This window comes from Microcebus murinus, chromosome 3 (assembly GCF_040939455.1).
Source record: "Microcebus murinus isolate Inina chromosome 3, M.murinus_Inina_mat1.0, whole genome shotgun sequence".
NCBI classification, from domain to species: Eukaryota; Metazoa; Chordata; class Mammalia; order Primates; family Cheirogaleidae; genus Microcebus; species Microcebus murinus.
The window spans coordinates 79,332,512-79,404,600 of record NC_134106.1 but is presented as its reverse complement, the minus strand read 5'-3'; the positions used below and the strand labels follow the sequence as shown (position 1 = coordinate 79,404,600).

The window sequence follows — 72,089 nt, the reverse complement described above, 5'->3', positions numbered from 1 at the left end:
ATGTCCTGCCTTGGGGAAGAGGGATTTTGATTGCTATGGCTAGCTTCAGGGAAGAATTGGAAGAAGAGGTAGGCAGACAAGGCAAGGTTAGAGAATTTTTGCTTCTGAAGCCCTCATTTTCTGATCGTTTTCTGAGCCCCATCAACATGATATTACTTGACTTTAGACTGAAAAAAACCTTGAGCACCAATTTGTAATGCCTCAAACAATGACACAAAGCTGGAACAATTTTTGTTTGTACATAGGATCAATATTAAGCTGTTTTAAAACAATATGAATAGTCTCAAAACACTTTTTCTCAACTTGGGTGTAAACTTGAGTACTGGCACTATTTCTAAAGAGTAAGACTTTTGAGATTCTCTTTGAATTTTAACAAGTATTTACTTTTTTCCCTAAAATAACTTACTATACACCAGTTAACAGTTTAGGACTTTTTTTCCTAGGCAAAAATTTTGTTGTAGCCACATAATGTACACAAAACCGGCTAGCTTGTAAAGAGGAGGACATAAAGTGGACAAGAGAAAGGAAAACTAAAGTAGCCAATTTAAGCTCTTGAAACTACAAGTTTTAGGACATCTTTAAGTCTCTAAGAGTGCTGTTAATGTCAGATGGGAGAAAGAGTTAGAAACACATTTGTGTACCTTGACATAGACATTGAAACCAATGGAATAAACTATATCTTTAGTTAGGATTAAAAGACAAAAACCAAAATTTTTTCATAGACCTTGGACCAAAAGTTTCTGCTTTTGTGCTCTATCTACTTGTGGTTTTATTTACTCTAATTTGCTGACACTTAGGCACATCTGTATTTATACCTTAAAGTTAAAAACATAGGTATTTATTTGGTAACTCTGGAGATTTAGCTATTATTAGACCGACAAGATTAAATTTACCTTGCTTATCAAAAATCATATAAACAGGTTATTTTGTCTTTGGCTGAGTTTATAGTTTTGTGACCTTTATTTCAAGTCTTGGCACCTCAAGAAGATAATAATGTCCGGTAAAACCCAGGCAAAAAAAAATGTATACTGAGAATTTGAAAACCTTTTTATGATTACTTTACCAATAATACCCTTTTTGTTAAATAATAATAACTCAGGTTGTTTACCAAAGATTATTAAATTCATGTGAACTGTATGGGTTTGTTTAGTTAATTTATGGTGCTCCCTTATTTTTAAGGCCAGTCAGGAACCATGTAAGCAGAAACATGTTATATATGGACACACACAAAACATACCTAAACATGTATACTCACACACAAACACAGACACACACAAAGATCTAATATGTTTTACCCTAGAACTCTAACCATGAGATTATAACACAACTCACCAGTCTGTAAAAAAGACAATTGTTTCCAAATTTCTTCTGCCAAAAGTGGAACTTGTTTACATGGCAAACTTTATTTGCCCTGATAAGCAACATAATTTAGGCCTGTGGATCAAAGTTTAAGGTAAAGCACTCTCCGTGGAAGTTTGATTTTATAAAAGCTCTTTAGCCCTTTTTTTCCCTTTAGTTGAAAATGAGTTTTCAGTTTGCATTTTAGCTATAACTGTCTACAGGATCTCCAGGTAGCCTTTCAATTACAAATGGTATATGAGTTATCTCAACATGAACAGAAAAAGTTATCAGGGTTTAGAGTAGCCAGAAAAGAAAAGAGAAATAGCTTAAGAAACATTTTAACTCTATAGGGGTAAGGAGACCATTTGAGCTCTGAATGTTGCTCTATGTAATTTGCCCTTTCCTAAGAACTTGTGCATAAGAATTGCCTATAAGCAGCTGTAGCCCTAGAAAACCTGGCGTGCCTTTGAACCTTTCCATTTCCACAAATACTTGCAAGTAGAGACACTACGAACTAACTGGAGTGCCAAGGGGATCATTCTCTTTGTCTTTCTTCATTTTTACAGGATCTATTTCCCATTTTTCTTTAAAAGAAGCAACCAGGCCAGGCACAGTGCCGCAGGCATGCATATAAGCCCAGCACTCTGGAAGGCCAAGGCGGGAAGATCGTTTGGCTCAGGAGTTCAAGACCAGCCTGAGCCAGAGTGAGACCCCATCTCTAATAATAATACAAAGAAATTAGTCAGACAATTAAAAATATATAGAAAAAATTAGCCGAGCATGGTGGTGCATTCCTGTAGTCCCAGCTACTTGAGAGGCTGAGGCAGAAGGATTAGTAGAGCTCAGGAATTTGAGGTTGCTGTGAGTTAGTCTGATGCCACGGCACTCTAGACGGAGCAACAGAATGCTATCTCAAAAAAAAAAAGAAGAGGAACTGGAGTATGTAGGGTTTGGGATCTTGGATCAGAGTGTCCTGTGGGTCGGGCTCCTCAGTGTTTCACCACCAAGGGGATCCTACACTCTTATGTGTCTCAGTTTCTCTCTTCGGGGGGCTACTACTTCCAAGAGGCCTCAAAATGTGGAGTGATCAGCTCATATATGCATTTCCTGGATGAGCCTTCCTTTAATTAATTTCTTGGGGGATTCTCTATAGGGCCACTTGTGCCCTGGGCATTCGCCCTATGCAACTCCCACTCAGGACCCTGGGAGGACTAAAATACCCTTTCTTCTTTGGAGCTGAGGAACTCAGTCTCTCCTTTATCTAGAAAGCACAGTTCAGATTCCTCTTTCACAAATGCGTAGAAAAGCCAACTGACATTAATTTTAGAATGAAAAGACAATGGAGAAGACCCTTTGGAATGTACCACCAAATCAAAATTAGGATCCCAACAACATAATTCCTAGGAAGAGAACTAACTAAGACTAAACCAGGACCATCAACTGAAAACAGGAGGTCGGGAGCTCAGGAGGATTTACCAGTTCCACCAGAGAAGCTTGGAGTCTGGGGAGCTCAAAAGGACAATCCCGGTACCTGGCGCCGAGTTCTGCCGGCTCCTCTGCAGGTCCTGAATCTTCTGTGAGCCCCAAGTTCGGTGCCAGTCTTGTCAACAGAAAAGAAGAATTTTACAGAAATTATATGTAAAATAATTTAAAGAGGTTTATTATGGGTCACATTTGAGAATCAAGACCTAGAGCCACTCTCAGAAGCCTTGAGCAAGTGGACTCGCTGTGCCTGGGCTACAGTTTGGTTTTATATACTTCAGGCAGACAGGGGTTATAGTTGGAGTCATAAATCAATACATGGAAGGCATACACTGGTATAGACCAAAAAAGCGTATTGAGAAACAAGATTCACATCATTAACTAAAAAGCAAAATATCATGATTATCACTTGGACTTCTTAAAGGCAAACTTGCTCCTTGGTCATTCAGGCCAGTCTTACATGTAAACCAAAATCCTCTTCTGAGACTACACCTGGAAGAAACACATGAGCTGAGCTGTGTGCCATGGATCTGGGATGTTTTCAGTGTTCTTTAAAACCCACATTATTTAATCATTCTAATCAAACTCCACAAAGGCTGCCAAACAGGTTAGGATTTTAGGTTGTAAACCAGCACAGATGCAGGATTTGTACATATTGGAAAGCACTGGCTTTAACATTGTTTTCCTCTGTTCATGCTCTTCAGGATATTATTTTTTCAAGAACACAAACAAAATGTTCAGGGGACTTGTTTTGTTTTACTATATCAACAAATGCAATACTGTAGAAGTGTATATTTGGTTTTTGTTTGCCAGGATAGAATTTGGTTCTATACTACAAACCCATGTCTAATGGAGACATAACTAGTTCTAAGTGTTTATGGCTTATGTAGCTGGGAAAAAGGGAGTGACAGTAGGAATTCTGCATTTGTAAGATCTGAAATTTCAGAATATTACCAGCACTATCACACTAAAATTCACAACAACCATATTTTGTTAAAAGTGCTATTTCTTCCTTGATTGTCCTCATTCATATTTTTATTTCCTTTCTTAAAGTTTAGATTCATAACTCTAAACTTAACTTTATAATATGTTTAGAAGCAAATTCATGAGGTTTGGCAGGAAGGTTCAAAGGGAAATGTAATTATCTCTTCCTGTAAGAAGTTCTGGGACTCCATGCTCTTTAATGTATTCAAAATTTGAAATTTATTAAAGAAAATTCATCTAAAAAATATATTTCTTGCACTTGATAACAGTGCTTAGTGTATGGTCTCCAGGAGCTGTTCACTTCATACTTCTGGAAATGAAGGAGAAAAAGAAATGAAGGAAAGAAGAAAGGGGAGAAGGAAAGAAAGAAGGAAGGAAGGAAGGAAGGAAGGAAGGAAGGAAGGAAGGAAGGAAGGAAGGAAGGAAGGAAGGAAGGAAGGAAGGAAGGAAGGAAGGAAGGAAGGAAGGAAGGAATATGTGTGTTTTATTAATACTGGAGCTCAGTAAAACTTCAAAAATCATTTCATCTAGCCGTCTCATTGACTCAATAAGGGAACGTTTGGATGTGATATAATCCTCAAAGGCACAGCCCTATGGTTTATTTGGGGGCCAGAAGTCTGTGGGTATCAGTCGCAGAGGGCACACATTTGTAATCCCTTCATGCCTTTGGAGGGCCACTTTAAAGATTTCCCAAAACCTAACCTCCATCCTTGTATTTCAGGTCACTGGATAACAGAAATCTACCATGTATCAAATATTCTATAAAATACTGGACAGCACATGGGAGTGGAAAGGGTATAAGCTTTGGAATTGAAGTTGAATTTAAACCAGGATGCAACCATTTGCTAGCCCTGACCATCACAAATGTCATGGTTTATATCTTTGAATCACAGTTTTCTCATTTATACAATGAAGATCACAATGCCTATGTCAGAGGATAACAGGAGCTAATGTATATGTGTTAAGAGCCTCACAAAGCTATGGCACTTAGTAGGTAGTACAATGTAATTTCTTCTTTCTCCCCTTATTTTAAAATGCTACCCTTAAAAACAATACCTTCCACTTCTATAACTTTCCATGGTAATTTTCCAAGCATTATCTTACTTAAGTAGGGCAACTATTACTTCCCTTTTCAAAAATGGGAGACTAAGCAACCTGTTCATGTTCATAGGTAGTAGAACTGAGACCCAATCTGATATCAAGGCAGTAAAGAGTCTGTTCTTCAGAGAGCTATTTCTATATAGCCTATATAGAATAAAATTGTCATGGGAAAATTTAAAATACAAAAGATAACCTCCTAGGGTAAAAATCAAGTTAGTTAGAAGTAAAATGTTTCCAATTTTCCTATAAAGACATGGGTTTGAGCAGGCAGAGGTTGGGAACCAAGCCAATAGTTCAATTCTGACTCCAGGAACAAATTTAGATGGCAATTAATGTTTTGCTCTTATAACCTGTTCTCACTATATTTTGTATGTACTGTGATGAATGATGGATAAAGCCAGAACTTACCTACTCCAAATGCATTATACATCTGTAGAAAAAATGAGCTAGAAAAATATTTGGATGTCATGGTCCCTGTTTTGTTTTCATGTATTTTGATTTTTTTAAAGACTTAGACCTGCTGAACCTAAGAATGTATAGAGCCCAATATCCAAAGTCTGGAAAGTCACATTTTATTCTTTCAGTTACCTTTCTAAAAAAATATAAACAGCATAAATCAATGTGCAGTGGCATCAAATTCAACTGGACTAATCAATCAGACTGAGCCTTCAGGAAATTCTCATTTTGCCTTTTTGATGATCCTGTTCTCTTGATTTCCTAATTTTAAGTACAACACTTGTAGTCTTGAGAAAATGTTACACTTTGGTATCACAATAAATTTTTCAACAGGAAATATAAGTAAATTCCCTCATCCATTATCCTTCTTTGTTATTTTACCCAAGGAAGCCCTGATTGTCAAGTTCTATGTCACTATTTTGCACACACTTTTCTTCATGTATACAACCACTAAATTAAAACCAAAGCCAAAATAACAGAAAAAATTATCATTTTCAAAATGTAAGATGCTCCTTTTCCAAATCTTCCATTTGCCTCTTTTGTAGTCAGAAAAGTTGATACCAACGACACACGATTTCACAATGATTACCTTCTGAACAAATTTGTTATTACCCTAGACAAAAGAGATTGCTCACATTAAATCAAGTAGAATGTGCCCTTCAAAAATGTTCAGTGAAGTAATGCAATATAAAACAAAGCCACAGACTAAAATAAGGTCAGTTCTTGACTCACCTTTTTCTCCTGCTTGGCACAACAGGGATTCATTGCTAGAAATTGCAGAATCTAGGACACAGTCCAATTCAGTTTCCACCTGTGTCTTCTGCTCTGGAAACTACAGAAAGTCAACTAACAAGACAGGACAGGTTTGAATGATCCTTCAACATACATCTGTTCTCAAGAAAAACTAAAAGGCAAGAGAATACCAATCTGGAATATTCTGTCTCCTTAACAAAATGATCTACTGAGATCTTGGTGTTCAAACGAGCCAGGAACATAGGTCAGCCAACCTATGAGCATCTTGCAAGTTCAGAAGAGCTCAGAAGGATGAAAGGTTCCAGAGAATTGGAACTATGGGTCCCTGGAAATAAAGTTATCTCCCAAAATAATTCAAATGTATTTGAATCTCTCATATTAGGATTGTAATGTGTCATTACATTAAAAAACAAAACAAAACAAAAAAACAGGCATTGCTGAAAGGGTGAGAGCCAGGGATAGATACTAAGGACAGCAGCACTGGGTGACTGCTCACTGGGCTGCATAAAAAACATCCACACTGGGAAACAAAGGGGACCTAGTGTGGGCAGAGGGGCCCTCTTATCACCAGGGCTCCCGACCCTCACTCTACTGTCACTCGGATGCCTCTCTTAGAGCCATGGGCTCTTTCTGGGCAGCTCCCACCAAGAGCTGTGAGTCCACCCTTGGCAGACCTCACACTCTGTGTTGTCAGGATCTGGGGAGCCCAGGGTCTTCCCTCTCTCCATTCTAAAGGCAAGGAAATGTTTGAAGGGGACTCTCTGGTATTATTAAATGCTCAGGACATGCTCATTGACTCTTGCACCCTGCTGTGCAACAGATGTCAGGGCTTCTTCCCCCTGTCTGTCTGAAACTCTGTGCCCTGTGACCAACTACCAATGCCCTCCCTCTGCCATCCCCCAGCCTCTCATCACCATCAAGCTACTCTACTTCTATGAGGTCAGCTTTGCAGATACCACAGGTAAGTGACATCATGCTGCCTTTGCTTTTCTGAGGTAACAGATATGTAAATTAGCTTTACATCACCATCCCACATAGTGCACATTTACAGAAACTTCACATCATACCCCATACATGTATACATCTGTCTCACTTTGTACATACATGTATCACTTGTGTATTAAAAATAATATCAGCAAAACCATAATAAATAAAATAAGATGCAGGAAGCATGGCTACACCACCCCACATACTTGCTCTTGCTGCTTCAGCTGTCCACATTCACTGGCACCACCTTCTTTAGTCACCTGCAGCAGATCTTTGGGACCAGAGGGGTACAGCACATTCTTAACATAAAGTTGGCAAATCTCCTAGTGAGCCCCTTCCAGCCCTGGCCCTCTTGTGAGGCAGAGATCGAGGTCTTCCCATCTGTCTGCCCAGCCTAAAGAGAGGTGTCTTCTCCTCATCTTCCCCATGACTGCTGGTGCCATGGGTGGATGGGGAGGCCCTGGGGCCATGCTCGGGGGCTACGCTGGGACCGGGACTCATCTGCAGGCTGCATAGAGGTCTGGCAGGCACTGTGGCTTTCCTGGTCTCCTCTGGTGTCTCCTGCTTCTTGATCCCAACATCCCTCAGAATTTCAGAGAGGGTGGACACCCCCAGGGGTTCAATAGTTAGGAAAGTCCTCAAAAGTGTTTTCAATTCTTCAGAAAAGAAAGCAGGTGTCTCATACCTTCCATGGGTGATGCTACTTTTAAGTTCCTCCCAGTTGTCACCATGAAATAGAATATGCCTGGTTGTTATGGTGTGGAGGACAACACCCAGGCTCCATACATCCACCTCCAGTCCCCTATATTCCTCACCCAGGAACATTTCTGGGGGAGAAAAAGAAGGAGTTCTGCAGAAGGTGTCCAGCTTCTCCCCCTCACTAAAAGTCATGGCAAAGCCAAAGTCAGCTAGTTTAATGTTCTCATGCTCATCAAGTGAATGTTGAGGGGCTTCAGGTCCCAGCGTACAATGTGGTTCTTGTGGCAGTACTGCACTGTCGGAATTTGGCCCAAGCCTCCTCCCCGTTCAGGGGAGGGTGTCTCACTATATGCAGAAAGGGTCTCCACCACTGGCGTATTCCGGTGCTAAGTCAAGGATGTCTTCATTTTTGATGACGTCCAGAAGCGTAGGGATGTTCAGATGATTCAGGGCATATACTAAGTATACTAACTGCACTATCAATGCTAAATGACAAGGAAAAAGCAGTCTCTCTACAGTCAAACTCCACAGGTCACCAAAAAGCAGCTGGCCAGGCAACAAGGACTGAAATCTGAGGCCCAGACAGGGGCTTATATAGGTGGTAGTAGTTTCATAACAATGGGTCTTTATGAGGTCAGAGCAAGAAATGGGCCAATCAGGGCTGGGTATAACCCACAGTGGTTTGTTTTACTCTTTTGGTTGCAAGAACATTTTCCTCTTTAAAGAAAACAAGTGTTTTTTGTTTACATGATTATAGAGATGGATATTTAGTTTATTAGAAATTTAAACCTGTACAATGCTTCAGGGACCTTCCATTTATAGTTTGAAAATCTGTACTAACTTTAAGCTTTTAAAGACTTCATAATATCTATACTTGAAATATATACTTGAAATATTCTATTTCTTTTTATTTAAATTTGATTGGTGTCAGATGCTACAACATAGCTGACATCGTGATACTATAAACATGAGTTCTGTGGTGTGTGATACACAATGAGGTCCATTATTAACATCTATAGAGCTGCCAGAAAGATACTTGCCATCATAATTTCCCCACATGATCATCATCAGATTTGTCATCAAACACCTGGGAGGCCAATAGTCAGTGGGTTGAAATATCCAAAGATTGGAAGAAAAAATTAAAAAGCCTGTCAACCAAGAACCCGATATCCTACAAACTATGCCTCAAAAATGAGGGAGAAATTAAAACATTGCCAGATAACTAAAAGCTGAACACCACCAGACCTGCCTGCAATGAAGGGAGTCCTTCCCCTTGAAAAGAAAGGACACTAGACAGGAACTCAAAGCGTTATGAAGAAATAAAGAGCTCCAGTAAAGGTAAATACATGGACAATTATAAAAGCTAATACTGTTTTTGTTTTGTACATGATTTAATAATGTATCAAAAATCCTATGATTAGTTGATGTTTCTGGGCACACAATGCATACACATGTAATCCGGTGATGCCAATAACTGAAAGAGCAATTAGGCAAGAGAAAAATAAAAGTCATTCAAATTGAAAAGGAAGATGTAAGTTATCAGTTTGCAAAAGACATGATCCCATATGTACAAAACACTTAAGATTCCACAAAAGAACTGTGAGAACTAAAGAAATTTAGCAAAGTATCAGGCACATGAAATCTCAAAGGACCCCAAATAAACAAAACAATCTTGAAAAAGAACAAACCTGGAAGTCTTACACATCCTGTATTCAAAACTCATTACAAGCTCCAGTTATCAAAACAGGATGGCCCTGGCATGGACAGACTTACAGAGCAATGCAGTAGAATACTGAGCTCCGAAATAAACCTGCCCTTGGAAGGTTAAATGCTTTCTGACAAGGGTGCCAGGACCATCTAGTAGGGAAAGGGCAGTCTCTTCAGCAAATGGAAAATTAGGATATATTGTAACAGAATTAAAATCAAAAGAGATCATATTGAAATATTCAGGAAGTACCTAAATCTGTGTTTAAAGGGGTATTTACAGCATCAAATGTTTGTAATATAAAAGAAGAAATGTTTGTATTCAATGACCCATGATCTCACCTTGGAAACTCTTATGACAAGAGCAAATTAAATGCAAAGCAAACAGAAGCACAGAACAAATAAGAGTGGAAATCAATGATATTGAAAAAGGAACATAAAGAGAAGAAAATAAGACTAACCAAAAGCTGGATCTTTAGAATCTTAATAAAAATTAATGAACTTCACACCATTCTGACTAAGAGAAAAAGAGCCAAGGCAAAAATTACAAGTATCAGGAAGGAAGGTTGGGACATCATCATAGACTCTGAAGAAAATGAAAGGACAATAATTAGAGAATACAGTGTTACAACTTCATGCATATAAATTCCACCATTTAGATTAAATGGATCAATTCTTTGCCAGCCTAAAACTACGAAACTTGCTCAAGAAAATATTGAATAGCCCTAATCTATTAAAGAAATTGTGTTTGTATTTAATAGATTAATATCCTCCAAGGAAAAATGTTCTAATGTTCTCATTGGCAAAGTCTATCAAACATTTAAGGAAGAAATAAAAATAACATTTATACAAACAATTCCATCAAATAGAAGATGTGGAGACCATTTTTGCATCCATCATTACACAGATACCAGTACCAGAAAAAGACACTAAAAGAAAAGGCACTGTATACAAATATCCCTCATGAATATGGAAAAACAATCTTCTCGAATGTAGTATTTATAAAAAAGTATAATACAATATGATTAAGTGGTGGTTTATCCCAGAAAGGAAACATTTCTTAAAATCAATATAATCAACCAAAACAAGACTCAATATAAGCAAAACAATACGACCATCCTAAGAGACATAGAAAAAGCTTTTGACAAGACTCAACACCTATATTAAAAGACAAAATCTCTCTAGGAATTGTGAATAAAAGTGATATTTGTTAATGTGATAAATGTTATCCACATACAGCCTGCAGCTAACATAATAGTTAACAAATCAGGACTCAATGCCCTCCCCACTAAGAGTAGAAAAAGGTATGAATGTCCTATTTGGAAAAGAATAAACAAACATGAATGAATTTTCAGATAGCATTATGATGTGTATAGAAAATATTAACTAATTACAAAAACGTCGGAATAAGTAACATAAGCAAAGATGCATGATATAAGGACAATATAATAGCAATTAACACTATTATTTAAAAATAAAGCATTATTTATAATAGTAATAACAAATCATGAAATACTTAGATGTAAGTCTAACTAAACATTACCAAGATTTTTTAAATGTAAGCTACAAAATTGATAGAAATTGAAGACAATCTAAATAAATAGATTCCACCATGTTCATGGAGTGGAAAAATCAATATTGTTAAAATGTCAGTTGACTCTAGACTTATCTATAGATTCATCATAATTCTAATCAAAATCCCAGCAAGATTTTCTATAAAAAATAAACAAGCTGATTATAATATTTGTGTGAAAAGGAAAAGGATTCAGAGTAACCAAAACAATTTTGCCACAAAAAAAAACCCAGGAGTCACAATACCTGATATCACTGCAGTATAAAGATATAGAGGATGATGTCGTACTATAAGAAGGATAGACAAATAGATCAAAAGAACAGAATCTAGAATAGAGCCATATATGGTCAATTGTTTTTGTAAGAAAGGTGCAAAGACAATTCAATGCAGAAATTAAATGCACAAATTGTGCTGGAAGTACTGGACATCCATATATTTTTTTAAAGTAATCTTTGACATCAATTTTACATCTTCTGTAAAACATTAACTAGAAATGGATCACAGAGCTGAAAACTTCTAGAAGAAAAGATCAGAGACAATCCATATAACTTTTGGTTAGGGAAATAGTACACCAAAGGTACAATCTATAAAAGAAAACTGTAATAAATCGGACTTTGTCAAATTACATATTGCTGCTTTGTATGAAACATTGTTAAGAGAATAGAGAGACCATCCAGTAATTAGAATAAAATTTGTAAAACAAAGGAATTGTATCTAAAATATGTTAATATTTTTAGGTATAATGATTAGTTACTTCAGGAGATATGTGGAGACTAAAAGAAACCAAATGAAAATTCAAATACTAAAAAATATAGTATCTAAAATTTTAGGTAGATGGGTCCAATGGAGAATTAGTCACTGTAAAAGGAACTTCAACACAAGTTAATATTAGTAGACGTCCAAACTCAGGCACAGAGGTTGTTTTGAGGAGTCTGTAAGATTCATTTAGTTAGTCATTTATTGAACAGTTACCCATCGAGGCCCGCCCACGTGCCAAGGCATCAGTCCAGGAAAGGAGCTGCAACATGTCCCTATGTCGTGGGGCTGACAGTGCAGTAAGGAAGACAGAAATAAGTCAATAAATAAATAAATAATGTACAATTGGGGTATCCTGATAAATTCTAGGATGACAAAGCCAGAGTAAGAGGAAATCTAGAGAGTCCCACAAAGGGGAAGGCCGTTCAGGGGCCACCTCCCTGTAGGTGGTGATGTGGGACGTGAGACGTGATGTGCTGATTGTGTGAAGTAAGGGGTGACCCATGTAGCTGTCTGGGGGGAGAGTACCTCCAGCAGTGAAGAAATACAAAGGGCCCTCAGGGAGCCTGGCACATAGTAGGTACTCAATAAATTGTGCATGGTATCACAGTTCAGAGGGAGGGGCCATTCCCTTATTTTACCAGATGAACGTCTCTGTGTTCCTGCTGCTCCACAACTGTGGGAATGGGGTGTGCAGGTCGCAGCTTCTTACACCACCTGCTCCCACGCTGGCAGAGAGGAACCAGAGACCAACAGCTCCAAGGCAGCAGGAGGAAGAGGAGCTTCCCTTGGAGGCTGCACAACCTCCCACCAGCCTGGCACACAGTGGGAGCTCCCCAAGCAAACACTGCGGTGCCAGTCACAAGGGGGGGGGAATGCTGCACAGCCACAAAATAATAGAGGTTCACCTTACTTGTGAAACCCCACACAGGACTGGCTCACACCCCAGCTCACACACCTTGGGTACCTTCTGCATTGACATGGTAAAGTCTGTAGGTCTTTACACTGGACACCCAAATGGCTTCTGCCCCTTCTTTCCAACTCCTCTTTCCAACCTTCAGCTCTCCCTGGCCTGGTTACTGGGGTCCTGGGGGCATGGCGGAGTGTCGCAGCCAGGGGCTCCCCTCTGAGGTGCTCACATCACAGGGAGGGCAAACTGGCACACAGGTAAAGGTGAGGCAGCATGACAGCCGCTGTGACACAGCCAGTGCAGGGGCTGCAGAGTTCAGTGTCCCTGGTGAAGGAGTTGGCCAGGGATGGCTTCTGGAGGAGGTGAAATGAAGCTGCAAGGGTGGTCTTCATCGTTCAGTCCTCAGCACGCACGTCTGCTCCTCAGAGAGGCCTCTCTGGTCATGCTGCCCTCCGTTCCAGCTCCTTATTCATTTCCTTCTGAGCACTATCATATGAATGTATTTCATTCCTTCATCTATTCACTCAACAAAAACAATGTGCCCAGTACAGGGCTCCCAGCAGCATCAAACACTTTAGGACTAAAAGCTTTTCCCTACAGTGTGTTGTCAGAGTTTGCTTATAAACACAAATAAAGAAAACAAAGGAACTAAACACAAATGGGAAGACTCCATGATCCCTTCCCCTGGGTACCGTCAGTGGAGACCACCTTTAACACTATGTCCTTTCTTGACTGGTGTATCAAGTAGTGGCTATGGCTTCCACCTTAATTTAATTTTACAAATGTGTAAATGGCACTTGGTATGTTCCTGGTAGTGTGCTAAGTAAGCACTTTACATGTAGCTTCTCAAACCTCGCAACAACCCCAGGAGGTAGAAACCATCAACAGTTTACGGATACACTGAGGCCAGGTGGGATTTAAGAAACTTTCCCAAGGTCACAGACATAATATTAATGCATGGTGGAGCCAGAATTTGAATCCCTCTAGAGCTGTCATTGATAGCAGCGTCTGGTAGGTAGCAGGGCTCAATGCATGCTAGTTATTATCGCGGGCTTTGAGATCTAAGCACCCTCTCCGTCTGTGTCCAGCAGGGGGCGCCGCTGGAGTACTGCGCCTGCCCAGGTATGCTTAGTTTGACAGAGCGGAACAGCACCTGCTGAGGAGAGATGTCCTTCTCTTCCCTTGATCCAGGCACAGGGAGCCAAATAGGGAGAAATATTCTGGGTTCACATGACTCTGCCAAAGAAGAACTTTCTGCAGTGGGTCCTGTTAAGTCATGTAACATTTATTCACATTTGCTCTGAGTCTTGGAATGAATCAGACACAGGTCTATCCTTGGGGGAGCACCCAGTCAAGGGAACCATTAAATGGCCTGAGAATTATTAGCCCCAGCGAAATCCCCAGTTAAAAAACTGTCTTGGATCATGAAGCTATTACGTGTCAGAGTTGGGATTCAAACTGAGTTATTTGACTCCAAAGTCCATGTTATTTTTACCAAGCCATGGTGCTCAGTTGATGCAAGCCCTGGGGATGGAGATGGGATGGAGATGAGATAGGGATGGAGATGAAGGAGACAGCGTGTTCCCCACGGGGAGGTTACATTCTAAGGGAGGAGGGAGGGAAGTGAGCCCAGACATCATTCAGGGTGGGAAGGGTTCTGCCAAGGTCAGCTCAGGGCTGGTGGGAGCACAAAGGAAGAGATGCATGGAAGTGTGCTTCCCTCAAAGGTCGTGTGCTCATGTTCACCACTGTACCCCATGCCTGGCACAGGCCTGAACACTTTAAGACTCAAGGACTGTGGGGTGAATGAATGATTGAGGAAGAGACTAAGTGCTTAGGACAGAAGCAACAATGATCAAGAAAGGCTTTTCAGAAGAGTTGATACTTGGCTTGCAGGATGAAGTAGGAGTTTACCAGGTGCAAAAGAGGGCTAAAGGCATGCACAAAGGAATGACAGGTTGCTGTAGCAGTCTCTCAATTTAAAAAAAAAAATCAAAACCCACAATGTACACACATACACACCCAATACACACACACACACACACACACAGAGTTGGACCCTTATAATGTACGATGGCCTCTGTTATTTTCAGGCCTATTGCCTTTTTGAAAGCGCTAGTAAAAACCCACTGATTTCTGTGATATGGGCACATGAGTTTGGGAAATGTGGAGGCTGTAAGGGTAATTTGGAGCCAGACTGTAAAGCTCTTTGAGTGCTAGGGTGACAATATTGGACCCTTTTTAGCCCATGTCTCCCCTGCCTTTTCTGTGACGTCTGACACTGCAAACTCCTTTCTCTTCTCACTCTCTGATTAACTCCCTGCCTCTCGGGCTGGTCTTCATCAGTCACCTTTAGTGTCTTCAATTCCCTAACTGGTTATTTAAATCTCGCTGAGTTCCTGGGGCCCTGCCCTTTCCCCACTCATCCATCTTGGCCACCCAGAGTGTTGCGTCCACACCTTGGCTTCAGTGCCTGCCTGCTCCTGGCAGTGGAGACCCCAGTCACTGTCCACAGCCCCAGCCCTCCCTCTCGAGCACCAGGAGCCCACTTTCAGCTGCCTCTTCAGTGACCTACAGACACCTCAAACTCAGCATGGACAAAACCAAGTTCATCTCCCTGAGACCCCATCCCTGGGTCCCTTCTCCGTGTTGTTCTCACTGGGTTCATTCTCTCACAGGACAGTACGCCATCCTCAAGGCCATCCCTGTCCTGCCTATTCTGCCTTCAAACTAGCTCTCAAGTCCGTCCCCTTCTCTTCTCACCATCTGCTCCCACCTTGACCAGGCTGGGCCTTTCTCCCCTGCATAATTGTCGAGACCTGTTGACTTGCTCTCCTTTCTGGCCCCCTTCCGGTGTTTTAAAATAGTAAAAACAAACCAGTGAAGTAATTGTACTTTAGGTTATTAAGTATGAAATGTCCGATCTCCTTAACTACTTGTCGATATCTCTGACATTTCACTTTGACACTTCTTGTTTTATTTTTATCATGAAGACACAGCCTCTGTCTTGCAAATGCACATTTTGGCTTGTCAGATGTCAAATTTTTTAAAAGCAATTTTTGTGAAACCATGAGTAAGTAAAAAATTCATATTATTTTTGAATATGAGTTCTGTCATGGAACCAATGCAGCTCAGATAGCTCAAAATATCAACAAAGTGTTTGCAAAAGATGTGGCTAACGCACAGTTCCTGCTCCCATGCCATTAGCTGCTGTCCTTGTTTGTAGTACTCTGCCTCCAGTGTTTGAGGGGAAGGAGGGAGACTTCCTCCCTGGGGGAAGATGTGCAGTAGCTCCTCTCCTAGCTGTGAGGATCCCTGTTCCTCCTAGGAGTCTCAGGGCCCAGGAGGTGTGCGGAATCTCCAGCCCCAGGCACACCTGCTCATGACTGGAAGCTAAGAGTGAACACCTGTGCCGCACCTGCTTAACACAAGCTTGGCGAGGGCCAACCCTAACAGGGTGCTCTGAATGGAGTTCTTCCCCTCTCCACCCGATCTCCTTTCAGGTTCCCCTGCAGCTGCCTGTGAATGCCCCTGAACCTGGAGCATTCCTAGAATCCGGAATAGTGGTCACCCTTTTGTCACAACTGTCTCTTGGTGTCCTTTGCAGCTATCATTTTCTTCGAAAATCTTATTCCATCTGTTTTCTGTTTTTCAGCAATTACTCAAAATTTACGTTCAACTGATGACACTCTCTCTTTTTCTGGCATTGCTATTGATTTGCTTTTATATAAAAATATTTTCCTGTTATTGCTAGGGAATTTTCTTTCTGGTTCATTGTGCTGCTTTCTCCCATGTGTCTGATGCTTCTTGGCTGTGCATAGCTCATTGTTAGGTTTGAGGTTCCTGTTCACACGTGGGTAGCTGCTGTTCTTGTTTGCTGTCCCTGCCTCCATCGTTTAGGGGAAGGAGGAGAACTTGCTGCCTGGGGAGGTGGGCAAGAAGAAAGCTGGAAAGAAATAATGAAAGCAGAGGGAAGGAGAGGTAGGTATGTATGCTCAGCCAGCCCTATTGATCCAATCCTTATATTTATTCTAATTTCAAATACCTTAACTTCATCCTACTATAGACTATGGTGCTTTTCATTATCAACTTCATATACTGCTACTAAAGTTGTGAACTAACTTTCTTGTATTGGTAGAATAGGTAGTTACACTATGTTACTTAAACAATAATAACACAACTGATATTTTCATTGCTTGTGTAATAACACAGCTGTCAGCTGGTTTCACCTTGCCTTTATAAGACCTACCTTTCTCTTCTTCACCCTCTCTTACATGGAGCATTTAGTGCTCCTTAGCCTTTTTAATGAAATCAGCTCCTTGCACAGCCAACTTTATGAAGATTCTCAACTGAATGAGAAGGCCATCCCGAAGCTATAAAAGATTCAACCTGTCCAAAATTATATTTGCTTAAATTTACATTTTTCTCATTTGCCAAAAGACATAGAACGTTTTTAGTTGATTTTAGAGTGCACATTCTCAGAGGACAGAGCGTTCTTATCACTAGATAATCCTCTCTTTGTGGATCATGTATTATCGAGCACTACCAAAGGGTGCTGTTCGATGGTGATGATGGCCAGGATGATGGTGATGCTCTGTTCAGAGCGCCCTTCTGTTTCTGACAGGTGCACTGAGTGTTTTGGAACACCTGGTAGTGTCCATTTATCTACCTGAAAATGAAGAATAAAACCAAAATTTTCTTTCATTATTAAATTCTATAGCTTTATTACTTACTAAAGCATCTGAGTAATCTTAAGTATATTTTTAGCCTGTATCACCTCCTAAACACTAAAATTTGAGGAAATATCATTAGTTTTTGTAGCATAACACCCCAGGGGGTAGCTGGTATTATTATTTCTACTGAAAAAAGCAAAGGAACACACAAGTGTAAAATAATTAATCATATGCCTAGACAGTGAAAGAAGCAAAATGAGATGTTTTAGATAGATGTGGAAACCTCTGTGCTACCCAGTAGACTCAGCGTCAGCCCCTTGGTGAGCACCCAGCCCGCTTGCTCCTCATTTTCTCAATCATACTTGTACTGCAATTATGTCAAGGAAACATGCTGATGCCCACATGAGCAGACTCTCGAAGCATTACAGCTGGGTGATGGAGGAGGAATTCCCATAGCACAGTGGTGTGAAAGCAGGTCACCACAGTTAACATAGCTGATCACTGTTTACATACTAGCCCTTGGCAGACAAGCTCTTTAAATCAGACCCCGACTTTAGAGGATTCATAGAGTTTGAAAATAAACTACAGGAAACATTCCAACCGTCTGTAACACAGATGCTCATTGAACAGGAGGTGGTGTGGATTTCTGTATGAAGTGACCATCAGTCATTCTACAAGCTCAGAACATGTTGCCAGGAGCGGAAACAAGCCATCATTAGTGTTAATGCAGTTACTGGCAGAGTGGTAATGAGGCTATTGATCGGACAAAAGCTCTGTGGCCTTTTTTCCCCTTGGGAACTCCCTGAACCTGAGCATGTACAGCATTACAATGGAAATTTCTCTTAACAAATCCTTTGTGCAATTGTCCTGGTAAATCTTCACAAAGTAGTTCTTAAATATATAACAGTTTCATAGATCTCCTAGATATTGGTTTGCATTCTCCAGAATCATCTGGTTTTTCAAGCACACAAGCTAAAAAAAAAAAAAAGAAAAGAAAGACATGAAGCAATCCTACCCATTTCTGCTTTGCATTCACGGCTCTTTCTGCACCAGGGACCTGTTTCCCAGGTTCCATCACTATAGATCTGCCTGGCATTAAAGGACTATACCCATCAAAGCATTCCTGAATGGGTATATTCACATGCAGCTTCCCAGAAGCATTTTAAAAGCCGTCTGCCATTAATACCACAAAGGCAGAATCAGCGGGATGCCGTGGCTTTGTGCAGGAGAAAAATCTGTCAGGTGATACAGGCTGAAGGTTGTCAGTGAAGTGTGTACATGATAACAGGGAAAGCAAGAAAACAGCCAGTGTAGGGAGCACAAAGCTTTTAACAAAGGAAAACCCCACTGTGTCACATAGAAACAAAGTATATGTTTTATATCTCTTTGCCAAGAATAGAAGCTGTAGATGTAGGTTTACTGAAACCAATCTAAATGACATATATATGTACACACACACACATACAAAGATGTTTCAGAACATCTTTATTTACTATGTTTGCTAGGTTCTTATTAAGCAAGAAAACTTTTCTGTAGAATAATTAATTTATCTGCAACTTTGAACAATTGTTGCATAGAAACATTGCTCATGAATGCTGGAAGCCTAACTATTGCTTGGTTTTAGTTAAGTGGGTTTTGTTGATGCTGGGGAGTGTGCAAGTCTGACAGACACAGAGAGACCTCTTTTCCAGAAACTCCTGCCAAAGCCCTGAGGAGTAGCTTCCAGGCAAGGCAGGTTGAACCCTCTGTGGTGGACAGTTGCTTTCTTCAGTGCAGTTGAAGACAGCCTTTTGCAAATGGAACAGCAGCTCTGGGCCCACAGTAGATCTACATCTTTCAGAGTAAGACAGAATTAGCATGACTTGTCCCAGCTATTTCTGGGGGACAGCTCTAGCACAGGCAAAATCATGGTGAAATCATGCAAGAATCAAAGCAAAGGGTTCTAGGTTTAAAATAAACTACCACCATCCATAACAACAAAACCCTGAAGGCTTTAGCAGCTTTTTACTATGAATCACCTAGGGGGAGTGAATTTTTGCACTGTTTGTTTTTGGAGCTTATGATTTGATAAAACAGACAAAACTTCCATTTCCACAGCTCAGCGGTTTTCGATAATCTCTTTTTACACATAGTGTGTTTTCTTGTCTCTACCTGCTCTTCAGCAGAGAAAATATGACCGCACATCCTGTGCCTAATGTCAGTGCAGTGGTGCTTTGTAACTAACATCGTTGTAGCTCCTAAAAATACCTTGGGGAGCTTCCCCAAAGGGAGCTTACATATGGGGAACCTTAGGTTTAGGAGGAGCTAGAACAGCAAACAGCGCCTCCTGGAGGAATATGGGGAAACGAAACTGGCAGAGAAACTTCCATGCCAGGACAGTTTGTGAGGAACAGGTGGCCCAAGAACCCCTTAACTTGTGCAGTTCCTGCTCTTTGATGCCCTCAACTGTAAAATGGGTCTCACTTCTGCCATTCTGTTCATCTTTTTTAACTTGGAAGTGTGTAAAACACCATGCAGCTCAGAAGTCCTTGACACTTTCCTCCTCAGGAACAAAATTTTATCCAAAATTTTATGTATATTCATATTTGGCTCTTTTTAGGATCAGTGCAAGATACCATTAATGGCAATGCTGACATTGTGAAACATCTGGTAATTAATTAATTAGAATTAACCACAAGGTTTCATGCAGACATTCTGGGGATGAGGAGAGAAGGGTTGTCATCACTCTTTCTGTGCTTTCCAGATCACATGTTACGGGGCTGCCCAGTGTTCCTGGCCTCGGAAAAAGTGACCACGCCTTTCTATGGGGTGGTCTCTGGTCTAGAAGTCCACAGCTTTTGGTCATAATTATCTAATATTTACTGACCAACTGGAGAATAGAAAAATATGTTGCTGTTGTTTTTATAATTATCCTTTTGGTTTCCAGATAATTTCTCAGTGTAATTTGCCTATAGCTAATTCTTTAGTTTTATTTTCTATATAACATTGAAATTGTGTTTAGTTTTGTCCTTTCGGAAAGCCATAACAAACCCATGACATTGATTTTTCTTTCCATTAGAAAAAAATCTATTTACAAGTCACCAATTCCATGTCTAGATATCCACCCAGTAGAAATGAAGACATATATCTAAACAAAGACTTGTATGCAAGTGTTCATAGCAGCATTGTTCATAGGAGCTAAACACTGGTAACAACCCAAATGTCCATCAAATAATGAATAGATAAACAAAATGTGGTATTTCTACATGATGGAATGTTACTCAGCAGTAAAAGCAGCTAAATATTGATTGATATATGCAACGACATGTATCAACCTAAAAGACTATATGCTAAAGCCATACTCAAGAGTTTACATGTTACATGACTCCATTTATGTGAAATTTCTGGTAAAGGCAAAAATAGAGACAAAAAAAAGATTAGTGGTTGCCTGGGGCTAAAGGTGGGCCTCAAATGGGTATTCAGGAACTTTTTGGGGTGACAAAGTTGTTCTAAAACTAAACTGTGATAATAGTTGCACAACTATGTACATTTACTAAAAATCATCAAACTGTACACTTAGAAGCAGTACAATTTCTGGTTTGTAAATTACGTGTCAATTAGACTGAAAAAGCACTATTTAAAAATCTATTACCTCCAGCTTCATTAAGATTTGATCCTTAAAAAATAACATTTTTTTAATAATTGAACTTCATAGTTATTGACTTACTGACCTTAAGAATTTATTTTTGGCATGCTAGTTTGAATCAGTCAGGACAAAACTTGGGCAGCCAAAATAGTATTATTTGGGGTCTATCAGACAGGACCCTGCCTCTCAGGGAGGGAGGAACAGAGGGAGGGTCCAGGTGCCACAAAGCTCCAGAGAAAGCAGCAGAGTCCAGAGTGACAGAAAGCCAGAGCCCTGGAAAGGCAGGTAAGGCGGGTCCTACGTTATCATCTGTAACTCAAGGGTGGAGGCTGAGAATAAATTTTCAGGTCTGTCTGGGTTTCTGAAAAATCCAGAGTCCACAGCCTATATCAGTGCCCAAGCAACATGAAGTCAGGGGATAGGCCACAGAGCCGCATAAAGTCTGGCAGGAACAGCAAAAGGGGAATTCTAGGTTTCGGGTGACTCTGTATCCAAATTCCAACAAATTCTGGTCTGTTCATTTCCATTATTGAGGAATGAATAGCACTTAAACTACATCACACAGAATTGAAGACGTGCGTATATTTCAGATTTCCACATTAACGTCAAAAATACACAGTATGATTTTACATAGGATTTGTGCTACATTAGAACACTAGAGACAAACGTCATGAGTATTAAGAAAAACATTCAATATTAAAAATGTGAAATAAAATGTGTAAAACTAATCTAACCAGGGGTTTTGCTACTGCGACATGTCTTGAAACCGGTGAAGTGGTTTCAAGAGTACAAAAAGGATTAAGACACTAGTGTTTCCAATCCACTTGGAATATGTGGCTCTCACTCCAGGAATTGTTTTTTTAGAGATGGGGTAACTCTATGTTGCCCGGCCTGGAGGCAAGGACTATTTCCACTACTGATCATTATCGGAGTTTCGACCTGCCCTGTTTCTGACCTGGGCTGGTTTACCCCTCTTTAGGCAACCTGGTGGTGACCTGGTGGTCACCATATTGATGCTGAACTTAGTGCAGACACCCCAACTGGCATTGTGCACTACAGCCCAGAACTCGTGGACTCAAGTGATCCTCCTGCCTCAGCCTCCAGAGTAGCTGGGACTACAGGTGCACATCACTGCACCCGACCCAGGAATCTTTTAATAAATACTGGTCCAGGATAACAGGAAAGGATCCACTCTCCTGGTAGTTAATTTGGTACATTCCTCTCCATGCTAAAGTTTGCTTTTAAACTTGGGTACTAAATGAACACTTAAAATTTTCATTTCTTATCAAGATCTTAATAAAAACTGAGGCTTTGTGGGTGATTCACTTTGTAAAAAATGCAGTCTAGAGCCCCTTCACTTTTTCATGTAGGGTCATGGGTATGAATTCTGAATTTAGAAAATATAGCTTATATATTGATATATAACCAAAGGGTCTTTGAGCCAGATTCTCCAAATCTACTTCTTGCACTAGGGGATCTAGGAGGAAGGCAAAAGGAATGTTCTTTTCCTTAGCACCTGGATTCTCAGTGAGTTTTCTGTGAAGACGTTGAATACATGCTTATTAAGGGGTATTCTCGCCCAGCCACAAAGCTCTACTTCTAACCTCTATATGCAGCCAAATCTCATTACCAGGAACAGTGTCGAGACAGGTGGCCATACTTTCTTTCCTCTTCCTGCTTATGCTTTGCTCACTCCAGCTCAGCTTGTAGGCATAGCTGCCTCTTCCTTTAAAGCCTCTGGGCCCAGAAATACTCATCTGGGCCTCCAGGCCTTAAGGTGGAGTGGAGCCAACTTGGCTGGCTCAACATGACATCCCCATGCCCTTATTTCCAAAGCAGTGCAACCTGACATTAGTTGAGCTGTCCAGTGTAATGTATGTTGAGCAGGGTCATTTGGCTTTGTTTCTGAGTGCTCTCAGGGGGCCAAGGCTCTGTATGAATTCCTTGGTTGTAAATATCCTTAGTGTGGTGGTTTTCTCAAATGCTGGTTGTAGTAGCAGTGTACTGGGCATGTGAGTAGGCTTTCGGCTTCCTGCAGAGATGGGGAGGTGGAAGTCTCAAGAAGCTTATCTCCTTCCCAAGTACTGCATGCTTATGTCAGCAAATTTTATGTTGGGCTGTGCAGTTTGACGACCAGGCCAGTAGGTGGCACTTGCAGGTAAGCTTGGCTGTGGCTGTAGCAGTAAGGTGTATGTTTGATATTTGTTTACCTGCAGAAGCTCTCTGATGCCTTAGTTCATTGGGTCTATGTGATGCACAGTGGCCTGGCCTCCACTCTCAGCAACCAGAGGGTGGTGGAGTTGGACAGAGCTGGACCGGGGCTGGCCTGCCCTAGCTGAGATTTCTAAGCAAATTGTTGAAGGAGCAACTTGGTTTCTCCTCACTGTTTATAGTAAAATGTGAGAAGAGAAAAATGCCTCAAAGACTGAATAATTAAGCAAAAAGGAACCAGAGCCTAAAGATCTTGAAAAGTCTCAGTCTTTCCATATCGCAAAAAATAAGAAAGCATGTTCAGAAGAGAACACCAAGGGTGTGGCCGAATGACCATTTGAGAAGGAGATTGGTGCGGGCGCAAACCGAGGATCTGGTCAGCCATTTTAACAGAAGGAACAGGGATGGGGGATTGCACCAACAGAAATACTGCCAGCTGGGACTAAAGAAAACAAGGTGGAATAAGGGAAGGCAGCAAACATTCATTACCCTTCAAGAAAAGGAAAGACAGACTCTAAAGGTGAGTCAGAGATCATCAGGGCTGTTGCTCTCACCACAGGCCCAGGGCCTGGGTCTACTTCAGCTCAGTTTCAAAGGGCAGGACCACCTTCCTGGCAGACTGCGTGGGCAGCAGGCTGTGGAGCTGAAGGAGTGGGGCCGAGCCAAAGGGGTGGGGTCACCACGCCAAGCTGTGGGGGTGACTTTTTCACCCCAGTGGGGCTGAAGGGTGAAACCACTGCTCCCATGAGTCCAGAGGGCAGAGCATTGAACCAGAAAAGATTATTCTCAAGCCGTAAGAGTTTCTGGTATTTGCCTCAATCTCTCACTTTTGGTGTGGGAATGTGCATGCCTGTCCCACCACTGTATTTTGGAAGCACATACCTTATATGGTTTCACAGGTTCACAGCTGGAGAGAAATTTTGCCTCAGGATGAGTTGTATATTGAGTCTTACCCATATCTGATCTAGATGATATGTAGATGAGACTTTGGACTTCAGATTTTAGAGTTCATGCTGGACAGAGTTAAAATTTTATAAATATTGTGATTGAATAACTATGTTTTACATGTTAGAAGGGCATGAATTTTAGGGGGCCAGGGGTGGAATGTTAAGAACTGAATGTGCCTCCCAACCAATTTATATTTTGAAGCCCTAACCCCAATGTGATAGCATTTTGAGGTGAGGTCTTCAGGGAATAATTAGGTTTGGATGAGGTCATGAAGATGGGGCCCTTCCCCCATGATGGGATTAGTGTCTTGATAAGAAGAGGAAGAGACCAGAAGTCTCTGTGTCTCTCTCCCTGGCATGTGAGACATAATGAGAAGGAGGCAGTCTGCAAGCCAGGAATGGGGTGGTCCTCACCAGAACTGAATCTGCTGGCGCTTTAATTTTGGACTCTCAGCCTCTAGACCTGCAAGAAATTCAGGTTTCTATTGGTTACGTCACGCAGCCACCAGTCCATGGCATTTGGTATGGCAGTCCTAGCAAACTAATCACACAGTCTTGGGGGGAAAGGAGGAGAGTGCATAGTAGGGAGCGAAAGTGAATAGGGAATGTGAGGAGATATATCCATTTAAAAGTGCTTTCCAATAATAGATAACTGAACTGGGGGTTCCTTGAAGGATAAGCATGAGGTATGTTTATTTAATTCAATATGCAGTTGGCAATTGCAACACGCTCTCAAGGATTTGAAGGAGAATGATGGCTTAGTTATCCACCTTGATGTAAATGTTAGAGGTATGACAAGGCTCTAGAAACTACTGTAATTCATTGAAGCTATGTGCTGTGGGAAGAAGATAAGTGGGTTGAAGAAGTTAAAGAATGAAGTTAAAGAAGTTAAAGAATAGGCTTGTCTTTGTTTTGCTACTTAATTAGTTGTATGATCTTTATATTTAAGGTGGGTTTATAGAAAACATAGCTTGGTCTTACTTTTAATCCATTTTGAAAAATCTATCTTTTAATTGGTGTATCTAGACCATTCATATTTAAAGTTATTATTCACATGGTTGTAATAATATTATGTTTACAATGTTTACTTTTTTCATGTTTACTTTTCATCATGTTTACTTTTTTCAATTCATTGTACTTGCTTTTTTTTGTTTTCTTTCCTATTTATTTACTCATTTGCTTTCTCTGATTTTAACTGAACATTTTGTGGTTTTGTTTAATCTTTTTTCTTAGCATATCCCTTATACTCCCTTTTAAAATTGTTTAGTGGTTGCCTTCAAATTTGCCATATATATGCACAATTAACCTAAGTAACCTAAGTAACCCTACACTGCCTCATGTCTAGTGCAAGTATGTTATAATGGAATATTCCCAATTACTCCTTTCCACTCTATGACATTGCTCTCATTCAATTATCCATATGCTATAATCACCTAGTGCATTGTTACTATTTCTACTTTAAATGAATAATTATTATTTAGATAAATTAAGAAAAACAAAAATTTTATTTTATCTTCATTTATTCCTTCTCTGACAGTCTCCCTTTCCTTATATAGATATATGTTTCTGACCTATATCGTTCTCCTCCTCCCTGAAGAAATTCTTTCAAAATTTCTCACAAGGCAGGTATACTGGAAATGAATTCCCTCAGTTTTTGTTTGCCTGAGAAAGTGTTTACTTCTTCAATTTTGAAGAATAATTTCACTAGATAGAGAATTCTAAGTTGGAAATGTTTTTCTTTCAACACTTTAAACATTTTGCTCAATTTTCTTCATGCTTTCATGGTAGAAATCTGATGAGAAGTCTTGACATAATCCTTATCCTTGCTCCACCGTAGGTAAGGTGTTTTATTCCTCTGGTTCCCTTCAGGTTTCTCTCTTTGTCTCTGGTGTTCTGCAGTTTGAATATAATGTGTTCAAGTGTAGATTTTTTGGTATTTTTCCTTCTTGGTGTTCTCTGAGATTCCTGGGTCTGTAGTTTGGTGTCTGTCATTAATTTTAGAAAATTCTCAGACATGATTACTTCAAAGATTTTCTTCTGTCCCATTCTCCCTTTCTTCTCTGGTATTCCAGTTATGTGTATGTCACACCTTTTGAAATTGTCCCATGGTTCTTGAATGGTCTCTTTTTTGTTTTTAATCTCTTTGTTTTTCAGCTTGAGCGGTTTCTGTTGCCATGTCTTCAAGCTTATTGATTCTTACCTTGGCCATGTTGAGTCTACTGATGAACCCATCAAAGGCAATCTTTTTTTTTTTTTTTTTTTTGAGACAGAGTCTCACTCTGTTGCCCAGGCTAGAGTGAGTGCCGTGGCATCAGCCTAGCTCACAGCAACCTCAAACTCCTGGGCTCAAGCGATCCTCCTGCCTCAGCCTCCCGAGTAGCTGGGACTACAGGCACAAGCCACCATGCCCGGCTGATTTTTATATTATATATATTAGTTGGCCAATTAATTTCTTTCTATTTTTATGGTAGAGACAGGGTCTCGCTCAGGCTGGTTTTGAACTCCTGACCTTGAGCAATCCGCCCGCCTCGGCCTCCCAGAGAGCTAGGATTACAGGCGTGAGCCACCGCGCCCGGCCAGAGGCAATCTTAATTTCTGTTGTGTATCTTTCAGCATTTCCTTTTGATTTTTTCATAGTTTCCACCTGTCTTTTTACGTTACCCATCTATTCTTTCATAATGTCTACTTTTCCATTAGAACTGTTAACATATTAATCAGTTATTTTAAATTTCCTGTCTGATAACGCCGCCATTTGTGTTACATCTGAGTCTGGTTCTGAGGTTCTTCAGACTGTGTTTTTTCTTGTCTTTTTGTATGCTTTGCAATTTTTTTTTACATTAAAATCCATACATATGTATCAGGTAATAGGAACTGAGATAAAAGGCCTTTAGTGTGATGATTTATGTTAGTCTGGCAGGAGTTAGGCTGTGGTTAATGTTTGCTATAGCAGCAGGTGCCAGAGGCCTCAAATTCCTCTAGTGCCCTCATTGTTATCTCTTTTGTTGTCTTTGGTTTTCCCTAAGAACACTTGCATAGAGTCTGCACCTTACAGCTCTGGTAACCCACTGTGATAATATGGGGTTACTGTGGATGGCAAGGTGTGTGGCAAAGTGGCAAGGTGGCAAGGTGTGTGGGTAGGAGAAGCCTATAATTTTATGATTAAATCTCAGTCTTTTAGTGGGCATGTGTCTCTGGGCTATGATCTTCACATGTGTTTCACAGCTATTTTTTTCAGCCCTGAGGTGAGACAGGAAGACTAGAGGGGCTGGAATTGGATAATACCCTTTTTCCAGGTGGGATAAAGATCTGGGAAAGCCTTTTCCCTTAGAGAGTAGGCCTTTGTTATGGAGAGTGCTCTGAACATATTTCAAAATGGTTACCTTTCCCTCCACCTGCCAGAGCTAGTGGGAAGATCTTTTCCTCATCATGAGAAACTGGTAGGGTTTCTAGATATAAAACCCATGAAAGTGTGGGATCAGGGTCTACCAAGGGAAATTCACCCCTACTCCTTACCTGGCAGGATTTCATAACTGCTATAACCCAGAAACTGCTGCGTGTGTTTCTATTCTTGCCTTTGCTGAATGGGGTTTTTTATTGCGGTGTGTATGTTGGGGTGAGGGTGGGAAAAAGATAACTTGTCTTTTATTTTATAGGCTTTCAGATCATCAGTGTCTGCATCTGGATCTCATGGAGAAGCCTAAGCATCAACCAGAGGTCCTTGACTTTGAGCAGGATGCAAGAACTGGATGAGATTCTGGGTCTTTGAATCCCCAGAGAAGAAACCTACCGACTCATGAGGAACACTGTGTTCAACTGTTAGGTTAGTGAGAAAAAAATATCTATTATTTAAAACATGGAAGCCTTGGGGCATATTTGTTATAGCAGTTAGCTTTATTCTAAGTTTTCACATCAATTTTGTGTTTGTTTTATAAGAGTGTAACATATTGATAAAATAAGCTAATAAATTTTAAAACCTGTGTTTTCTTTTATTAGTCCTAAATTTTTTCTTCCTCAAATTTGAAAAGGCAATCCATTGTATAAGAATTTCATGATTTGGTAAATACAGCTTCCCTTTTTAAGCCTGTTCATTACTGTCTGAACTTGAACATTTCTCCTCTCAGATTTATCCTTCTAAGTCAGTTGGTCTGTTTTCATATAAACACCTTCAAATATACCTATCATTTTAATTGTCATTCTGTGGATTAAACCCCTGTTAGAACTTGGTTCAAAATTAGAATCACTGCCCTGTAACTATTTAGGTCTGGCTACTAGATTAATGAAATTCAAGAAGAAATGCCCTCTTGGGTACACCTGAAAGAAGTTTTGAAGACCAGAGACTTGGGTTCCTATTCTATCCCTAACACTTTCTACTTTCTCTCCCTTCTTCCTTCCTTCCCACCCTCCTTCCTTCCTTCTATCAAACATTTACTTAGTACCATATGAATTAGAATACTGATTTGGCTGCCGCAACAAAGACCAAAACAATAATGACTTGAGCAAGATAGAAGTTATTTTCTTTCTCATGTAAACATCTTATCTGAATGTCAGCAATCCAAGGCTGATGTGGTGGCCCCACGGCAATGGGCACCATCTCCAACACGCTGCTTCCACCCCACCATGATGTCTGCATATGAGCCCCAAGAAGGGAACAGAGGGTGGTAGAGCATGCATCCGTCTTCCTTGAGGCCACAACGTAGGGGTTACCACATATTTCTGCCTATATCCCATTGGCTGTGATTTAAACACATGGCACAGCTGGCTTCAAGAGAAAAAGAAAGGGAATAGGGAAACTCACAGGAAGCTGCCTTACGTGGGCTTAAGAGTTAAGAAAGGCTTCTTGAGCTGAATACTAAGGGATGAATAGCAGTTACCTAAGAGAAGAGGTGGGGGAAGAATGCCAGGTGCAGGGACCAACCTGTGACAGGCCTGGAGAGGATGAGAGGTCACAGCAGACTTATGGAAATGAACATGGGTCCATCGATACAGCCAAAGCCTGTGGGGGGAGGGCGCAGAGGGTGGAAGTGAAGGATATCGCAAGAGATGAGAGATGACATTGGAGAGGAACCAGAGCCTAAATCCTAAGGACCTTTTATGTTGAAGAATTTGGACTTTATTCTGAGGGCAATGGAGAGCCATTTAACAGTTTTGGGTAGGGAGAAAAATGATTACATTTTTATTTTTTAAAATACCTACTCTATCTGTAGGTTATAGACATGAGCACAGGTGGGTAGAATTTGAGGCAGGGACTAGTACCAGGGTAGGAGTCTGCAGCTGTGATCCTCATGGGGCGTCTGGTGGCCCTTTTGGAGAGGTGTCAATGGGCACGCAAAGAAGTAGCCAGAAACCAGAAATATGCAGGTGGCTAAATCAATAGGATCTGGTGATGGATCAGATGCGAGAGGTGAACAAGAAGGAGGAGTCCGGGATTCTGTTCCAGATTTCTGGTTCAGACACCCGGATGGTTTGTGTCTCTGCTTCCTGAGATGGTGGTCACAGAAGACCAACAGGCTTGGAGGGGAAGATGAAGGAACAGCTTGGGAATTAGTAAGTTTGAAATGAGCGTGGGGCAACCAAGAAGAAACATCTAGTAGGCAGTTGGTTGGATATATGAGTCAGAAGCTCAGAAAAGACATGTAGACATAAGGTGCAGATTTCGGTCTAAATCAGCAGTCAGAAATTTTTGTTTGAGAACTTTCTTTGTGCCAGACACTTTTCAGAAGTTGTGCTTGCACCGTGGACAAAACACACAAAGTTCTGGGGGCTCACGAGGCTTGTATTTTCATATAGGTGGTAAGTGAAGATCTGCAAGTACACATTTTTGCCCAGGGAGAGTAGTAACAGAAAATAACCTGGCTTTAAAATACGGAGAAATTAAAATTAAAGGGTTGGCAGAGGAAAGGAATCTAGAAAACAAACAGATGGCCAGCAAGGTGTAAGAAAAACCAGGGGCGTGTATCAGAAGCTGAGGAAAGTCAGTATTTCAAAAAGGGAGTATTAACTCCACTCAACAAAGCTGAATGCACATGCTTCATCCAAGAACCCATAATCTCCAAGGCAGTCCATATTCAGGGCTCAAAACAAACCTCAACAAATTTAACATAATTGAAATCATGCAGACTATGTTTTCTGACTGTAATGGAATCAAACTAAAAATCAGTAACAGAAAGACAACAGGAAAATCCCCGAACAACTGGAAATCTCTACATAACTTCTAAATAACCGCTTAATCCATGAGTAACAAAATCTTAAAGGAAATTTTAAAAATACAGAGAACTAAATGAAAAAATCACAACATGTCAGGATATGTGGAATGCAGCTAACATAATGCGGACAAGGATATCTGTAGCACCAAATGGTTACATTATAAATAAGGAAAGGTTTAAAATCAATTGTCTAAGTTCCTGCCTCAAGAAACTAGAAAAAGAAGAGTAAAATCCAAAGCAAGTAGAAGGCAAAAATAAAGATCAGAGCAGAAACCAATGAAATTGAAAATAGAAAAAAAAAATCAATAAAACAAAATCTGGTTATTAAAAAAAATTAACATTAATAAACCTCTACCAAGACTGAAAGATAAAGAGAAGACGCAACACAGTAATACCAGGAATGAAACAGGGAATTATTACACAAGCATAGGGAAATTCCATTTAAGTCAGTGGAGTCAGCAGAAGGTAGAGTGTAGTGGATTAAGCAGTGAATGGGAGGTGAAGAAATGTAGACAGTGAAGGAAGACTATAATTTTAAGTTTGGGGTGTGTCAATATCAAATTAAAAATCTCTAAGCTAAAGGTTTTATTTGGGAATATACAAACAACAGAATTGCAATTCAGGATGTACACACTGAGCTGGGTGGTCTCTAATATGTCTGAAGAACAAAGGGAAATTTTGTGTTTTATGGGGAAAGAGAAAAGTTATGTAAGTTGTTTTGAAAAGAAAGTTCATTGGTGCCTGTGATGTCCTTGGGGAGCTGGCGTGGTCTGATTGCTGAGTGACAGCAGTTGCAAGGTAAAACTCATCATTTTAAAGTCTCAGCGGGCTGTTTCCTTGGACTGGGTTTAGGAAATTGTGTCAGGCAGGCATTCTGGGATGAGTGGCTAGCTGTCCTGGTGCTGCCAGCTGTCCTTGTGTGACTTGTGTAGTAAGCTGCAGTTTGGAAAGTTTTCTTGTGATCGTTTCACCACAGCTACACCGTGGCTTCTGCTGACTCCACCGACTTCAATGGGTTATCCTACTGGATTTGTTTTGTTATCAGGCAAATCCTGCTTGACAGCCCTCCTTTAGTGGTTGTGGCCTTGCCTGGCTCCATTTTGAACCTGGCGACTTTCACAAGTGGGTGGGGGCTGCTGGCGAGGGCAGTGCTCTGTCTGGGGTGGGGTTTTTCAGACTCCTGGAGAGAACCCTGGAAACACTGAGTGCTGCTGGGAGAGAGCCAGGTAGGGGAAGGGGCGCAGACACAACAGAGAGAACAGAGGGAGGGTAGCTCAGGCGCAGGAGGGGCCGGGCCGGGGTAAAGGTGGGAGGCAGGGGGCACAGCCCTCCTACTGTGCTGGACCCAGGGAGGGCTAAGGCAGACGGAAGTGTGATGCAGAGAGTGTGCAGATTCAACACCGTGCGACGGTGGAGAAGCTCTCATCCGAGGGCATCTGTTTTCTCTGCAGGGGACGAGATGGTCTGCTGACAGTAAGAGAGCAGAGTGGAAGTTTGAGAAAATGGAGAAGGTTGGAATAGACACTGTGGTGAACGGGAGAGCCAAGCCAAGAAGCCAAGGGAAGCTGCTGGGACCATGCCACGTGAGGCCCTCAGTCGGTGGTCAGTGAACGAAGAGCAATGAAACCGAAGACCATCAGGGTGAAAACAATGGATCTGAGTCAGCACATGTAGCTCAGAGCCACTCTTGTGGGGTCTGGTGTCAAAGTGCTGGGGCTCAAATCCCCAATCTGAGCCTCCTGGGTGTGTGCAGCCCACCCTGAGTGAGCAGGACAAGGGGCAGATGAAATGCAAAAGGGAACATGTCATGAAAATTGCCAAAGCTGTGAGCTAACTGGAGTTCCCTATTTTACTTTGGTATTCATTTTTAAATTTCCATAATAAAATTAAATCCTCCCCCATTACCTAAATAATGGCACCAAACTTGCCTGCAGAGTACAGTTGGTGCCATAGCTCCCTAGGCACCAACTCGCTATGCTTCCCATACAGTGAACAGCCCTCCTCCAGGCCCTCCTCTAGCCATGGGGACACACGCTCCTCTTGCCCCCACCCCCACCCCTGTGCTGAACCCTGGTCTATTCCAGCTCCCCATGTGCACTTCCGCTTGGCCCTCCTCCTCAGTGTGGGCCACACCCTTTGCCCTCACGTGTCCAGAGGTCATGCCGGTCCAGGGCGCTGGTCACACCAGTCTGCCTCTTCTGCTCTGCCTGCCCACTACAAACCCCCTAGCGCAGTCACCACCATCTGTCTTGGGTGGCTGTACCAGCCTGTTGGGAGGTCTCCCAGCCTCAGGTTTTTATTTTCTCCTACTTCTTCTCCCCACCGTGGCCCCCATGAACTTTCCCAGGACAAATCAGAGTCCCGGAACTGTGTTAGTTAAAACCTTTCCATGGCTGGCGGCCCATGTAAGATAAAATGCACGGTCCTGAATGCACCACCTGGCCCCTGTAGAGTCCTGCCTCCTCTGTGCCACCTTCACCCTCATCAGCAGCAGGTTGGCCACCCTGAACCCCTCTCTTCAAGTTCCCCAAATGTTCCTGGTCTAGGTCTATGGCACGCCTTGCCACAGGCTAGAACACTCCCCCTCTGCCTCTTCTCCCAGGTGCTCAGGCTGTCTGCAGGGCTCTCCCTGAAAGGGAGGGGCCCCCCAGAGCCTCTGTGCGTGGGGCCAGGATTGCCCCCGGGGCTGTTGCACCTGACCCTGCTCAGGTTCTCCCCACAACGCACAGATACCTGTGGAGCTGATGCTCCACCAACTACAGTCAGATAAAGAACGTCCCCACCCTAAGAAACTGACATTCTGTTTATGCTGCTTCTTCCCTTGCCACAGGAGGAAAGCCCTTACAGAAGTCTGAGCAAGGTCAGAGCTCCCACCCCACAGTGCCCTTCCCTCCCTGCTCCTCCCAGCCTTGGATGCCACTGGGCAGAGGCCAGTTTGCAGCCTCAGATGGACCTTATTCTTTCCCTCTTAGTTTCTATCAATCAGACATGAAAGAACCATCTTGGACCAGCCTGCTCCTGGTTTCTTCTGTGAAGTCTGGTAGGAATGTGATACTTTTCTGAGCCTCTGCAGTGCACCTAGGACCCTTTCCGAACTGGCTGCTTACTTTTCTAATGAGCTCTTTCTGTTCCCATGCTGGCTTTCAGCCCTTCTGTCTCCATGCCCTGAGATGGTGCACTCTTGTCACTTTGCTAGCAAGTTAATAAACTCAGATACATGCCCAAGATAGCACGTTTTAACGCCACACACCTAGCACACCCCTTGAAACCCTCTGTGATGCCCCCCTGCCCAGACTAAGTTAACCACAGCCGACCCACCTGCCATGCCCTGAATATGGCTGCATCCTTGGGGCTTCTCTCCTGCCGGCTACACCTTCTGTAATCCTCCCCCATGGGCCTGCCAAGTCTGCCAGGAGCCTTCTCCTGTGACTCAAGCGGACCGGTGTAGCCCTGTCTGAGCACCTCCCACACCTCTTCCGGGAACCCGTGGTTCTGCTCAGCTCTGGAACCCCAACCCCCAGTGCAGGGCATGGCATGTCCAAGGGACTTGGAAAACATATGTTGAGTAATTTAAATTTAGTCAGATAGATGGCAGGCTGCCTTTGTCTCACATTTATGTGCTGTCTTGATTATTTTTCCCCCTTTGATCCAGGCTTCTGCTGGTCCCCTCGTCTGGACATCTTGGCAGAGCAACCCATGCTGGGGTTTAGAGTGGGGAAGTGGGGGTTGGGGGTGCATCGTCCCCTAGTAACTCTCTGGGACCCTCTCCCTGGTAGGAGGCTCTTCTCCCCAGGAACCTGAAGTGGAAGCCACCTGGGTCCCCTGCACACAGTGATCCGAACACCTCTGCATGTACCCAGTCAGCTCCTGTGAAAATCAGGTCTCATCTTGGCTGAGGACACTACACGGTAATGGTTCTCAACACAACCAATAAATCTGAAATGTGTGAGAAGGAGCGAGATCCAGTGAGAGAGAAGCAATTAATACAGACCCATTAAGTCAACTAATATTATTAAACATTTAAATTTAGAAATTGCCCTCCTGGTATAAGACCACTTTTTAGAGGCAGAGCTGCTGCTTACATCTCTTTCACACCCAGGCTCCGTGACTACGGAGACTGCCCAGGGGGCCTGTCCTCTCCAGCCCCCCCGGCTGCCCCTCCCTGGTGTAGCTGCCTGGGAGTGGACTGAGCCCTCAGCACCGGCCTCAGTCCTGAGGGGGCCCAGCTGGGATCCGAGTCCCCAGACTGGGGCAGTAACTCAGGGGCAGAAGGAGAAGGACCACGTGCTTTAGGGCTGAGAAGGGAGGAAGAGGATTCTGGGGACTCAGAAGGAAGTCTGGGGACCTCTGTGGACGCTGAGGGGCTGCCCCACTGGTGGGGAGGTGGGGTGAGAATAGGGGCGCTGTCCAGGAACCAGGCTAGGGGTGACGGTGGGGTGTCCATGTTCTGGACATACTGTGACATGGTGACATGTGCAGGAGAGTCTCTGGTAGCAATCCTACTTGTTCAACAAAATATGTTAGGAAATTAACCCAAATGCCAATAGGGAGGAAAAAAAACACAACCAATCCAGGTGGCCAACCTTTTGCTTCTGAGAGAAAATGCTATTTTAATTAGGACTAACTTTAAGGCCTTAAATTCACATACATTATTAAACACTGTTACATCTCAAACAGGAGAGAGGTAATCAATCAGCTCATTAGGTCTGAAATTTTAACAAGACTCTGCTAAAACCTTATAGGAAAACCACCCACCTGTCACATCCTTGGTGAGTCAGTTGAGGACGGACGCAAGGCAGGGCCCCACTGCCCTCCGGAGCAGCCCGTGTGTGCCCAGGCCTGTCTGCCCGTCACCGGCCTGGGGGCAGGGGAACTAGTGGCCTGGGGACACCTTCCCTAGGAACTGCAGCCCATAATCGGGTTTGGCACATGTTTTAAATTTTATTTTACTTTCACATTTACATAATCAAGAAACCATTTTGAGAAAAGCAAGGTTGAGGCTGCCTTTAGGAAAAGCCCAGCTCACTCCTCCTGCCCTGGTCTCAGCGGCGCCATGCACACCTGAGCGCTGGAAACTGGCCTGTCATCTCTTCACGGCCCTGGCTGCTGGACGGCATCTGAGTCGCTGTGGCTTGCTCCTCACTGGCGGCCGCCTCAGTGTCTGGAAGACACGTTACTGGAGGCTGCCTCAGCCAAGATTTTATTGCTGGTGAACTTGACTGCCCAACTTCTAGCCGTGATGTCCAGAACGGTGGCATTATCAGAAATGGGCTGTGTTGTATGCGTTTTGCTGAGATGAAAGGAACTGAAATGTCTAAACTGCACTGAGTTCTGAGATACTGGCATGCTGCCCTTACTAGTGCTTGGAGGTCCCTGGTAGAGACAGGCGGAGACCCCCTGCTGCCCAGCCAGGCAGGACAAGACAGGACTGACGTGCCCAAATCCACGGCAGCCTGAGCCCCCAGGCCCAGCCGGCTCTCCCTTGCCCATGCCACGTTCCTTTTACAGCCCCTAAAGACGTTCCTCAGGTGGAACTCCCCTCACTTTCCAAAACTGTATCTCTTGTGGTGGGTGAGAGAAGCGCTCGGCAGATGAGGCTCAGGAACACGGACCAGCTTAGCAGGCATGGATTCTGGAAACATGGGCTGCTGGAAACCACCTCGGGGCACCGATGAACGTCACAGGAACACAGTCATCATGAAAGAACGGTCTGCCTTCGTGATCACAGCTGCACCAAGATGAAGGCCAGAGGTGTCACTCTGTTCCTCAGATGTGATGCTGTGTGAGCGCCTGTGATTTGTGCAGCCCCTTGGCTTCTCCATCCCTCCTCAAAGTGCTGGGTGCCGTTCCTGCAATCCCCTGGTGATAGGCGGGACACCCCTGACCAGCCAGGAGAGCCGCAGCTGTGCCCCCTTTGATGGCTGAGGGAGGTGGCTCCTGATGCCGTGTGGTGTTCCTCCCTGTGGGTCTGTCAGATGCAAATGTTTAGTCTTTTCTCTGCTCTGAGGACAACAAAGGCCACCGGCATCCTAACGACACTCGTGATGGGGGTGGTACGGGGCCCTCAGTGCATCTTATATCCAGACTAAGTCATAATAGTCAGGGGCCAGTATCATTTACCACTGTGCTCACAGGCCCATGGGAGCTCTCGGGGGTTCTAAAAGGAAAAGTGTGACGGAGGAAGTGTCATTTCTGTGCTCAGACCTCCACCTGGTTAGCCCCTGGTCTAACAAAGGTATGTGAATTTGCTGGTCCTATACATTAGTTTAGCAAAAAATCTGGTTTCTGATACCCAAAGAGCTTAAAGTCTCCTTCAAAACGCGCATAGAGCCGTCGGATGTCTCGTTTGCTGATGCCCAGAAAATAGTGCTCCACCTTGGTTCTATTATACACGGTAATGCCCGGAGGGATGGTTGGGTAGGATACCAGGTGGTCTATGCCGGCTTCCTTTAAGATGTATGGGGCATCGTCCTCCAGGGTCTCGTGGTGTCCAATCACACTGTATTTTATCTCGCAGGGTGCACAGAGTTCTACATATGTCACCCAGTGAATGATGTGGTCCCCAAACTGAAGGTCTAGCCATCTGTGGTTTGGATCACCCAGGTAGCGCACAAAATCTTCAAACTGGATCCCCCTGGTCTCTGTCCGGTTCCTCCTGTATTTTCTGATGATGCCAGGGGCAATCTCATGTCTATACCAAGGTTCAAACCGGGGATTGTGAACAAACTTATCTTTAAATGCAGAAATAAGTCTTTCAAAGGGATCTCTTACGATAAAAAACTTGAAGTATGTTTTCAAGCTAAGGAAAAAAAAATGAGAACAAACAGGGTTAACTCAATGCCACTGGAGTTAATGGTGAAGAGGGTGGGAAGAGTAAAGAACAAACAGAGTAGCTGCTGCCGTTTGCTGAACCCTCACTTGGGAAAGCCCTGCCATGCATCTCTTACTAGACCAACCACGAGATTTTGTGGATTAATCCATTTTACAGGTGAAGAAATGGAGGCTTGGAAAACCTTGACTGTCCAGGGCCACAGTACTCATCCTAGGGGGTCACTGTAAAGACGACATCCATTTAATCTATGTTTTGTTTTACTTGAATCATTCAAAACTTCAAGAATGTTTAAAGTTTTGTTCCTGGGCAGAAAATCTTAAGGGCAGGAATACTCTCAGTGAATCAGGAATACCTGAGACCAGAGAAAGTTACTTTAAGGGCATACCTTTAAATATTCGACTCAAAATGGCCAGGGGAAGGAAAAGCAATAGGAAAGGGGGGGCATGAGAAAATGAAGAGCGAGGAGAGCGAGGCTGCACCCTACCGCCAGCAGGAGCAGTGGCCTGGCAAGCGGCCATTGGGGCAGCAGCAGAGCAGCGGTCCTGGCAAGCAGAGACAGCAGCAGTGAGAATGACAGGGACAGTGATGCCATCAGTGCATTAAGGTGTGCCTACCACATGCCAGAAACGGCTTTCCTTGCTTTGTGTGTCTTAGCTGAGTCTTACAAAAGCCCCATGAAGTCAGTGCTTAGGTGATGACAGGGCACTTTCCCTAAAAGCACCTCTCCTAAGGGTCTGTAGAGCTGGGCAGACTGAATCAACCAGGGCCAGACGCCGTGCAGGGCAAGGGAGGGCAAAGCCCTACTGGCGGCCTGGCAGTCACTGCTTTCTGCATTCTTGCTCCTTTTAAACCTCGCTCCACAGGGCCATCTGATAGCTCATATGGGGAACCTTCCCATTTATTAGCTAAGGACCCACCCTTGCTACAATCAGGGGTCTGTCTCTTGGCCCTGCCTGTGTGGGGACCAACCCACGACACCACTCTGGAGGCAGGCGCAAGGCCTCTGGGAAAACGAAATGCTCAGTGGGATCTCCCTCCAACCCAAATCCCTTTCTTATAAAGCAAAGATCATATTCAGCAAGAAATCCACAAAACTTAATGGTACCAAAGCAGAACACAGTTGACCACTCATTTCTATTAATACAATTTCATTTTAATGGACTGTGTGACGGTAAAGCTGGAGAACATGTTCAGAAATTCGAGTAAGGACCTGAATTTAAGTGTGCTGAATGCTGGGCACGTGCTTGTCGGCACAAACCGACAGTCCCCAGGGGCCCTTGAAGTGAACTGTAACACTTGGTGAGTACAGAACCGAGCCTGGGGTTTTTTCAAAATTTTTTCTCAGATTTTCAAAATCCCCCCTTTCCATTTGAGGAAGCTACTCTTACCGCTTCTGAATTTCTGCATTGCTGAAGGAGGAGAGGCGAGGGAGGCCATTCTTCTCATGGTCATGAACCACATTTTCAGGGATCTCTTCGATGGAAGGAAACGCTCCTGGGAAGTAAACAGAACAGAAGGTGTGTTGGCCACCTTGGTGCAACCCTCAGAGACGACGCCTGTCCATCTCTATCCTCGGGCCCCATGCTGCCCATGGCGTGCACGACAAGCCTGCCCCTGATATCCTAATTGAGGTCTTTGAATTCCAACTGTTTCTGCCGGCAGGATGAGACAGCGAAGTAAAGCTTTTGGGAATCCATAAGCCAACTGGAGGAAATTGATGATTTGGGGAGGAAGGAGGAAAGACCAAGGGTGGAAATACTGGCAGTGCCTGCCCCTGGCAATGCACCTAATTCGGCTAAATCTGCCATTAAAGGAAGATCACTGCATGCAAACAGAACTCCTAAAACCAGCAATACATATCCTACTCTGAGACTGGGGGGAAATGCCAGAGGAGCAGGACTGTGGAACACAGCGCTATCGCATGCCCACTGCACGTCCCGGACCCAGCACTGCTGGCAGGCTAAGCTCTCCCAGTGCAGCATCCCAGACTGGCAAGTGGCAAAGACTTCTGGTGCTGGAAAAATCTGGCTCAAGTTGTGAGAGCTGCGACACATCTGAGACAGGAGTCAGAGGAGGACGCGACACGTCTGAGGGCAAGGCAGGCAGCGTCAGCAGCCAGAGTCCATCATCTGGGCTCAGCACTGCATTCAGGCTGCTGAATGGAACCTGGGAGGGCATCCCAGGGCTGGTGGCTGGGCAGCTTTTTCACTCTTCTCAATGTAGACAAATGGAAACACAATGTCATTATGCCAAGAAGGCTTTAGCTAAGCCTCTGCAAACCTTAACATCCATCTTTCTGCTAACCCTGTCATGTCAAGATCACAGTCCTGGCAGGGAACAGTCTCTCTTGGGCCATTTGAGCAGTGGCCATAGCCTTGTCTGTTTCACGCATTCTTCCCTCAGACTGTTAAGCTCCACACAGAACTCTGTGCTACATGCTGTGGATGGCTGTGAAATGAGAAAGAGGAGCACTGGTTTTGAAGCGGATGGCAAAAGGACCACTCTGTGGATCTGCACCTAGACCCACCTGCAGACCTGTCCCCGTCCAGGTGCATCTAAAGATGACTGAAGACAGCCACAAGGAACGCCCGCTTCTTCATTATATGACCTGGTGAGCCCATTCCTATTTTCATCCTGCCCTTGTGAGTTTTTACTTCTTTAAAGTATGATACTTCACACTGTGGCAGCCTATTTGTTACTCTTTTGTATAGTCCTTGTTTTCAATTTGATTTGTAACTTTGTTCTCCAATTTCAAAACCACAATATGCTTTTAGACTACTCCAGAGCGCATTAATTATATACCTGATGACCACAAGACCCTTCTCTCTCCCAACCAACTTGTGTAAAGGGCAAACGGCAGCCACCGCTGACCACCGCTGACCCTGAGGGCAGCATGTGGAGGAGGAGGAGCCCCAGGGGCACCCACCGCAGGGCCCCAAGGTCTGATTCCTAATCTTGGAGGCTCACTGCTGTCCACTGGAGCTAAGTTCCTTTTGAAACTGAATTTAATAGACAGAGTCCATAATTATCTTGGATCATTTCAGACTAATTGGAATTTAAGCAAACAAACATGGTACCTGAAGAGAGGTGAGTATTCAAAACCATAGTGCATGAGGCCACTTTTCGATGACCTAATTTGTTCTCTAGCAAACATCTAGCAAACATCAAATTTCCTGAAGCAAGCTGACTAAATCCTCTGAATAGAGTGTAAAATGGGAGACAATTTCTTTCTACCAACTGGCACAGAATACATGTCTGCAGCTGCAGAGGCCCAGGCCTTATGGCAGGATCCTCTCGCAGGCTCTGGGGCATGGGCCCTTCTTCCTGCAGAGGGGACTGTGAGGGCCCCTGACTCACTCAGGACAGAGCATGTGGCTGTGAGCATCAGCTCAAGAAGCTGAAGAGAAGACAAGAGACCCATGGGGTAGGCAAACTGCCTGTGGTAGCGATTTGCTATGAAAGGCAAGAAGATCCTGAACTACAGCTCTGAACTACAGACCTTGCCCGTGCCCCTTCAGAAAGAATTAATGTCTACATTGACCTAAACAACTTTCAAGGTACAAGACTAACAGGAAACAACAACAGAGAACTGCTCGTGGAGCTGCCAGTCATTCAGGAGAAACCACCCCCTTCTTTGACTCCTCTCTGCTGCCCCCTGCCCAGGCCACTGGGACCTTCCCCAGGCCAGTCCTGGACGTAACAGACAAACATTTGCTGGCCTCACATGTACCGTTTAGAACGATCAGAACTTTCTTCCACTGGGTGTTGCCCACTTTGGGAGTCTGGCAGAAAAGAATCTTGTGCTTGTCACAGACAAATATTCGGTCCAGGACAAACTTGGAGACAGCAGTGTGCGAGAGATTCTTCAGGGCTTCGTCTCTGCAGACATTTCTGATGAGTTCCAGGCGCTCCATGTAGACCAGGGGTTGAACAAGCCGGCTGTCAGGAAGCACCTTCCCAGTCGGCTGCAGACAGGAGGCAAGACAGGCACAAGGTGGTTAGGAGGACATGGGAGAGAGACCCAGCAGGAGCCACTCCTGCCAATCCGTCCCCCCTTCCTCACCATCCGGGCCTTCTTGCTCATCCTTCCTCCCCTTTTTTACAGCATGACAACCACTGTTCCCACCCACTCTCCAGGCCTTCCTCTGGGCTTCCCATGGCCCCGAGAAGTCATGGAGAGGAATCAGCATGGTGGACAAGGAAAACAGAAGCAAACTTGCTTCGTTGGACTTTCCTTCTTGAGAGAAGATTGACTTTAAAAACCCAAAAAAGATGGTTGGAATCCACTTGCTAGAAAAAACAAATAAACCCTGAAAAGATGAAAAAGTTGAAGTCCTCAATGATGGCACAGCCTCTGTGGGCCATCTTGGAACCTAAGAGAACACCCATGACCCGGGAGGCCTTTGGTTGGCACAGTTCAAACCCCTGCTGCTATACGAGGTGGCGGGGTCATTCCTTCCCCAGCTGCCTGTTGAGTGTTGACTCTGCTTGGAGTCAGGTGCAGCGTCTGGTGGAGACGCCCAGGACAGCCTCGGCAGAGTGAGAACACTGCGGCGACGCACACGGAAGCTGCCAGGCATCGCATCCTCAGTGAGTTAAAACGCCCTCGCTGCTGACATCACCTCGTTCTCTGAGCAGCATCTCAACTGCAGGGCTGTCTGCCTGACCCCACTGGCTGGCATCCTCCAGCTGTGGCCCTGTTTCTCAGCACTTTGAAATGCTTCTGCGGCTGTACCTACTTCTCCCCTTAAAGCTACACAGAACTTCTTCCCAAGATTGCAAAGCAGACGGTCACTCCCAATTAACTTTATTGAATGGACCAAAATGCCCTTGTTATATCTTTTAAAATGCACTCACCTTGCCAGGCAATCCATTTATGGGGCGTTATAACAACATGTCTTCCTTGGGGACTGGGTCAGTTACAAAATTGGGAGAAGGACATAAGCCTTCTAGAACACACTAGAACAACGACACTGGAAATACTGGGACAACAGAGGTTCCCACCCCACTGCCCAGCTCCCCACTCTTCCTTTGTGCATCAACTATAACCAAACTCCCTTACGCTCCATAACATTTGTCCAGGGCACTCTTTCTCCCTCAGGTGTGTAACTGCATCTCCTGGGATTCCCTGGCACAGGGAAGAATGTGCTGGGGCGTCCTGACACCTACTGGCAGAGTTGGAGGCATTGGGAAGTGAGAAAGCAGGCGCCTGCAGCCTTACCCCACCCTGTTCTCTACAGAGTGGCCTTGGATCCACCCCACGGGGTATCAGCGTGACCCTGCTGCCATGCCCTCCTCCGCCTACTACAGAACTCCAGGAACCATGCCATGCACTTTCCTTGCTCTGATAAGAAGGGGTCTAATTTAACCCCATTACCTCACTGATCCTATCTCTTGCTCATTTATCCCAAAAGAGGGTGGGAAGAGAAGGGCACTGTGCAAAAAACCTTACCCTACCTTTGTTTTTATCTATCTTTTCCTTAACTTGTCCTATGGAAGCCACCCTCCTATGTTCTATAGGGTTTTTTTGTTTCTCGTCTGTATAGAGCCCATCCAAATTCTTTTTTTGCCCTGGGATGCCTCAACCTAAAAGCAATATTCCTGGGCCATCTCAGAGTTCTGCAGACTTGATCTCTATTACATCAATGTCCCAAGAGAAATAAACTCCGACAGCACTCTACTCTGACTGGGTGTATGCTTTCTATTTTTACTGGGTTCTATTTTGTCATCCTTATACTGCCAACCAGGGACAGGAGCTGTCCCTGTCTCTGCAGTTTAATTCTGGGCTGATAAACATCTTTACAACTTGCTTGACTCATTTCCTTCCTTTGGCACAACTGCAACCTCAACCCTCCAGGCCCAGAATCAAAGTTAGCAAGGGAAGAAGGGGGAAAGATGGCTGTCCAGAGACATGGCTTGCCAGACAGGGAGGGAAGGAAGGGTTTCAGAGAAAGGAGAGGGCAGAGGGGACACAGTTCAGGTGCAGGTCAGAGAGAGAAGCACCAGAGCCTGATGGAGACCTCATGGAGGGAAACTGTGAAGCAGAAAAGGAAGAGGATAAAGGAAAAGAAGATATCAGTGAGGATCAAACCCAGAGAGGCTCAGAGCCCAGTGAAGAGATAAGGGGGGATCCCTTTCTTCCTCCCACATTCCTTTGGTGATCACCAGGCTACCACGTTACTTGGAAGCTTTTCCACCCTCATGAGCCCAAGCACTGAGGTGACCATGGAATTGAGGGGAGAACTTGCATGATCCCAGAGTTTGGACATTCTGTGCACAGTTCCCCTCCATGCCACTTTCTTCCATTCAGACTCTTGTCCTTCCCTGCCCCTCCCCCATCCGCTATAATCAGGAGAGTGGTTTGAGCTGAGAATTTGGCTAATGGCATCTCTCCCCAGCTGGCTCATCCTCTAGTCTGAACAATGGACAAGCCCTAAACACCAGAGGCCTGGGAACACCAAACACTGGGAAGCCTGGGACAACCACCTCAGTGGGTCCTAGATGGAGGGGAGAACCTTGATGGAGCAGCAACTCTGGCCTGCCAAATGGACCCTGGGCCACTAAGACAAATCCTTGCCTATGCAGCTGTGCATCAGCAGTCCCCATGCTGGTGAACAGCTCCCCCAACTTGACGGCTCTGCCCCTGAAATACCCAGAGCCAATTCTCACTGTGCCTGAGTCTGAGGCTTTGCCTCTGTAGTTCCAGGACCGCTGCTGGGCCTACGACTCTACCCCTGAGATTCCAGAGCTGTGTCTGGACCCCAAGATTCCACTACTTAGTCCCCACCACTACTGCTGGGCCACCACTACTGTTGGACTCAAGGTCTAACACTTCACTCAGGACCCCCCAGCCCTGAGCAGCCATCACAATGTACTTGGTTTGAGAGAGTCCCCAGCAACACAGAACAGGTGCCCTGCAATTCTACTAACCCAGAGCCAAGAGAAGAGGAGCCAGATGAGAAGAATCCAGCAAAAGAACCCTGGCAACATGAAAATACAAAATAGTTCAACACCCACAAGGGACACAACTAAACTACAGTACTGGACTCCACCCACAAGGAAATTGCTGAAATGACAGAAATGGAATTCAGAATATGGATGGCAAATAAGATGAATGGAATTGAAGAGAAAGTTGAAAACCAACAAAAAGAAGCCAAAAATATATTTCAGGAAATCAATGAAAAAGTCACTAGAGAGCTAGACAACATAAGAAAGAACATAACAGAACTTAAAGAAATGAAAGAGTCATTTAGGGAATTTCAAAACACAGCAGAAAGCTTTAATGACAGGCTAAACCAAGAAGGAATCTCAGAGTCTGAAGACAAGGTTCTCGAGACAACCCAGTCATTCAAAAAGGCAGAGAAAAGAATAAAAAAGTCAGAGCAATCACTGAGAACTATGGGACTATGTGAAGTAAACTAACATTTGAATTATAAGTGTTCCTAAGGAAGAAGAAAGAGCTAAAAGCATGGGAAACCTATTTGAAGGAATTATTGAGGAAAACTTCCCTGGTCTTGCCAGGAATTCAGACATACAGATACAAGATGGACACTGAATAAAAGAAAGATTCCTAGCAAATAGGTCATCTCCAAGACATAGTAATCAACCTGGCCAAAGTCAAAATGAAGGAGAAAATTTTGCAAGCAACAAGACGAAAGCATCATATAACCTACAAAGTAAAACCTGTCAGGCTAACTGCAGACTTAGAGGAAACCTTATAAGCAAGAAGGGCCTGGGGCCCCATCTTCAATCAACTTAAACAGAACAACTGTCAGCCTAGAATTTATATCCTGAAAAAACTAAGTTTCACAATTGACAGAAAAATTAAGTCTTTTCCATATAAGCAAATGCTGAGGGAATTTACTATGGCCAGACCTGCCCTACATGAAATACTCAGAAGAGCGCTATACACAACAAATACCCACCAGTGTAAATTCACCTAAAAACCCCCCAAAACTCACAACTCTTGTAACAACAGAATAAGAGGTAAAACAAAACTATAAGGGACTATCCAACAGGATGAACAGATCAGCATCTCACATACCAATTCTATCACTCAGCATTAATGGACTGAATGCTCTTCTCAAAAGACAGACTGGCTGAATGGAGGTAAAAACACAACCTAGGTATCTGTTGTCTTCAGGAAACACATCTAAACCACAAGGACACACACTGATTCAACATGAAAGGATAGAAAAAAATAATCCACACAATTGGAAAATAAAAGAGAGCAGGTATAGCCATTCTCTTATCAAACAAAATTGACTTTAAAGCCAACAAGGGTAAAGAAAGACAAAGAGGGTCATTATATAATGGTAAAGGGAGCAATTCAACAAGAAGACACAACAATCCTAAATATATCAATATATGTGCCCAACACAGGAGCTCCCAAATACATAAAACAAACTTTACAAGAGCTAAGCAAAGAAATAAATAGCACCATAATAATTGCCAGGGACCTCAACACCCCACTGTCAGAGCTCAACAAATAATCAAAGCAGATAATAAATAAGGAAACAGTGGACTTAAACCAAACTCTAAATCAACTGGACCTAAAAGACACTTACAGAACACTCTACCCCAAAACTACAGAATACGTATTCTTCTCAGCAGCACATGGGACATTCTCCAAGATTGATCATATCTTAGGCCACAAAACATTTCTCAACAAATTCAAAAAAATCAAAATCATACCATGTACCTTCTCAGACCATAGCAGAGTAAAACTAAAAATCAATTACAAGAGAAACACTCAAACCTACACAAAGTCATGGAAATTAAGCAACCTGCTGCTGAATGATTATTGGGTCAAGAATGAAATTAAGATGGAAATCAATGAATTCTTTGAATGAACTGAATGACAAAGAGGACACAAGCTATCAAAAATCTATGGGACATAGCAAAAGCATTCCTCAGAGGAAAATTCACAGCCTTAATAATGCCTACATCAAAAAGACAGAAGGATTGTAAATTAACAATATAATGTCATACCTCAAGGAACTAGAAAAGGAAGAACAAACCAAATCCAAAGTCATCAAAAGAAAAATAACGAAGGACAGAGCAGAAGTAAATGAACTGGAAAACAAAAAAATAATACTAATGATTAAAGAAACCAAAAGTTGGCTCTTTGAAAAGACAAAATCAACAGACCTCTTGCCAGATTAACCAAGAAGAGAAGATAAAGGACTCAAATAAGCTCAATCAGAAATGAAAATGAAAAAGTGATGAAAACTGATACTGCAGAAATATAAAATATCATCCATTAGTATTATGTAAATCTCTACGCTCATAAACTAGAGAACATAGAGGAAATGGACAAGTTCCTGGGAACACACGACTTCCTAAGACTTAACGAGGAAGAAACAGAACTCCTAAACAGACCAATGATGAACAATGAGATAGAAACCATAATAAAACACGCCCCCCCCCCAAAAAAAAATCTCTGGACCAGATAGATTCATAGCCAAACTCTATCAGACCTACAAAGAAGACCTGGTACCCATAATACAGAAATGATTCCATAATATTAAGAAGGGATTCCTCCCCAACTCATTCTATGAAGCCAGTATTACCTTGATACCAAAGCCTGGAAAGGACACAACAAAAAAAGAGAACTACAGAATGGATATCCCTTATGAATATAGATGTAAAAATCTTCAATAAAATACTAGCAAACCAAATTTAACAGCACTTGAAAAAAAAAATCTACCAGGACCAAGTGGGCTTCATCCCAGGGATGCAAGGATGGTTCAATATACATGAATCAATAAATGTTATTCACCACATAAACATAAGCAAAAACAAAGACCATATGATCATCTCAATACAGGCAGAAAAAGTATTTGACAAAATCCAGCACCATTCATGACAAAAACCCTCAACAAACTAGACATAGGAAGAACATATATCAAAATTATAAAAGCCATATAAGACAGACCCACAGCCAACATAATACTGAATGGAGAAAAGTTCAAAGCGTTCCCCCTAAGAGTTGGAACAAGACAAGGATGCCCACTGTTACCACCTCTATTCAACATAGTGCTAGAAGTCCTAGCCAGAACAATCAGGCAAGAGAAGCGTATTAAGGGTAGCCAAATCAGGAAAGACGAGGTCAAACTATCACTCTTCACTGGTGATATGATCTTGTATCTAGAAAACTCTAAAGATTTCAACAATAGTCTTCTGGGACTGATAAACAAATTCAGCAAAGTCTCAGGATACAAAATCAATGTACATAACTCAGTAGCATTTCTATATACGAATCACAGTCAAGCTTAGAATCACATCAAAGACTCAATACCATTCCCAATAGCTACAAAAACAATAAAATACCTAGGAATATATTTAACCAAAGGGGTGAAAGATCTCTACAAGGAGACTATCAAACTCTGGGGAAAGAAATCACAGAGGATACAAACAGATCTAGAAAAAAATACTTCTATGCTTCACTTGGAACCCAAGAAAAGAGCCCAAATATAGCCAAAGCAATCTTAAGTAAAAGGAACAAATCAGGAGGCATCACATTACCCGACTTCAAACTATACTACGAGGCTATATTAACCAAAACAGCACAGTATTAGTACAGAAATAGAGACACAGACCAATGTAATAGAATTTAAAAACCTAGATATAAAACCACCTACCTACAACCAATTGATCTTGGACAAAGCAGACAACAATGTACACTGGGGAAAAGAAGTCCTATTACAAAACGGTGCTGGGAAAATTGGATAGCCACATGCAGAAGAATGAAACAGGACCCCTACTTCTTACCACTCACAAAAATTAATTCAAGATGGATAAAAGACTTAGATCTAAGTCATAAAACCACAAGAATTCTAAAGGAAAATATACGAAAAACTCTTTTTGATATTGGCCTAGACAATTTATGACTAAGAACCCAATGGCAATCATTGCAACAATAAAAATAAATAAATGGGATTTGATTAAACTAAAAAGCTTCTACACAGCTAAAGAAATAATCAACAGAGCAAACAGACAACCTACAGAATGGGAGAAAATATTCACAAGCTACACATCTGATAAAGGGCTAATAACCAGAATTTACAAAGAATTCCAGCAAAACAGCAAGAAAAAAAATAAACAACCATATTAAAAAGTGGGCAAAAGACATAAACAGAAGCTTCTCAAAAGAAGACAAACAGCTAGTAAACATATGAAAAATGTTCAACATCACTAATCAGGGAAATGCAAATTAAAACCATAATGAGCTATCACCTTACCCCAGTCAGAATGGCTTTTATTAAAAAGTCCAAAAACAATAGATACTGACATGGATGCAGAGAGAAAGGAACACTTATATACTGCTGGTGGAACTGTAAATTAGTACAACCCCTATGGAAAACAGTATGGAGATTTTTCAAAGAATGAAAAGTAGACCTACCATTTGATCCAGCAATCCTGCTATTGGGTATCTACCCAAAGGAAAAGATGACTTTTCATCAAAAAGACACCTGCACTCAAATATTTTATTGTAGCACAATTCACAATTGCAAAGATGTAGAATAAACCCAAGTACCCATCAATTCATGAGCAGATCAATAAGATGTGTTATGTGTACACCATGGAGTACTACTCAGCCATAAAAAGATGAATTAGTATTTTTTTGCAACAATATGGATGGAACTGGAGACCATTCTCCTAAGTGAAATATCTTAATAATGAAAAAACAAGCGCCACATGTACTCTACTATTAAATTGGAACTAACCTATGAGCACACATGTGTACAGACAGAAGTAAAACTCAATGGAAATCAACCAGGAGGAAGGGAGAGGAAGGAGAGGGGGGGAAAGCCTATATAATGGGCACTATGAACACTATTTGGGTGATGGGCACACCTATAGCTAGGACTCAAGCATTACAAAAGCAATCCATGTAACCTAAAACATCTGTATCTCCTTAATATTTTGCAATAAAAAAAAAACAAGTAAGTTAGCAAGTGAGAGGGGCCCTTGAGACTATATTCCTCATCCTGGCTAGTGGACAATTAGGAATTTATGTGCAAAAGAGCCAGCAGAGAAAGATATGGAGTCAGCATGTCAAGGAAGGTGAGAGATTGGTTAAAGTCAGCAGGCTTGGGCTCTGCCAGTAACTCTCCTGTGATTTTTGAGGATTAGCCTTTTTTCTAGACTCAGTTCTCTCATCCATACAGTTTAGAGGCTGGAGTAATGGCTCTGCTGTCCAAGGAAAGTTACGTCTGTCGTGTCATAGCGGACAAGGCCCTCTACCTGGCTTGCGCTTACCTTCAGTTCCTCAGGAAAGGGCTTCTCTTCTGCCAACTTCCCCACTTCCGGCATAGCTGTCAGGAACAGAAACTCCTGTTTGGCACTGTACACTGGAAGACAGAGAGGTTAAAGTGTCTTCTCAAAGAACAACAGGCACACAGAACAATGGGACACAGAAGCCCCAGAAATAGATCCACACGGAGATGCCCAACTGATTTTTGACAAAGGTGCAAAAACAATTCCATGGAGGAGAACAGTCTTTTCAACAGATGGTACTAGAGCAATTAGACATTTATAGACAAAAAAATTGAACCTTTATCTAAACCTTACGCCTTATTAAAAAATTAAGTCAAAATGGATCACAGACTTAAGTGTGAAACATGAAACTATAAAACTATTTTTAAAAAACAACAGAGGAAAAAATCTACTCTGTGAAACCCATTTGAAGAAGAAGAAAAAATAAGCTACAGATAGGAAGAAAATATTTACAAGCCACATTATCTGACAAAGGACTAAACAGGGGTCCTCAAACTTTTTAAACAGGGGGCCAGTTCACTGTCCCTCAGACCGTTGGAGAGTGAGCACTGTGGGCCCAGGATGAGTCGGCTGCTAAGCAGGACAGCCAGATAAATGTCCTAGGCTGGCGGTATGTGGCCCTCAGGCCGTAGTTTGAGGACGCCTGATCTAGAATATATAAAGAACTCTCAAAACTCAACAGTTAAAAAACTGAAACAATCCAATTAGAAAATGAGCAAGAAATGCAGTATTCCATGTTACAGGATATATACAGACAGTAAATAAAATACATTAAAAAATGTTCAACATCATTAACTGTGAGACAAATGCATATTAAAACCACAATGAGATATCACTACACTACTTATCAGAATGGCTACAATAAATAAATAGTAAAAATACCAAAAGTTTGGTAAAGACAGGGAGAAACTTGGTAAGTAGAACAGCAAATCTGGAAAACCTTTTGACAGTTTCTTGAAAAACTAAACATGCAACTACCATACAACCCAGCAATTGTACTCCTTGGCATTTCATCAGAGAAATGGAAACACACAAAAAAACCTGTACACAAATGTCCACAGCAGCGTCATCTGTAATAACCCCAAACTGGAAAGAGCCTGGATATCCTTCATCAGGTGAGTGGTTAACAAACAGTAGAACATGTACACCGTGGAATGATACTCAGCAATAAGGAAGAATCCACTGAAGCAAGCAACAGGTTGGGTGAATCTCCAGGGAAGAATTATCTTGAATGAAAAAAGCCAATCCTAAAAGATTACAATACTGCATACACAACATTCTTGAAATGACAAGATTATGGAGAGGAGAACAGACTAGTGGTTGCCAGCGGTCCAGGCTATAAAGGGAATGAGGAGGGACCCTGCAGAGACAGGAGCAGTCTGCATTTGACTGCACCCCGGTCTGCATCAGGGCTGTGATTCTGCACTGTAGCTGCAGGATGTTACCACTGGGGGAATTGGGTGAAGGGAATGTAGGATCTCTCTGTTATTTCTTACAACTCTATGTGACTCCACAATGATCTCAAAATAAAAAGTTTGATTTAAAAAAATCCAAGTCAAATTAGGGCTTACACAAATTGTTCTTGGGGAAACTTCTGGCATAGAATTTAAGGATAATCTTTAACGATCTGTAAACAAACATTTAGTTTCAAAGTTCTGCAAAGCCTAATACATAATTAGAAAGAAAAATTAGGTATCAAAGCATAAAAATTGGTCATACAAAGGTATGTTTCACTTTTTAAATTTAAAGTAAAACCTTCTCCTCTTGCGTCATTAAAATCCACACTTAGCACACAGTTGTCCTGTAGCCCCATACCTGGCTGGCTGTTAAAGGTCCCTTCCTCCCTCCCGCACTCCAAGTGGCCTCTATGCCCACCTCCTTTCTTCTAGGAGGAACAGATCCTATGAGCACCCTGACTATAACAATACTCCCATCTGTCTCTTATACCTCAGTTACTTGATTCTCATGCAATCTCTCTGCTGCACATCTTATGAATCCCACTAGAATCTTTCTTCCTTTTTTCTATGGTTGAGTCTGCATGCAAACCTAACCAGAGCTGCATGCAGGAGCTGTTCTGCTTTACTGCAGATAAAGACAAAGAGCACTACGCATGCTGTAAAAATGGACCAAGGCATCGGTGCCCCCGCCCCAGGGCTCTGAGACACACTCTAGGGGCTCCTGGAGACCCATGTGTCTGTCCATCATCCTCTATCATAACCTTGTCACCTTGGAACCTCTTAGCACTGACACGCTAACTGGGTTTCATAGAAGCCTAAGCTTCCTTAATAACATTTGACAGGGAAACATATCTTGAAGTCTAAATAACTGACAATGAACTTTTGAAAAGCAACCTATTTAATACCTCAGAACCATGTAGAGTGGTTTTGGCAACTGTGAAATATCTCACCTTCTGAAACCACACACACTGCCAGTCAGTCCCCAATTTTAACATTTTTATGATTTTAAACTTCCTGGTATTTGCATCCCCACCTCACCCAACCCTGATTCCACTACATTCAGATAAAACTGATTACATCGTTTACCTCTGAATTTCTTTTTCTGTTACTTTGTCAAGAGCTGTTTATTTTCTGACAAGAAGAGAAGAGCTGTTATTATTCTGTTACTGTGTCAAGAGCAGACACACTGTTCCCACTGTGATCACACAGGGGTCCCTCCCTCCACCTGGAGCCCCAGGAGAAAGTCTCCAGCTCCAGGACTTTGGATTCTGATCCTCAACGTATGGCCAGGTGTCTGTCTGCATGATGTCTTAGCTTACTTTTCTTACAGGCATCATGTTTGTAACTTTTTACAAAATGTCTGAATTTGCCAAATGATGTGCTGCTTTGTTTTTCTAGAACAATCACAGCCCCTCCTCTCAGTGACAACACTGTGTACCAGCTGAAGCCTCATGACTCCATCACACGTATGTCCTTTGTTCCCAGCACGTGCTGGCGTAGGCGTGAGAGGACAGCCAAGTCGTGGGCTCTGCTCTCCGGCAGCTAACACCAAATTGAGGGGCTGCCACAAGGCAAACGATTGGGAAAGGAAATCAAACAGGAGAGAAAAGGAAAATCAGTGTCTATAAACACACACCAGATCCACAAGGATGTCATTGTTGATTTTGAGTCTTGACACATCATGCCATCAAATATTCCCATTGCTGAGCGGGATTTATTTCCCTGTGATAAAGTCTAGTTACAACACCTGATACCAGTTCAACATGGTCTGAAATTTGTAATTTCAGATCATACTGAAATTGTATTGAGGATAAATCATTGCCACAAATATCACTGCGGCTCCACTGCCAAGCTGAAGAGAGATAATAACACTATAAAAAAATGACAAGTGTTGCTTTAAACAGCAGTTCAAGACAAACGTGCTCTCCCCATCAGCTCAAGTGACAGGAGAAATCACAAAGAACAGGTAGGCGAGAAGAAAACACATGTGTCCACTGACTGGGATTTTGGAGCAGGGCCTGCTTCCCAGAAGACAGATCTGAAAGGAGAAGCCCCCAGAGACCAGGGACTTTCCACCTGCTTCACAGGAAAGGGAAGCTCATCACAGAGGACACTCTTGTGCTATAAGCTACTTCCTGTAATGATAATTCACAATGGGCTTTTGGTTCAGAGGCAGAAACACTGTGAACACGTGTGAAATAAATTCCAACATGTGAGAAACCCCACGTGGCTAAATGTTTACAAACCTCTTTCAGTTTCCTGCACCATTCCAAGATCCAACAAGGCTGACCTTGATCTGCCAGGACCAGACGCACTAAGCCACAGTGGCCCAGGGCAGGACCCCAGGCGGAGATGCCGACACTAGCCTGGCCCAAGGCCCTCTCTGTTGGCTGCAGGGGTGGGTGCTGGGTGTGTAACTTCTCTGGGATGCTTGTCTGCTGTCCAGAAGACAGCCTGCGTGTCAGCTCGCTTTCTCCCTCTGAACTCAGCTACTGAACACCACTTTCATGATCCTTACCAGGAATTTCTGGACAGTTAGTTAAGATCCTGTGTGCATCAAGATGGGCTGACTGTGCTGTGGTAACCACTCCTCATTTTCAGTGGGCCGACAACAGAGGGCTCTCGCTCCCTAAGTTCACTGTACATCTCCAGGCCGACAGCGTCCTCACTCAGCAGCACCCCTTTGGGGTGAGGGGGAGCAGGGCTGACTGTGCATTGTCCCCAGGAGTGGCCCATGCCACTGCACTCCCATTTCACTGCACCAGCACCCACATGCCACTCCACACTTCAGAGGGAAGAGGTGTGCCTACCACTGGCCATAAGGCAGACAGCTGGAAATATTTGGCAGGCAGTACTAAGGGTGACTGCAGACCTTTCCTCCAGGTTTAAAGTTCTCATGTCTTTCATCTTTCTTCATAGGTGTTGCTTCCTATCACTCTTTTTCTCCCCTCCACATGCATCTACACTTTTCTTCTACTGCATCTACACTTTTCTTTTTGTTTTCCAAGCCCACAGCACCCAGTGTTTACAAGCAGTCTCCCATCCAAGTACTAACTAGGCCCGACCCTGCTTAGCTTCTGAGATCAGCATCTCTACTTTTCTGGAAACATTCAGCAAACTTGCTACATCAAAGCAGAATGAAACCCTGTTAATCAGACACCAATGGGAATGAGGTGTTCTTCAGAGATAATTCTGCCAGATAATATTAAAACACAAGGCACAGATTTTATTTATTTTTGATAGAAGCCCTAAAATACATTACATACTCCTACTTTCTTAAACAAAATAAACCATGAACAATTTAACCTCATGACCTGCCTTTTGAGTGCCTTCCTTATGGGGCGGTAGCATTTCAGGGAACCGTGAGTAAAACCTATTTCTTATTCTCGGCAGTTCTTTGTTTCTCTTTCCATTTCCCCCAGCTATGATCTACATTGTGGTTCACAAATGGAACCCAGTCCTAGACATTCTAATTCACTTGTTCTCAAGCAGCGGAAGGTTTACAAAGTCCTCCAGATGACTCTGAAGTGCCACCAGGATGAGAACCACTGCTCTTGGTCTTCGGGAAGGACTGCCATTATTGGTGGTGTGTCACTGTGCTGAAGTTGCTGCAGAAACATCCAAACTATCAAACTGAGATAATCATCGCAAATTCTAACAATCCTCAAGAATCAACCCTTGCTCTGATGATGGAGTGCCAGTCCCTGGTATGAGTGTGATGCTCCGTGATGCACCAGCCACCCCGGATACCTGCAGGTGTAACACTATCTTCCCAAGGCTGTGTAAATCCCACAGGTTTTCTCACAAGGACCCCTGGAATAGGAGGCAGGGCATGTGACGACAGCCAGGCAAGGCCCCAGTATCAAGTGCCTGGTAACTGTCACTGATGCAAACTGTGCAGGGAGAAGCCCCACATGGCTAATTTCAGGGTGTCCCTCTTTTCCCTGCAGACCTGCCTTCCCACCTTCTTGTCCTTCTATAGATGTAGTGAAGCAGAGAGAGGACAGGGCAGGAGGTAGGGGCCTCGGGCAGCCCTCAACACAGCCAGGGACACGTCTGGGAGCTCTCTGGGGTGAAGCAGGGGCCTAGAGCCCACAGGTCACACAGACAGCACACGTCGGGAAAACTGCTGATGCAGATGCATTTCTAAGGGCTGCCATCAGCAGAAGAAAGTGCAAAGCACCATGCAAAATAAAGACCCAAGTGCCTCCCAATCACAAGTTCTCAGGCCCCTCTACAGCTAAACATGTCACCCCCCATACCTGCTTTACCTCCTGCTTTACCTACATGCCTGCCCACCTGGCCACTAAAGGGAGTGGCCTCAGGGCTGCAGAGCAGGTCGGACCTCCCTGCATACGCCCAGCACTTCACCCAACACAGAGTGCCTTACCATGCTCAGGCCAGTTGAAGAGGCTGCCAGAGCAGGCACTGTATCTACTTTGTAGAAAAAACATTGTGGCTTAGGTAAGCAAGTGACAACAGCATGAAGTAGAATCAGCAATTCTGAGACTGAATGTGACACTCTTTACATGTCCTCATCTGAAGGCCTACGTAAAGGGGAGTTAAAAAATCCTACACGGCAACCTGACAACATACTTTTAAATGACCCTCTTTCTACTGTACTGAGGGTGACCTTCAAACACGTGGCCACCAGTGCAGAACACCAGATGGCACAGTGACTGTGCGTCTGTTATGATGACACGAGGCAGAGAGAATTCCCAAACCAGGAGCCTGCAAGATGCCTTACTGCAAGGCATACGGCCTTGCTGGAAGGGGCCCTGCTCCCTGCTCCTCGGGTACCACCCTGGCTTCAGCCAAAAAGAACACCTTCCACCCTGGAGAGATGGTACTTAGAAAAGATCCTTCCATCCTTTAAATTGCTCCTCTCACACCTCTGTAACATGAAGGATTTGGATGTCATGACCTCTAAGGTCCCTGCTAGACATTAAAGTCCTTGGATTCTGTGACATAGGTCTTCTGTGCATGCACCTAGGAACAGTGTGACAGCAAGGTGTGAATTGGCCAAAATTCATTCCACCACAAAGCACACTTACCATCTGGGTCTTTAAAGGTCAACGTGATGAACTTGCTAGCCACCATGAACATGAAAATCACCCAAAAGCATGCGGCCAACAGAAGCCACTGGTGGTGCATGTTGTCAAATGTCAGCCATTCAACGATTTTCCTGGAAAATACAAGCAAGATGCCCCTGCTGCTTACAAATAAACCAATTAAACAAAAAGCAATAAAGACAACAGGTGATTTCAGTTAATACTATCAGCAAAAATAATTTTTTTCCATTTCTACAACAGGTAGTTTGACTTGGCATTTAACATTTCATATTTAATTGATATTAATAAATGATTGATTTAATAATAAAATCAAATTTAGAATACCCTTACAGAGGGGAGTGATAATGAGAACGCCATCTCTATTTGTTTTTGGAACATAGGATAAGATTTTACATTTGCAGATTTGCCTCCTGACTCCTGCTGGGCCCAGGCTAATGTCGTGATGAGCTCCCTCAAGGGCCCAGAGTAAGCTGGCTGCCAGCAGTCCTGGAAGAGGACTGCCAGCAACTAGACCTCTGCTGGGGGTAGTTCACAGTGGGCAGAAGCCACACTGAGGCCATTACAAGCTGGCTGTGCTTACAACCTGACTGGCTGACAAGATGTGGCTACACAGAGACTCTCTCTAAAATCAAAGTAGTGAACACCCACACTTCTCTCCTGCGTCTTACTTGCCTGCGAGGGCCTGTGCAGAACCTTGGGGGTGGGTGTTTTTCATGCTATCGCAGCCCAGGAGTGATGTGGGGCATGTCAGTCCTCAGCCTGGCACAGAAGTCACGCTCTGCTGCAGGGGACACATAAAGAATCATGAAGTCACCCTCAATTCTCAGCAAAAGACAAAAAAAGGGTGTTTCATTTCAGCTTCAGCACAGTGCTTCTTCAAGCCAAACCAGAACACTTACAGACACCACCCTGGACTGGTTTGGTTCCCACCAGTGGATCTGGCCATCCATCACTTCTGGGCAGTAGGGAGAATTGGTCTTCATGGTGCTGATGGCAGATGACTTTGGAGATAGCTTCCCAACCCTGCATGGGTCTCAGCTCAGCAAGGACCCACGTAAATAACTCCCCTCCTTGTCTCAACAACATTTACATCCTAGAATCTCACTGGAAGCAGCATCTGGAACCTGAGTACCTTCCACAACACCCAACACCCATTAGATGTGGTTATCTAATCCACATCTGACTACAGCCTGCAAAAGGGAGCTCAACACCTGCCAGGCCACCTGTGCCTTTACAGGATGGCCTGTGACCCACCCTCAGATGCCCACATATAAGGCTTTGTGTTTCCTGGGGTCACCAAATAGGGTTGCCGAAAAAAATACAAAATGCCAGTAAAGTTTAAATTTCAGATAAACAACAAATAATTTTTTTAGTGTCATATATTGCATGGGACACGCTTAGGAAAAAAATAATTTCTTGTGCCCACACATCAGGCCCAGTGTGTTCTTTTGGGTTCTCAAGTGCACACCCAGATCAAACACGTAAAAATACAGGACATTCAGTTAAGTTTAAATTTCAGGTAATTTTTTAGTATGAGTATGTCCCAAATATTACATGGGATATACTTACACTAAAAAAGCTATTTGTTGTTTCCTGAAATTCAAATTTAACTGAGCATTCTGTAGTTTATCAGCAATACTACCCAGCAGGGGCATGCCAAATCCTCTCTAACTGCCTGGAGTCAGCGTCCCATCTCTGACAAGTCTCCTTGTCCTTCTGCCATTCCTTGTCACAGGCAGCACAGCACAAAGAGCCCTAGACTTGGTTCAAATCCCTGCTCTACCACTCACTAGCTCTGTGACTTAGCAAGTCATGTCACCTCTCTAAGCCTTTGGGATAAGGCCTTTCTCCCAGGGTGGCTCTGAGGATCTTATGAGTCATAGTAGATAAAAGAGCCAGCACCCACCCAGCCTGGTGCAGACCCTTAGCAAACATAAGCTGACCAGTTCCTTGGTGTCCTTTGTTCCAGTTCCTTTGTGACTTTCTGATTTAATTTATACCCTTCTAAGTGTAGTTGACCGAAATAAACACAATAGTGTGGTCTACCCCAAGAAGAGAGGAAAAGAGAGGGCACTCTCATCCCAGGGGACTAACTTTCCCTTCTAGGAACGACTGAGGCTTAGACTGCGGCCAGAGGATGCAGGGCCCTGAAGTCCTGAGTCCACTGAACTCGTCTGAGACAGTGACACTTCTAGGGGTCCATCCCCATCCATCCCAGTGGCAACACCTCATGGAGAAACCCAAGCTGCAAGCTTTTGCTCAGTGAGGAACAGAGGGCCCAGGGTGGGATGTGGCGAGAGTGACAAAGGTGCGAAGTTATCAAGCAGGCTGTATGCAATTCTGCAGAGAAGTCCCAGCTCTGAGTGGCCTGGAGCTTGCAACCCACCCTTTCCCAGGATAAGTGCTGGGGATGAGGGGATAAAAGAGGGGAGAACCCTGGGCCTGCCTCCCTCTGGCACACAGATGCACTCACTATGCAGGCAGGCGGGGGGATCTTGGCACTGCCCACTTCGTGTAGCCCGCTCTGCTTATTTCCTGTGTCCCTCTCAGGCTTCCCCGCTGAACACAATGTGCAGGGGTTGGGGCCGGGGGGAGACCTGCGGCCTTGGGGCCACATGTGGCTTTCTGGATCCTTGAGTGTGGCCTTTTGACTGAATCTAAACCCTTTTAGGATTTATTCTGTAAAATCTGGATTCAGTCAAGGGGCCACACTTGGGGATCTGGAGGGCACAACCTGCAGGGCTCCTACCCCCACACCAGGTGACCTAGGGGCAGGACTTCTATATCTAGGCTGGTTGAAAAGTCAGAGCCGCACTATCCTGAAGCCACGCTGGCCTTCCTAAATATTGGATTTTCATTTAAAGTCAGGAGATTTTAGGTTCTTTTACCCAGGCTGGGGCTGGGGATTGGTCTGTACTCCTCTTCTCCCTAGCTGAGTGGGTCACGGAAAAGCTCTTTGGGCTCCAATTTTCTCATCTGTAAGGATAAAACAGCCACCTGCACGTCCCCCAGTGTGTTGTGAGGCTCCCAGGAGACACAGAGACTGTCAAAAGACCTCCTCAGCAACCATGTGACTTACAATACATCATCCAATGTGCTCTTTCAGGTGGGAATTTTGTTTTCAAAAAAGTTCAATTTCTAACATGACTTCTGTAAACTCTACTGAACTAAAACATCTAGGCAGCCCCTTCCCATCCAGCCTGGCACTGCATCAGGCAGGAGAAGGGTAACCTGCAGGGCTCCCACCTTCCTCCCATCCCCTTCTCGGCTCACCTGCTGCTTCTTGTCCCTGGGATGGTGCTCAGGACACTTGCGGATGCCAATTGGGGCTACAGATTTGGAAAGCTTCACATGCACAAACCCTAGCCCCTGCCAATCAAAACCATTCTCTTGAGAAGAGCATTAAGCCCCAGGCCCCTAGCAGTGCCTCAAGCACAGCCACCTAGACCAGAGTGCTGCTTGCCAGTGACTCTGCATCTTGCTGCAGGGCCCCTTGTAGGCCACAGGGCCCCTTGTAGGCCGCAGGGCCTGTGGGCAGTCAACACAGAACCCAGGAAGAAGCCCTCAGGAGCTGCTCCCATCCACTGGGTGCTTATAAACTTGGGGTGAGCAGCCCCGGACCCTTCCCCATGGGCGGCAGCGGAAGAGTCAGCTCTCCCTCACACTGCCCAGCTAGCACCCTCAACACTGATCTCCATCACTGGACCTTGGTCCATTTCCTTCACTGTACCTAGCATAGCCTGAATGCTTTCGCTGGGTACTGTCTGCTCCACTAGCAGAATGTGAGCTCATGCTGCTCAGGACAGCAGGGACCAGAACGGTGTCTGGCACACAGTAAGCCAACAATTGCTATCTGCTAAATGACTGTCAACCAAGCAACTTATTACGAAAACTCAGGAGAGCACAAAGGTACTTCAGGAGGCAGCTTACCTAGCCTTCTACCCAAGGGTTTCTAATTTTTTAAGTATGAGGCCCCCTTTTAACCTTAAAATATTTCTCTAGTCTACACATGAAAGTAGTTGTATATTTAATATCTATTAACTGAGACTAGAAAACAACCAAATGCTAGCAGTACTTCAGTATTGCTTGAAAGCAAAATTACATAAGTCACTTCATGTATATGCATTTGAATACACATACTACCTAAAATATATTGATTGGGATTAAGAAATGATGCCAGAGTCCAAAAAATTCTTTTTAATTTTAAGCAAAACTCTATGCTGAAAGGCAAGCCAATTATATAGATCCAAAGTGTCAAAATATAGAGATATTATATAGATCCAAATTATATAGATCCAAAGTGTCAAAATATAGCCAATTATATAGATCAAAGTGTCAAAAAAGATAAGTTGCAGGATTGAATATATGATTTGTCAAAAAAAGTTACATATGTGCGAATGTATATGATTACATATACATACAAACACAAATTACATAATGTACAGAATGAAATCTTTAGAGGATGAAGAAAGGTCTGTTTTTACTTTACACAATTTATATATTTAAAAAATGTCTGCAGTAAGCATTTATCTTTTTATAATAAAAACCAATAAAATATAGACCACATCACCTATGGGTGCTCTAGTGTTTCTATTTCTGCTGTTTAATTTTTTCTACTTCACTACTAACTGCAGTTCCTTTATTACTTTATAAAGTATGGGAAAGGACAGGAAATACTTTTCTAGCAAGAAAAAAATGTGTAGAACTGATGAAAATCAATGTTTGAGTATTTAGTAAATACATTTTTGTCTTTATTAGTTTTTATTTAGTTTTAAAAATTGGTCAATTATTTAAAGCATAAAGAAAAGCATGGAAAATAATATAACAAACATCTGTTTGCTTACACACACTGCTCTAATGGTTTTGCTGAACTTACCCAAAGTGTTGTAAATATGGCTGGAACTGCTGCCTGCCCCTCCCTGGCCTTACCCTCTGCCCTCCCCAGAGAGACCCCTTATCTGGGTGACTGTACTTACACTACATATAACTCCTCTCACTAAAGTAGCAGCAGGCAATTTAGGAAGGTGGCAGATAAAGGCAGAGAAGACTGTGGAAAGTGGAAGGCCAGTTTACCCAAGGCCTGCGAGAAAGCTGCACTACCTATGGCTGCTTTCTAGAGAGGCAAACACCACAGGAGGAAGGTAGGAGGAAGGCCTGGGGTGGAAGGATACACAATATTTAAGCATTTATATTTTTTTCTCCTGGTCTACAGTAAGAAAATTGACACAATATATGCTAACTCAAGCGAAAAAGCTGTCAAGGTAACCTGATCAAAAATTTAGACAAATTGGGAATTATTCTCCAAGCCACATCCCACATAAGCCAACCAAAACCAGTAAGACCATAGCCTGGTTTCCTCTCAGAATACCCACTGCCCTCAGATCCAAATATCTCTATAGTTTACAACATATAACCCTCAAATATGAGTAGGTGTATACCTGCATATATGTTTAAGGATAAAATAACCTAAAAATAATTATTTATCGAGTTCATCATGAAATGGTATATTCACTCATCCAATAAAACAGGTGTCAGAAATATGACAGTGAGCCCTAAACCAAACTCACATAGCTCTTGTCCTTATGGAACTTGCAGTCTAACAGAGAGACCCTCACGACCCAAAGAACTCATCTGAGAAGTGGCGCACAGTGGCGAGAGGGACACAGGTGCCATGAGAAGAAAATACAAGGGGACATGCCCTGGGCAGAGAGGTCTGGGCCAGCATAGGTGCCTAAGGTGAAGGGGTGGGGCTCTAGGAGAGCCCTAGGAGAACAGGCCCCAGGGTAATGAAAGGAAGCCCAAGTAGCCAGGGTTTCTGGAACACAGTCAGAGATGATGCAGAGCAGATGCAGGCCAGACAGCACAGGGCCTCACAGAGCCATTTAGGAATTGAGTCTTTTCCTTGCAAGCAATGGAGGCCACTGAAGAGAGTTTTAGATGAAAAGAGGGATGGCAGTGTCATGATGGGATTTAAATTTTGAAATGATTTCTCTGGCAGCAGAGTCAAAGATGGAAAGAGCAAATGTCCACCCAGCTATTGCTGGTCTCAGGTCATTTGCATTCATGGAGGAGGGAGTATTCTAATCAGACACAGGCAAACCTGGCTAGGTGTTCCACATCGCCATATCATGGTGTTCCTAAAAACCAGCAAATGAACTAGTAGAATCCACAATATCTGATATTGGGTGAGTTTTGATGAATCCTAAAGTGTGGAGTGTCCAGCTAATCATGGTATAACTTGCTTTGAGATTACATGCATTCTGAATCCAGACGTCGACCTAATGGTGTCTAGCTTTATGTCAAGGGCAGTGAATCATAGCCCTGGCTGGACATTAGACGGATGCTATTAAGAAATATAGCAATACCCTGGGCCCCAACAACACTCCAGCCAAGACAACACAAATCTCTGGAGGTGGCACCTGGATGTGTTTCATAAGCTCTGAGTATGATTCTAAGGAGCAGCTGGGACTGAGAACTGCTGGTTCAGGTCCCAGCCCCTCTTAAAGTTTAATGAACACATGAATCCCCCCGGGGATCTTGTTAAAATGCAGATTCTAGGCATTCTAGCATAAATGCCATTCTCCCACCACCTCCTTGCTTAAGAAGGAAAATTGGCAGCAAAAACCCATCTAGTCAAGGAGAGTCTATTGACGCTTTGAATTACATGTGTTATGAATAAACAGCTTAAAGAGGTTTAATTAGAATCTAAGACCTTCCATCACTGCCCCCAACTCACTCTCTTGAGTAACTAAAGATCTATCCATCTATAAGTAACTAGACTGTAGAATGAGGATTTGTCTGACCTTGGAAAAAAACATGATAATTTGCCCCATTTTTCAAACAAAAAGAATAGAATTCCAAATTCACTTAGCCCCAGCTCCCCTAAGGCTGCCCCATTCTCTGCACTGTTTCTTTGAATACAGGATATTTGCCTCCTGTACGCCGATGACATCACCAAGGCTCACTATTTCAGCCTGCCAGGGGCCTTACATGGACAGTCCTCCCTCAGGGCTCTGCTTAAGGTCGCTGCTCTCCCTACAGCCAGGTGACAAATGGCCTTAGAAAAACCTGACATTTTCTGTAATTAATTACCTTTTGTTCAAGGAGTCAAGACAACTCCCAATGTGCCACCTGCAGCTAATGGTGGTAGCAAACCTGAGCCTGCCCCTCATCCCCTCTGGTAATGATGAGGCCCTGAACAAAGCCCCTCAGCGCCCCCAAGAGTTACATCCATTTTTAGAGTTTTCCTACTTCCAGTTATTAAATGAGATTCTCATGTGTCAAGATGTCAGGATCTGAAACCAGATGGTCAGCTCATTGAAAACCCACAAGGCAGACCTGGCAGTTAAAGAAATTAAGAACTTATGGGGAAAACAGAGTCAGGGAAGAAAGAACCTGCAAGAAGCCCTAATCTTCCCCCCCCCTCCTAAAATAAAAGAAAGACAGCACACATTTTACATGTTTGTTATTACTAACAATGGATATGTTACTACTGCCATCTTTGGATGCACATTCTCCTTCCCCTGAATCTTGAAAAGATGCTCATAAATTCATTTGCTCAGCAGCCAATAACATTCCTTCCTGCCACTGGTTTCCCCACCATGTTTGAGTTGTCACCCAGAAGCACATGCTCTTCTTACTCTGCTGAAGATTTGACTCCCACCTACCAGGCCCCACTTTGCACATCTGCTTATTAAAGGTTCTGAAAAGTCCCACGGTAAATAAGCCCATTTAACTCAGTCTAAATAGCCTTTTTCCAGATGTTCATTCATTCAGCAATATTAACCAAAGCCTTCCTCTTAGCTGGTGGGGCTACAGCAACACCCATTCCCTGCTCTCATGGGGCCATAAACAAAAAGTGTGATGAATGCATATGACCAAGCCAGTGGGCAGGTGCAATGGCTAGCAATAAAGAAGGGTGCAGGATGACATGGGAAGAGGTAGACAGAGTGAGGGAGCAAACTAAATAGACCCCTGGGCAAAGACTGGTTCTCAGAATTCCAAAAGTCATAAGGAGGCAAGTGTCCCTCACACCCAAGCCCATCACACAACCTCCTCCCAGGAATCACATGTCCAGTGCTCAACTTTTAAAACGTCCTTTTAAAACACACCCAGACACTAAAGGAAACGTCTTGAATAAAACCTGTTAAAGCACAAGGAACAGGTAACCTTTGGAGAACTATAGGGGAGAAGGGACAGTCCAGGGCTGGAGCAACAGGACTATTTCATCATCAACCCTGTTGTATTTTCTGAACTATAACCCATTACCTGATCAAAAGAATTATTAAATTACAACTTAATAAAGCAAAATATTGCACAAGAATTTATATTATAGATACAGTTCTACTACATGTCACAGATTTTTAAATTTATAGTAAGGGTTTCTCTCAATCTATGTTCAGAAATTTCCTTTGTCTTCTCTACTGTTGTCCTTACAATTTACTACCTTGGAATGACTGATCACCCTTAGTCAGCAGAATGAAAACACACTCCGAGCTCTGTCCAGTGAGGAATATATTTGCGGTGAAGACAGATTCTCATGAGCAATAATAATAATATACAGCAAACATCTGTAAGAGACTCACTGCATGCCAGGCACAGGGCTCAGCAGAGACGAACTCATATAATCCTGGCCTGAGAGTATGCTCGTATTATCGTACTTAAGAAAATCCTTCTTTGTATATGTGTGTATCCTCCTATTCAAGAATTTTAAGTTCCCTAAAATCTTTGTACAAGGAAGAAAGGAGGGAGAAACAATACTGAATGGCATGGTCTCAAATAACTGGGGAGCTCACATTCTACTTCACATACCTTCTGAGGCCTGGGGTCACATTTCCTTGCTGTGTTTGCCCAGACTGAGGTTCCTGGTTCCTCTTGTCACTGTACAGGATAATTAAAAAAAAAAAAGTGTCATTAAAAGCTATAAGATCAACTTACTTAACACAACTTGGTTTATACCTGGGAGATAGTTAACCACTTTGATTGTTCAAGCATATTTTGCAAAACAGGTATTCTATAGAGGCAGGACATACAGGGATTTCTTGATAAATGAATAAATATTCTAAATATACCAAGAGAGCTAGCTGTTTAAAAAGACTCTTCCATGTAACTTAGTGTGAAAAATATTTTTTGTAGCAAAAACCATCAAATCTAGTTATACCTGCTTTACATGTTTGATATAAGTAAAGGATTCCTGTATAAGATTATCAAATTTTCCAATACAATATATTCTCTCAGTTTTGTATTCCTTCAACCTTTAGCACCTGGCAAATTCTAGCCAAATGTCATATAATGAATGAATAATTGGAAAGAAGCCAAATTCACAGAATTAGATTACTGATTTAAGAGAATTAGGTAGCAAAATAAACATACAACTCATTTAACATACAATACAGCCCAAGCTGACTGGGATGCACAAAGCACTGTCTAGCTATGCTTCCTTTTACTCTAAGAACTCAATGCTGAAATTAAAAACAATTTCATGCTATATAGATTAAAATATTAAGCTTTATATAAAGTCCGGCATCGCTTACGAGAGGACACATTCTGAGAAATTCGTCATTAGGTGATTTTGTCCTTGTGTGAACATCACAGAGTGTACTTACACAAACCTAGATGGTACAGCCTACCGCACACCTAATGGCACTGCCTATTGCTCCCAGGCTACAAAGCTGTACAGCATGTTACTGTACTAAATACTGTAGGCAACTATGCACAATGGTAAGGATTTGTGCATCTAAACATTGAAAAGGTAAAACAAAAATACAGTATAATCTTATGGGACCACTATCATGCGTACTCTGTCATTGACCGAAATGTCATTATACAGCACATGACTATACTCACGTCCAGATTTTTCCAGACCTGTATGAGAAGAAAATGAATTCCTTGGTTTCTGCAATCTCTAAGGTCCTGCATTCACCTCACTCCTCTGTTCCTATTTCTGGCTCTCTCCCACCTTTTTATTGAATAACCTTCTCAAGCATTTTGAGAAAATGACTTGACTATCACTGCAAGTTGCTCATGATATTTACTAATTCTTTCCTTTCTTTGTTCAGTTTTGCTAGCACTACAATTTTCATTTCAGGGAAAGAAAGAATTTTTCTCTCAGGTATTTCTTCAAGATTCTATTCTTCAGGGTCAAGAGCAAAGATGGAAAGATTTTCTTTCCATCTTAAAATTCTAATTCTGAGCTAAGATGGACTATGCCGTAATTATAATAGGCAGCAGAAGGGGGAAGACCACTTCTCTCTATTTATGTCTTTTCTTTTTAACTCAGTCACCGAAAAGAGTGAAGAAGTAGACGGCTGGTGATCAGCAAGCTGGAGCTGAATCAGTGGTGTCTGAGACATTTCTCACTCTGGCAGTTAAAACTGAGCAATGCAATAACCCAACTCCTCATGGCCCAAAGCCCCAGACTTTGGTGTTTCAGACCAAAAAACCACAAAAAAAACAAAAACCTTTTATGACAGTCCTGCTGCATAGCTAACCAGAACCTGGCTGTGCTGCTTTCTATTCACTGCCCAGCCCTTTCCTGGCAGACTTGGAAAACCTGGCTCACCTTCCCAGCCAGAAGTGCAGAAATTCATGCCTCAACCTCCAACTTCTGACAGGCCTCCTGACCGTGAAAATGGAAGGCTGAGGGCACTCTGGCGCCCGCCTGGCAGGGAGTGTGCATTCCCAACCCTGCCTACCCCTCGCACCCACCAAAGCGGTGCTCCTCAGAAAGGCTGCACATTTGCACATGTTCCTACTTCCCTGCCCTCTCTCCCTCCCTCTCTCTCTCTCTTTCTCTGCCTGCTCCTTCCACCCGAGTGGAACATTTTCTTCCTCTCTCCGCCGCCAATTACAAATGCAAATTCCCAGGATGCGAGAAGTAAATTATAGGATCGCGCAAGTATCAATAACTCGGCCGACCACAGCATCCGTGCACACCTTAATGCATAATTAACGCGACGAAGGCTCTTCCCGTTAATCCCACGGACTAGCGAGGTCCTCAAGTCGCCAAAACACACCGGGATGCGGCTCGCCAGGAAAAGAAAAAAAAAAAAAAGGGTTCTCCTATTTTTCCGACCACCGAGGGGCGGGGTAGGGGTCTCTGGGGCACTGAAACCCTCCCACCCTCCCCGCGGGTCCCCAAGCTCACCCTCCGCGGAGCCCGCGCGAGCCTGGGTCCTCCCTCAGGCTTCTCCCGCGGCCTGGGCGAGAAGCTCCGCCCGGGCCTCGCCGGGCCTGTGGGCGAAGCGCGCCGGGTCCCTGCGTCCCGGGAGCGCGGAGGCCCCGCCCCGCCCCGCCCCAGGCCACCGCGCCGCCACCGGCGGCCTCGGCGCCGCGGCCCGCCCGGCCCGGAGATGTGGCTGAGGCGGCGGCGGAAGGAAGGAGGCAGCGCGGCGCGCAAGGCCGCCTCCCTGGGGCCAGGCCGCCGCCGCCCCTCGCGGCCCCCGCGCGCCTGCCCAGCCGTGCGCGTCCCCGGCCCGCGCGCGTCCCCGCCGGCGTCCCCCCCCCCCCCCCGCGCGCTCCGTCGGGGCCGCGGAGGAGGCGCGGCCGAGGGTCCCCAGGCCCCCGGCTGGCGCGCGGCCTCCGCCTCCTCTGCTGCCCTGGAAACGCGTTCCGTCCCGGGAAACAGTCCCTCCTGGTCTCCATGCAGAAAACAACGTTTGCTGTTTGAGAAACAAAAAAGAAAGAAATCCCGAACTTGGGAAAATACAAAAAGTTGGTAAATAATTATTCTTTTTTTAAAAAAATCCCCAAGTTGGAAAAAAAGCCAAATTGCTTGAGTTTGGGATACCTCCCAGCATTTTCTAATAAGCCCACCTAGTAAACGCACGACCTTGGATTAACAAATAACTGTTAAAGGCCTGAAAGGTGTAGAGGCCTCCAGAGTTGTTAACTTCTTAAACTGCAGAAACTGATAAGGCTGTAGGATTTTAGAACCTAGGGGAAGAGTCGATCCCAGGTATTTGGGTTTTATTGTCCTCAAAAAGGTAAACCAGTTTTATTTAGATCTAACCTACATGCTTGTTAACTACACAACTATATCTATATCTAGTTAGCAAATAGATAAAAATGATATGTCTCTGTATACACACGTGCATGCACACATAAAATTTTTGTCAAGTTTTCAAGGAACCTGCTTTTTTTTTGCCTTCCCTGTTGGTTTCCTCATTAATGAGTTAAATATAATATCGAGGGAGCTCGCTGAGAATTTCACTTTCAGCACCATTGCTAGCCATCGTGGTTTAAAAGATGACACAGTGGTTCCTTTGGTCTTTTGGTCCTTCATTCAGATGTTTATTGAGCCCTTTTTGGGGACACTGTGGTTAAGATGAGACATTTGGTTTCCCTTTGAGGATTTGAATGGACACTCATACATGGGAGAAAAGAAGTAAATTTGGAGCTTAGATGTGACATAGCATGCTATGCAGGGTTTAAGAATCCAAGCTCTGGGAATGAATTGAATCATTTGGGGATTCAAATCCTTATTCACCACATATACTTGTGACCTTGTCAAGTTCTTTCAGATCTCTGTGCCCCAATTTCCTCATCTATAAAATGGAAGAAAGTATAGCATTTCCCTCAGGGAGTTATACTAAAGAATATTGGAGATGATGCATTTAAAGTACATAGCGCAGTTCTCCCCCAGTAGTAGTAAATATTGCAATAAACACACACTGTTGTCATTATTATTATTTATTACTGCATTCCTAAGATGTTAAAAATATTAAAAGGTGTAGTTCTTTCTAGAGGCTTCCATATTCGTAGCTAGGGTAACTGAGTATTTTTCTTGGAATTTCCCCAAATTATTCTAGTTCTTTTTGTTTCTATAAATGAACTTCCAGGAAAATATTAGTATTTAGTCTTTATAGCAGGAGGATGGTTGCTAAAGTAGCACTTCTCAAAGAGTGATCTGTGGACTTCCGAGGGGTCTCCAAGATCCTTTTAGGGGATCTGCAATGACAAAACTGTTTTCATAGTAATACTAGGACATTATTTGCCTCCTTTGCTATGTAGACATTTGCTCTGATGGTGCAAAAGAAAGGACAGCACTTAGCATGAATCCCAGCAGTGGAACAAAACTGAATCAGGAGTTATTTCACCTTATTTGGTCCTTCACCATTATGCACTTGCAGTAAAAACAAATTAAAAATGTCATTGTGAAGCAATCATATCCCTTGTGATGGGATGGGAAATGCACAGAAGCGCTCCTGCTGTATCACAAAAGGATGGTGGCTTGGGTGGTGGTTCCCGAAGCAGAACAACTACCTGCTGTTTTTCATGCGGCATCATTTGTACTTGAAAGAAGAACTGACAGACAAAATGTGGTTACTCAGATTTGGATATTAGACAGACATTTCTCCAAAATGAATGAAATGAGCCTGTCACTTCTAGGAAAACCACTGATAGTATTTGTTGCCAGTGATAAAAATTCAGGCTTTCAAGTGAAAATTCAAACTTTTGGAAAACCTATATCTGTCACTGTGAGTTTGACAGCATCCCCATATTTAAAGAATTTTCTGATGAGATCAGAGGTGGGACTGGCAATCTTTTTGTTTTGGTATTCTATAATGATCCACCAGTTGTGGCATAATAAACATAATTTGGCCTTTGACCCTGGTTCCTGACACAAAGCTCCTAAATCCCTTGGAATTTCCTGGGTGATAGGGATGTCTTTTATTCTACTGAGGCAATTCTTGAGATGGGGACTGGTCCCTGGAAAGATCAGGCTTGGATTAGAAGCCTGGAACTTTCTGCACTATGCCCCATCCTCTAGGGAGGGGGGAGGGGCTGGAGATTGAATTAATCTCATCATGCCTACTTGATGAAACCTGTATAAAAAACCCTAAACAACAGGGTTCAGGTTGGTGAACATGTCCAGGTGCTGGGAGAGATGTGCCTGGAGAGAGCATGGAAGCTCTACACTCCTTCCCACATACCTTGCTCCATGTATCTGTCTCTTCCATTGGCTATCCTGGAGTTGTAGCCTTTGTAATAAACCCATAATAGTAAGTAAACTTTTTCTGAGATCTGTGAGCCGTGCTAGCAGATTATCATAGGGGACTCATGGGAACCCCTGATTTATAGCCAAATTGGATAGAAGTAGGGATAGCCTGGGAACCCTATACTTGCAACTGGCATCTGAAGTGAGGGAAGTCTTGGGAGTTGAGCCCTGAACCTGTGGGGTCTGACTCCAACTCCAGATAGTAGTGTTTGGATGCAACTGAATTGTAGGACATCCAGCTGGTGTGTGGAGAATCAGAGAATTGGTTGTTGGTGTTGGAAAACACTCTAGACTGATGAATTTTGATGTTACAGAGCATTAAAATGTTCATTGATAGGGTTTTGGATTCCACATAATACCAACCTTTAAAAAACTACCACTTGTTGAGTTTGGGTGTAGGAACCCAAAATACCCAGAATTATCTGAAAATTTAAAATACTTCTTCCTTTTTCTGCTTAACCATGTGAGGATTTTCTTCATATTCTTTATGCAAAAGAATATTTATTGTATTAGATCTAATGCAGAGAGAGAGGCATATGATTTCAGCTATCTTCTATTAAGCCAGACATTAGAGAGATTTTCAAAAATAAGGTAAGCAATGCCATATTTTTGTATTGGAAAATATAGCTATTTTTTTCCTTAAAGTGTGTTATTTTAAATTTCTCAGTTTTATTTTCTTCATATTGTTAGTATAAATGGATATAATCCAGATTAACAAAAGTTCTTTGAATTCCTTGAAAATTTTTAAGAGTATAAATGGGTCCTGAGTCCAAAATGGTTGAGAATTGCTGTTCTCATAAAAAACCAAATTCTTAACAGTAAAATAAAAATACACAAGATTCTTTTACCCTCCCCACACTACTAAGTGACTATTTCCGAAGTCGCAGCTGGAGATGCCTGGGCTGGAGGTGACACTGGGGAAGGATACAAGTTAACCACCAACCAAAGCCTATTGCCATCTGCTTGAACCAACTACGGCCCTTCCTGAAAGTAGAGTAATAGAACAGATGCTTCTAGAAAAACCAAGATGTCTTGGGGGGCAGGGAGGAGGTTCATATGGAGAACCATCATCCTACACAAGTAGGAATTTGCCAGTTCCTCTGAGTCTTCTGTATTAAGATTTTATAAATTCCTCCCCTATGCTTCATTTGGTGTTAAACATGTATGGACTCAAGGTCCTTTAATGCTGGGTGCTAGAATCTGGAATTGTTTTCCCTCTGCCTGTCCCCCAACTCCTAGCCATGCCACAGAGAAGTTTTTGCAGTTTCCGTGTCAGCCAGGGGCACAGAACAAGGGACAATTCCTAGAATCTTGGCTCTCCTATTCCTGAACATTCATCTCAGGATACATAGCAAGCACCTGTTACTCAGGTTTCCCTGAGGTTCCTTATAGCTGTAAATGCCAACTTAGAAAAAATAAACCAAAAACCAGATCTCTAATCTAACCTAACCTTTCACTTTAAGAAACTGGAAAAAGAATAGCAAACTGAACCTAAAGCAAGAAGAAAGGAAATAATAAAGAGTAGAAACAAATGAAGAGAAAAAAGAAAAATAGAGAAAATCAATGATACAAAAAGTTTATTCTTTGAAAAGATCGGCCAAATTGATATGCCTTTTGCTAAACTGACCAAGTAAAAAGAGAGGAATCAAATTACTGAAATCAAGAATGAAAGAAGGCATTATTACAAATCCTACAGAAATAAAAAGGATTATAAGTGAATAATAGTATGAACAATTACATGCCAATAAATTAGATAACCTAATGGAATGGACAAATTCCTAGAGAGACACAAGCTAAATTAACTCAAGAAGAAATAGAAAATTCAAATAGACTATTAATAAGTAAGAGATTGAATTAGTAATTTGGAAACTTCCTACAAAGAAAAGACTAGGCCCAGTTGACTTCACTGTTGAATTCTACCAAACATTTAAAAATGAATTAATACCAATCTTTCACGAACTCTTCCAAAAAATAGAAGAGGATGAAATATATCCCAACTCATTCTATGAAGTCAATACTACCCTGATTGCAAGACCACACTT

The 72,089-nt window shown here is 43.2% G+C and overlaps 1 protein-coding gene across 4 annotated transcripts; it reads right to left on the bottom strand.

Annotated features, from left to right (window-relative positions):
- Nucleotides 1-35,326: 35,326 nt before the first annotated feature.
- CHST10 (carbohydrate sulfotransferase 10) lies at nt 35,327-67,483 on the bottom strand. Of its 4 annotated transcripts, none has more exons than XM_012747819.2 (8): nt 67,195-67,264; nt 64,860-64,928; nt 56,717-56,829; nt 56,031-56,161; nt 49,502-49,593; nt 40,968-41,202; nt 38,626-38,731; nt 35,327-37,204 (listed from the first exon to the last, which is right to left on the bottom strand). In XM_012747819.2, exons 3-8 carry the CDS (start codon nt 56,761-56,763, stop codon nt 36,667-36,669), a joined length of 1,149 nt encoding a protein of 382 aa, XP_012603273.2. In that variant the 5' UTR covers nt 56,764-56,829; nt 64,860-64,928; nt 67,195-67,264; the 3' UTR covers nt 35,327-36,666. The 4 variants fall into 4 exon arrangements, with proteins under 4 accessions (XP_012603273.2, XP_075857151.1, XP_012603278.2 ...); XM_076001036.1 differs by having other exon boundaries at nt 56,721-56,829; XM_012747824.3 differs by lacking the exon at nt 56,717-56,829 and having other exon boundaries at nt 67,195-67,483.
- Nucleotides 67,484-72,089: the final 4,606 nt, after the last annotated feature.

Excerpts from the sequence above, each read along its gene's own strand:
- CHST10 (XM_012747819.2), bottom strand. The coding sequence starts at position 56,763 with ATGAAAAACACCCACCCCCAAGGTTCTGCACAGGCCCTCGCAGGCAA. Across the intron at positions 41,203-49,501 it reads CCTTTCCTGAGGAACTGAAG|CCGACTGGGAAGGTGCTTCC; the intron begins GTAAGCGCAAGC and ends TCCTGTCTGCAG. Across the intron at positions 37,205-38,625 it reads AATGCAGAAATTCAGAAGCG|CTTGAAAACATACTTCAAGT; the intron begins GTAAGAGTAGCT and ends TTTTTTCCTTAG.